Source organism: Amblyraja radiata, chromosome 20, assembly GCF_010909765.2.
Source record: "Amblyraja radiata isolate CabotCenter1 chromosome 20, sAmbRad1.1.pri, whole genome shotgun sequence".
Classification (NCBI taxonomy): Eukaryota; Metazoa; Chordata; class Chondrichthyes; order Rajiformes; family Rajidae; genus Amblyraja; species Amblyraja radiata.
The window spans coordinates 6,558,881-6,630,969 of NC_045975.1; the positions used below are offsets into that span (position 1 = coordinate 6,558,881).

Genomic DNA, 72,089 nt, shown 5'->3' on the forward strand with positions numbered 1-72,089 from the left:
GGATTGAGTCACTATAAAAGGAGAGAGGAGGCAGCGGCAATTTTGATTGGAGAAACATGCCCGACTTTGAGAGTGATGATAGAAGAATCATCAAATAAGACCATGGCAATTGAAGTCGTGAAATGGGACTTCACTTGGATTGTAGTCAAGAGTTCCAAAAAAAGACACCGAGTGCTGGAGTAACTCAACGGGTCAAGCAGCATCACTGGATATCATGGATCAATGGCATTTCTGGCCAGGACCCTTCTTTATCCATGTTCTCACAAGATTCTGCCTGACCCGTTGAGCTACTCAAGCACTTTGTGTCTTTTTTTGTAAACCAGCATCTCCAGTTCCTTGTGTCTACTCAAGAACTTCAACCTGTCTGCGGAGAACAGCGGAACAAACTTGTGAGCAAATTGCGGAGAAATGCAAAATTCTAGGGCAGCCTAATTTGGGGGGTTCAATATCCTTCTTAACTGAGATACAATTATTTCCATGGTTCTTGATCAATTATCCTCTGTTGTCATGACTGTAACTCGTACATCTTAATTTCAATCCTCAATAAATAAAACTGTACTATAATTTTGATATTTGACAGACTCTCAATTTTGTTGTATTATTGAGGCAATTGATTAAATGTGTTTCACAATAAGTGAAATGCCTTGTAAAGAGCCTTCACAAGAGGGGCCATCACAAAAGATACTTCACAAGGGCGGCACAGAGGAGTAGCGGTAGAGTACGGCCGTACAGCGTCAGAGACCTGGGTTCGATCCGCTTGGTGAAATACATATAAAGAAGAAAATGGAATAGCAAAGAAAGGATGTGTGCTGTCTGTAAGGAGTTTGTACGTTTTCCCAGTGACCGTGTGGGTTTTCTCCGGGTGCTCAGGTTTCCTCCCACACTACAAAGACATACAGGTTTGTAGGTTAATTGGCTTCTATCAATTGTAAATTGTCCCCAGTGTGTAGGATAGTGCTGGTGTACAGGGACCGCTGGTCGGCACGGACTTGGTGGGCCGAAGGGCCTGTTTCCGCACTGTATCTCTAAACTAAAGTTAAACTCCACTAAATCTCTGAAGTTTAAAGTAAGAGGTCTCAGGATTTGGCCTATTCCCTGCTGATGGAAGGAGGGAGCTTGCTAATGGCACTAATGGGGGTGTCGGCACTAAGAGGGAATGGGCTCTAAAAGTGTGTGACTCATGCATTGGTGAGTAACAATTTGTAAAGGGCAAAATGATCATTCTAAACCATTTTCACCTTCACAGTTCTATCTTCCTCAGGGTTTTCATCTGTCCCTCAGGACATGAAGCTGGATAAGGTAATGTCTCCTGTTCTGTGAAGGTCAATGCTGTAGGATTCATGTTGATCATGGTGCCAGCTCAGATATTCTCATTTCATTGATGTAGGAAGGAAGTGCAGATGCTTCTAGGTGATGTTTCATGTCAAAAACTGCTCTTCAGAAGAAGGGTCTCAACCCAAAACGTCACCCGTTCCTTTTCTCCAGAGATGCTGCCTGTTGTTCCAGTATTTTGCGACCATCTTCTCCTTTCATTGGGTCGATTGTAAGAGATAATTGGCCTCCCACTTGGTGAAATACATATAAAGAAAGAAAATGGTGGCAACAGGAATAGCAAAGAAAGGTCCACGTAGATGCCCATACAACTGGACATATCTGGTGCACTTTGTGCAGGGATAATGGGTCAAGGCCAACCATGGGTTGAAGTGGACAGGTGGACAAAGGCAGATAAACTCAAGATGTGAGATGATCCTCAAGGAGCCTCATGGAAACATGGCTGGAACTGCATTATACAACTCAGAGATCTGGGATATTGATAAGGGGAGTATGAAAAACAAAGGATGCAGAGATGGTTCACTGAAATGATGCCTGGAGTAGAGGGTGCTACGGATTCCTCACACACTCCATAGACCTGCAGGTTTGCAGGTTAATTGGCTTCAGTAAAATTGTAAATTGGCCCTAGTGTGTGTGTAGGATTGTGTTAGATCGCTGGTCGGCGTGGACTCAGTGGGGTGAAGGGCCTGTTTATGTGCTGTATCCCTAAACTAAAGTAAACAAGCATGTTCTGTTCCTACATTTTCCAATTTCCATTTTGTGTTTTAACAAATTACATTTTTACCCAATCTCCATAAATAATTAGTAAACATTGTGAACGGAATCAGGACCGGTTGGAGCCGAAGATAGGCACAAAATGCCGGAGTAACTCAGCGGGACATGCAGCATCTCCGGAGAGAAGGAATGGGTGATGTTTCGGGTCGAGACCCTTCTCCATTCCTTCTCTCCAGAGATGCTGCCTGAGTTACTCCAGCATTTTTTGTCTATTTTCGGTTTAAACCAGCATTATAAAAGTGGATAAGTCTCCAGGTCCTGACAGGATATTCCCTAGGACATTGAGGGAAGTTAGTGTAGAAATAGCCGGGGCTATGACAGAAATATTTCAAATGTCATTAGAAACGGGAATAGTCCCCGAGGATTGGCGTACTGCGCATGTTGTTCCATTGTTTAAAAAGGGTTCTAAGAGTAAACCTAGCAATTATAGGCCTGTTAGTTTGACTTCAGTGGTGGGCAAATTAATGGAAAAGATACTTAGAGATAATATATATAAGCATCTGGATAAACAGGGTCTGATTAGGAACAGTCAGCATGGATTTGTGCCTGGAAGGTCATGTTTGACTAATCTTCTTGAATTTTTTGAAGAGGTTACTAGGGAAATTGACGAGGGTAAAGCAGTGGATGTTGTTTATATGGACTTTAGTAAGGCCTTTGACAAGGTTCCTCATGGAAGGTTGGTTAAGAAGGTTCAACTGTTGGGTATAAATGCAGGAGTAGCAAGATGGATTCAACAGTGGCTGAATGGGAGAAGCCAGAGGGTAATGGTGGATGGTTGTTTGTCGGGTTGGAGGCAGGTGACTAGTGGGGTGCCTCAGGGATCGGTGTTGGGCCCTTTGTTGTTTGTCATGTACATCAATGATCTGGATGAAGGTGTGGTAAATTGGATTAGTAAGTATGCAGATGATACCAAGATAGGGGTTGTTGTGGATAATGAAGAGGATTTCCAAAGTCTACAGAGTGATTTAGGCCATTTGGAAGAATGGGCTGAAAGATGGCAGATGGAGTTTAATGCTGATAAATGTGAGGTGCTACACCTTGGCAGGACAAATCAAAATAGGACGTACATGGTAAATGGTAGGGAATTGAAGAATACAGTTGAACAGAGGGATCTGGGAATAACCGTGCATAGTTCCTTGAAGGTGGAATCTCATATAGATAGGGTGGTAAAGAAAGCTTTTGGTATGCTAGCCTTTATAAATCAGAGCATTGAGTATAGAAGCTGGGATGTAATGTTAAAATTGTATAAGGCATTGGTGAGACCAAATCTGGAGTATGGTGTACAATTTTGGTCGCCCAATTATAGGAAGGATGTCAACAAAATAGAGAGAGTACAGAGGAGATTTACTAGAATGTTGCCTGGGTTTCAACAACTAAGTTACAGAGAAAGGTTGAATAAGTTAGGTCTTTATTCTCTGGAGCGCAGAAGGTTAAGGGGGGACTTGATAGAGGTCTTTAAAATGATGAGAGGGATAGACAGAGTTGATGTGGATCAGCTTTTCCCTTTGAGAATAGGGAAGATTCAAACAAGAGGACATTACTTCAGAATTAAGGGACAGAAGTTTAGGGGTAACATGAGGGGGAACTTCTTTACTCAGAGAGTGGTAGCGGTGTGGAATGAGCTTACAGTGGAAGTGGTGGAGGCAGGTTCGTTGGTATCATTTAAAAATAAATTGGATAGGCATATGGATGAGAAGGGAATGGGGGGTTATGGTATGAGTGCAGGCAGGTGGGACTAAGGGAAAAAGTTGTTCGGCACGGACTTGTAGGGCCGAGATGGCCTGTTTCCGTGCTGTAATTGTTATATGGTTTGTTATATGGTTATATCTGCTGTTCCTTCCTAGACCATTGGAGCCCTTGGGTTTGGTCTACTGCCCAATGAGATCAACGCTCTTAAGGTAGGCTTACCGCCCTTATAAGATTGTGCCCCTTATGCCATCTTGTCCACCACCACTTAAACATAGAACACAGAAGGGTCGAATGGCCTACTCCTGCACCTATTGTCTAGTACAGCATGGGAACAGGCCCTTCAGCCCACAATATATGTGTCGGCCATCATGCCAAGATAACCTAATATAATCTGCATATGATCCATATATCTCCATTCCCTATATATCCATGTGCCTATATACTCATTCGTCACATTTTTTTAAATATTCTATATCACTGTCTTTACTGCCCCACATGCTTTATCTTAGATAATTATTTCTATCTTATTAAGTTTAGTTTAGATATAGTGCGGAAACAAGCTCTTCAACTCACCGAGTCCATGCTGACCAACGATCACCCATATACAGGTTCTATCTTGCACACTAGGGGCAATTTACAGAGGCAGCCAATTAACCTGCAAATCTGTGGAATGTGGGAGGGAAGCGCAACACCCGGAGAAAATCCACGTGGCCACAGAGATAACGTGACAGCACTCGTGGTCAGGATTGAACCCGGGTCTCTGGCGATTCTATCGCTGTGCCACCGTGCCACTCTAACTTAACCCTTATAAATCTTACAAGAATAAGGATTAAGCCATTTAGAACGGAGACGAGGAAACTTTTCTCACAGAGAGTGGTGAGTCTGTGGAATTCTCTGCTTCAGAGGGCGGTGGAGGCAGGTTCTCTGGATGCTTTCAAGAGAGAGATAGATAGGGCTCTTAAAAATAGCGGAGTCAGGGGATAAGGGGCGAAGGCAGGAACGGGGTACTGATTGGGGATGATAAGACATGATCACATTAAATGGCGGTGCTGGCTCGAAGGGCCAAATGGCCTACTCCTGCATCTATTGTCTATTGTCTATTGTCTGTAACCAAGGTGAGTTCAGTCCCTCAAAAGACCTCGAAAAGCACCATAAACAGTGTTCTCATACAAAGGATAAACTCATTCATATCATATTCCAGCCTCCACTATTTTGACAGAGACAACTGCTAACCATTTAACATAAACTAGATGAAACGCTCATCAAAGTAGGCGAGAACGACTTGATAAAGGCAAGTCAGGTATCTGCAAGCCAGCAGATCGTTGCCAATCATTTCACTTTGATAAGATCTGAATCGATTCTCAATTTACTTGGTGCAGTAAAGTCTATCATTTAGCGTGACTTCAGCAAGCTAAAGATATTTTCAAGATGACACAAAGTCCTGGAGTAACTCAGCGGGTCAAGCAGCATCTCTGGAGAACACGGATAGGTGACGTTTTACATCGGGACTCTTCTTCAGATGCAGATCTGTAGGACCTTGGATAGGCTGCATTTGGGGTATTGAGTGCAGTTCTGGTTGCCCTATTACAGGAAAGATTCGGAGGCTTTGGAGAGGGTGCAGTTTACCGGGATATTGCCTGGATTAGAGGGAATCAGCTGCAGGGAGGGGTTGGATAGACATGGATTGGTTTCTCTGGAACGTCAGAGGTTGCGGGGTGACTTGATAGAAGAATATATCTTTCAGCGTGACTTCAGCAAGCTAAAGACATTTTCAAGATGACACAATGTCCTGGAGTAACTCAGCGGATCAAGCAGCATCTCTGGAGAAGACGAAATGTATAGGAAGTAACTGCAGATGCTGGTTTATACAGAAGATAGACACACCATGCTGGTGTAACTCAGCGGGTCTGGCAGCATCTCTGGCAAAAAGGAATAGCTGACGTTGTGGGATGGAATGAAACCCTTCTTCAACCTGAGTGAAGCCAGAGCTTTATGTGTTTTTTTTGGTGTCAAATCAGCATCTGCGGTTCCTTGTTTCTATAGTTGTCCCATAGTATGTATGGTGGTGGGCATGTTTCATTACACGGAGAGTGGTGGGTGCCTTGAACCAGAGGTGGTGACAGATTTGGTGTTGGAGGCAGATACGATAATGACGTTTAAGAGGCTTTTAGACAGGCACATGGAAGTGCAGGGAATAGAGGGATATGGATCATGCACAAGCAGGTGAGATCAGTTTGACTTGGCATCATGTTCGGCACAAGCATAGTGGGCCAAAAACACGGTGCGAACTTACCACACAGATATATTAGCTGCTGAAAGTATGCATGCCACAGCTCAGTGTGATCTCAGCAAAGATTCTAAAATTAGATGCCAAAAATAAGAAAGGTTTTTTTTGGGGGGGTGAAAAAATGTGGCTCATCCTGATGTGATGTTTCGCGGCTTGTGTGTGCATTTTCTTTTCGCAGTACAGCCTTGTGGTTGCATTGCCCCTAGCGCGGAAAAGTAGTACAGGAATTCCTGCGTGTGCAGGAAGCCGCTGCTGAACCTTTGTTTAGTGCTGGGACGAGGATTATTGCTCCAGGCCACGCTTTCATCTGCAGCTGTGAGCAAAACCATGCTCCTTCCTTCCCTCCAACCGGTGGAGTGACTATCTTGTCCTGACAGCACTCACTTCAATACAAGTCGTACATCAAGCATGGAGCGAGAGTGGAGAGGAGTATTTTTCTGCGTCTTTTTTTCCCTAAAGTGTAGGAAGGAACTGCAGATCGACACAAAATGTATTTATTCATTCATTCATTCATTCATTCATTCATTCATTCATTCATTCATTCATTCATTCATTCACTCATTCAGTCAGTCATTCATTCGTTCATTCAAATGCTGGAGTCACTCAGCGGGACGGGCAGCATCTCTGGAGAGAAGGAATGGGTGGCGTTTCTTCAGGCTGGTCCTTCAGACGGGGCTGGCTCTACTCTCCCGCTGAGTTACTCCAGCATTTTGTGCCCATCTTCGGTTTGAACCAGCATCTGCAGTTCCTTCCTACACCAGGAACTGCAGATGTTGGTTTAAACCGAAGATAGGCACCAGAAGCTGGAGTAACTCAGCGGGCCAGACTGCATCTCTGGAGAACATGGATAGGCGACGTTTCGGGTAGAGATTGCTTATCCTCCCCTACTATAATCAGTCTGAAAAAGTTCCCGATCCGAAACGTCGCCTATCCGTGTTCTCGGAGAATGCTGCCTGACCTGCCGAGTTACTCCAGCACTTTGTGTCCCTTTTCTCGACCCGGAACGTCACCTACTCCTTGTCTCCAGAGATGCTGCCTGACCCGCCGAGTCACTCCAGCTTTCCGTGTCGTTTATCTTTTTTTTTTTCCTGAAGGTATTGTGTTTAATTTCTTTTTAAAACATTTTTTCCCGCACAGGGAACATGTTCAAAGTTAACAGAAAGAGAGCACAAGAATGTTTGCAAGGCAGATGAAGAAATAAGCCAATTGCCTTCTCGTGGTGGGAAGGAAGGAAGGAAGGAAGGAAGGAAGGAAGGAAGGAAGGAAGGAAGGAAGGAAGGAAGGAAGGAAGGAAGGAAGGAAGGAAGGAAGGGAGGGAGGGAGGGAGGGAGGGAGGGAGGGAGGGAGGGAGGGAGGGAGGGAGCAGGTCATTAGGAAGAAAATGTCAAAGGGATTAGAAGAATGGGTGGGCGGGGAGGCACATGTGGAGCCCAAACGCTGGCAGAGACTACTTGGGCTGAATGGCTTTATCCCTGCTGTAAAATGCCATGTAATTTCATATAATTCCATGTCTACACTTTGGCGACAATTCCATGCAGTAATATCCCGTTACCCCTGCCTCGAAACAGCAACTTCAGACTGGGAATTGGCAATTAGAAGCCAAAAGGTGGAGGATTGCATTGACAAAGTTTATATATTGAAAAGATAAGTCGTGAATCTCACGGAAAAAAATCAGACACTTGTCCTCACAAGCCTTTTTTTTTATAGTTGCAGGATAGTGCAGCGCTCTTAAAAGGTCAATAGTACCTATTGTACCGGTGTTGGCTTATTATTGTTAGGTGGGCTGAGATGCTGTATCGAGATACAGTGAGGACGTCCCACATAAGGAACTGCAGATGATGGTTTACCGAAAAAAAGACCCAAAAGTGCTGGAGTAACTCAAAGTTTTTAAGAAAGAACTGAAGATGCTGTAAAAATCGAAGGTAGACAAAAATGCTGGAGGAACTCAGCGGGTGAGGCAGCATTTATGGAGAGAATGAATAGACGACGTTTTAGGTCGAGACCCTTCTTCAGACTGAAGGAGTTGTCTTGACCCAAAACGTCGTCTATTTCTTCTCTCCACAGATGCTGCCTCACCGAGTAACTCAGCGGGTCAGGCAGCATCTCTGGAGGACATCTTTAGGCGACGCATCAGGTTGGCACCCTTCTTCGGACTTTTTCAGTAGTGTAGACACGAAAAACTGCAGATGCTGGTTTATAACAAAGATAACAGCAGAGTGCCGAGTAAAGCCCCTGTCCCACTTAGGAGACCTGAACAGCAACCTCTGGTGACCTTGCCCGCCACCCAAGGTTTCCATGAGGTCACCGGAAGTTTTGGTCACTCTCCCTAATGGTTTCCGCGTGGTCGAGGCTTCATCTGGGTTGCTGCTATTTTTTCATGTTTAAAACCGGCCTCGACTAAAAATAGGTTGCCGTTTTAAAAAATCTATATTTTTTTAGTCGCAGGTCTAGTCGAAGCCGGTTTTCTTCATAGTCGAGGAAGGTTTTCAACATATGCGTGAGAGGTGGTGGGAGGTTGCAGGTCACCTCGACCTTGGTTTTTTTTTTGGGTGGCGGGCAAGGTCACCAGAGGTTGCTGTTTAGGTCTCCTAAGTGGGACAGGGGCTTAATAACTCAGCGGGTCAGGCAGCACCGTACCTGGTGTACTGCTGCCATACAAGAGTACAACAGGCAGAGCAAAGAGAAAGTAGAGTTCAGAGTTTAGCTACACAGAAAGTGCAGGTACAAATAAGTGACATAGTTGCATTGAGGTAGATTGTGAGGTGAAAATCCCATTTGCAGTTCCTAAGAGTTTATGAATAGCAAAATGATATGAATGAGGTAGAAATTAATCTTTATCTTCATGTCATTTTGAGGAGCAGTTTGTTCAAGCATTACTCAACTAGCTTTTACTTCAATGTCAGCTGAGTGATACACACCATGTTGGATAAAAATGCTGGAGAAACTCAGCGGGTGAGGCAGAATCTATGGAGAGAAGGAATAACCAAGGAATATTCTTGGTGTTTCTCCACCATTTTTGTCTACCTCCGATTTTTCCAGCATCTACAGTTCTTTCTTAAACACGCCATGTTGGAGATGGTTTAGTTTAGTGTGGGAGGAAACCCGGAGAAAACCCACGCAGGTCACGGGGAGAACGTACAAACTCCGCACAGACAGCACCCGTAGTCAGGATTGAACCCGGGCCTCTAGCGCTGTGAGGCAGCAACTCTACCGCTGCGCCACCGTGCCGCACTAATTGTGAAGATTTATTTGCCAGGCTTGCTGATGTTGAACATGTCATTTGCATTCTCCACATGTTTAAAAAGCACAGCTTTTCCGGTTGGATTCAAAGCTTTCGTTTTCAACTAACCACAAAATCACTTTGCATCATGAAAGACATTTGCAAACTGTCCACCAGACCTTCACAACTGGTAACTGTATTGTTCCAATCCGACAATCTCTGCTTGGCCTGTCAGCTTTTTATTTAATGAATGAGAGCATCGCTGAACTTATTCTGCCATCTGATTGTCATTAGTCGCCTTGTGCAGTTCAGGTGAACGCAAATGTGCCGTACACGTGTCCTGGGATGTCAGGACTTTCATATGAAGAAAGACTGGATAGACTCGGCTTGTACTTGCTAGAATTTAGAAGATTGAGGGGGGATCTTATAGAGACTTACAAAGTTCTTAAGGGGTTGGACAGGCTAGATGCAGGAAGATTGTTCCCGATGTTGGGGAAGTCCAGAACAAGGGGTCACAGTTTAAGGATAAGGGGGAAATCTTTTAGGACCGAGATGAGAAAAACATTTTTTTTCACACACAGAGAGTGGTGAATCTCTGGAATTCTCTGCCACAGAAGGTAGTTGAGGCCAGTTCATTGGCTATATTTAAGAGGGAGTTAGATGTGGCCCTTGTGGCTAAAGGGATCAGGGGGTATGGAGAGAAGGCAGGTACAGGATACTGAGTTCGATGATCAGCCATGATCATATTGAATGGTGGTGCAGGCTCGAAGGGCCGAATGGCCTACTCCAGCACCTATTTTCTATGTGTCTATGTTTCTATGTTTCTCCAGGCTCCACAGGAATAAAGCAGGGTCGTCGAAATGACAGCCAGCCAGACGTTTAATCTAGTCTGCAAGCAGGTACCCGATTGTCTCTGAGATGTTCATGGAGTTTAGCAAACGCAAAATTGACCTGAGCAACAGTCTGCTGTGAATTTTAGAGCATTTCGACAGATACAGCACATGAACGGGCAGGGATTGCGAAGATGTAGACCTTGTGTGGATCAAATTAGCATCATTGTCAAGATTCAAGATTCAAGAGAGTTTATTGTTATGTCTCCCTGATAGGACAATGAAATTCTTGCTTTGCTTCAGCACAACAGAACATAGTAGGCATTGACTACAGAACAGATCAGTGTGTCCATATACCATTATATAAATATATACACACATGAATAAATAAGTGCAAATAAACAGATAATGGGCTATTAATGTTCAGAGTTTTGTCCGAGCCAGGTTTAATAGCCTGATGACTGTGGGGAAGTAGCTATTCCTGAACCTGGTCGTTGCAATCTTCAGGTCCGGTCCTGTACTCTTCTTTGTAGGAAGTAACTGCAGATGCTGGTTTGAACCAAAGGTAGACACAATTGCTCGAGTCACATAGCGGGGCAGGCAGCATCTCTGGAGATGAAGAAGTCTGAAGAAGGGTCTCGACCAGAAACATCACCCATTCTTTCTCTCCAGAGATGCTGCCTGTCCTGCTGAGTTACTCCAGCATTTTGTGTCGTACCGTTCCTTGATTGATTGAAAGCCACAGTGTGGAAACAGGCCCACAGAAACCATGCTGACCGGCGGTGCTGGCTCGAAGGGCCAAATGGCCTACTCCTGCACCTATTGTCTATTGTGTATTGTCATTGATCACCACACGTTCACACTAGTTCTCTGGAGAAAAGGGATAGGTGATGTATCCTGTCGGGACCCTTCTTACAATAGACAATAGGTGCAGGAGTAGTCCATTCACCCCTTCCAGCCAGCACCGCCATTCACTGTGATCATGGCTGATCATCAACAATCAGTACCCCATTCCTGCCTTCTCCCCATATCCCCTGACTACGCTATCTTTAAGAGCTCTATCTAACTCTCTATTGAAAGTATCCAGAGAACCGGCAGGTTTGTGTCTATCTTCAGTATATACCAGCATCTGCAGTTCCTTTCTACAAATTTGGTTGATAACTTTCGGGCATAAGTAAATATATAGGAAACAGAGTTTTAGAGTAAGAGCAGGCCCTTTGAAGCACTGCCCCACTATGCAACAGGATTGTGGACTGAGGTTGGTGTCCTGTTCCTGCCTTCTCACCTCATCTTTTGATCCCTTCTTTGAATCACTTCCCAAAAACAGTAATTAACTCAACTGCAGACAATAGACAATAGACAATAGGTGCAATAGTAGGCCATTCTGCCCCTCGAGCCAGCACCGCCATTCACTATGATCATGGCTGATCATCCACAATCAGTAACCCGTTCCTGCCTTCTCCCCATATCCCTTGACCACTGTCTTTAAGAGGTCTATCTAACTCTCTCTTGAGAGTTATGCCTTTCTGACTAGGTTATATCTTTCTTGATTTGTTTATGTTAGATAACGACTCATCTTTTTCCTTTTGCCCAAATTCCCCCATTGGCCCAGTTGGTGGAGCTGCTGCCTTACGGCATCAGAGATCCAGGTTCGATCCTGACCTCGGCTGCTGTCCGTGTGAAGTTTGCACAATCTCTCTGCGACCGCATGGGTTTCCTCCGGGTCCTCCAGTTATCTCCCACATCCCAAAGACGTGCGGGTTTGTGGCTGAAATGGTGAGACCACACCTGGAGTATTGCGTACAGTTTTGGTCTCCTAATCTGAGGAAGGACATTCTTGCCATAGAGGGAGTACAGAGAAGGTTCACCAGACTGATCCCTGGGATGTGAGGACTTTCATATGAAGAAAGACTGGATAGACTCGGCTTGTACTCACTAGAATTTAAAAGATTGAGAGGGGGATCTTATAGAAACTTACAAAATTCTTAAGGGGTTGGACAGGCTAGATGCAGGAAGATTGTTCCCGATGTTGGGGAAGTCCAGAACAAGGGGTCACAGTTTAAGGATAAAAGGGAAATCTTTTAGGACTGATATGAGAAAACCATTTTTCACACAGAGAGTGGTAAATCTCTGGAATTCTCTGCCACAGAATGTAGTTGAGGCCAGTTCATTGGCTATATTTAAGAGGGAGTTAGATGTGGCCCTTGTGGCTAAAGGGATCAGGGGGTATGGAGAGAAGGCAGGTACAGGATACTGTTGGATGATCAGACATGATCATATTGAATGGCGGTGCAGGCTCGAAGGGCAGAATGGCCTACTCCTGCACCCATTTTCTATGTTTCTATGTTTCTATGTCTCCGCATATCGCCCCTAGTGTGTGAGACGTGGGATAACAGAACTACTGTGAACGGATGAAAAATGGTTGCCGTGGACTCGATGGGCTGAAAGGCCTGTTTCCAAGTGCATCTGTCACAACTAAAAATACTAAAACTTTTAGTCCTCCAGCCTTTTTCATCAGCCTCATGTCTCATGGTTTTCTGTTTTCTTTACTACGAATGCAGCATCACTTTGAATAAATGATACTTTATTGTCACGTGACATGTCACAGTGAGATTATTTTGAACTGCAGCGGCACGGTGGCGCAGTGGTAGAGTTGCTGCCTCACAGCGCCAGAGCTCCGGGTCCCAGTTTCTGCCCGTGGCCCGCGTGGGTTTTCTCCAAGATCTTCGGTTTCCTCCCACACTCCAAAGACGTACAGGTTTGTAGGTCAATTGGCTTGGTATAAATGTAAATTGTCCCTAGTGTGTGTAGGATAGTGTTAGGGTGCGGGGATCGCTGGTCGGTACAGACTCGGTGGATCCCTAAACTAAACATTGTGAAGTAATAATGCCTCTGTCCCACTTAGGAAACCTGAACGGAAACCTCTGGAGACTTTGCGCCCCACCCAAGGTTTCCGTACGGTTCCCGGAGGTTACAGGTGGTTGCTGGAGGTTGCAGGTAGTGGAAGCAGGTAGGGAGACTGACAAAAACCTCCGGGAACCTCCAGGAACTGCACGGAAACCTTGGGTGGGGCGCAAAGTCTCCAGAGGTTTCCGTTCAGGTTTCCTAAGTGGGACAGGGGCATAAGCAAATTGAACAATTCGGGATATATTTAACTGCTCAGTTCCCTTGTTTAAATTAATTTAAGCTGCTTCCAGAGATCAATTATAATTAAGGCTCTATCAATATGTCCTGACTTCCCTTGAAATCTGTTTTGTCTTTAACCATCCAGTCATGAAGTAAATATCAAACTGATCTAAATCTTCAGCGCGATATATCAAAACCACTAACTCTACCTTGTAACAGTTAAACAGGAAAGAATCAAGAATTGTTCTACACCACACATCCTTCCTGTTGTTTTGTGTTTGGGTAAAAGTAGGGAGGGGAAGGGGATGGGTTGCAGGGAATAGCGTCTTCGGAAACTAAGCCAGATGGAATCCAGTGAATTATATATTTTATTAATCCCTCTGGAATGAATTTGTGCTTCCCATTACCTAATTTTGTACGCCTTCCGTAAGACTGCCTAATGACACCTCCCGACAGATAAGTGTTTATATAACTTAAAGGGACAATGTCAAGATATATATCTGCACACAATCCTGAACTTAATTCATTGTAGCACAGACAACAAAAGAAATGTGGTGTTTAGAATTTACAGGGACAATGTTATGGAGAAGATATATCTGCACACAATCCAGAAGTCAGCAGACAACAGAGGAAATGCAGTGTTTATGCAGTGTTTAAAGGGACGATGTTACATACAAGCTATTTCCACGCACAGCCCAGCAGTCAATTGAGAGTAGCATGGACAACAGAAGAAATGTGAGTCTTTCACAACTTTTACAATCAAATTGTTGTTGGGCAGTTTGAAAGATGTGCTCTTCATAATGAAGCTTTCATGTGAACCTCCTATCTTTTGAAACCATCCAAAAATCCTCTTTATTGTTAAAACTGGATTCACATTTCCACCACATCCACGATACTCTAAATGGGCTCTTTTCTAGTATACAATGGCCGAGGTATGTGAGGCTTTCAGATTTATGAGGGCAAGCAGCAAAGTAATAGTCCCGTATGAATATGATACCGTAATGCCGTATTAAATTGTGTTTAGTGTCATTGATGTTAAAAATGTGTTGATGGATTCAATGCACACCAATGTGCCAATAGTGATGGTCTGAGCACATCAAAAAGTTAAAACGCTGACAGGGATACTCAATTTTTTCCAGCTTTTTGTTCTTTGTAACTGCAAAGCTACAATGAAGAAGAAGATATGGGCTCTGGATCGATTGTGGTGAAATGGCCGTAGCTAAGACCACCGTTTGAAGTCACATTGTTCTTATTGAGTTTAATGATATTCCCCCCCCCCCCCCCCCCCCCCCCCCCTCGCATTATTCTAAGTCTAACAAGGGCGGTGAATGGCAGGGCTCTGGGGAGTGTTGTAGAGCTGAGGGATGGAGGAGTACATGTACATATCTCCTTGAGCGTGGCATCACAGGTAGATAGGGTGGTCAAAAAGGCTCTCGGCACAATGGCCTTCATCAGTCAGAGTAACTTCATGTAAAATCCACAAACCCGGCTCTCCCGGCAGACCCATTGTCTCTGCGTGTTCGTGCCCCACCGAACTCATCTCCACATACCTTGACTCCATCCTATCCCCCTTGGTCAAATCCCTCCCCACCTATGTTCTAGACACCTCAGACACTCTCCGCCGCCTCCACGCATTCCACTCTCTGGGCCCTCACCCCCTCATCTTCACCATGGATGTCCGGTCACTCTACACCTCCATCCCCCACCAGGATGGCCTCAGAGCCCTCCGGTTCTTCCTCGACCAGAGGAGCAACCTATACCCAGCCACTGACACTCTCCTCCGCTTAGCGGAGTTGGTCCTCACCCTCAATAACTTTACATTTGACTCCTCCCATTTCCTCCAAACACAAGGCGTAGCTATGGGCACACGCATGGGCCCCAGCTACGCCTGCCTCTTTGTCGGGTACGTTGAACAATCCTTGTTCGATGCGTACCAGGGCCCCATCCCCGACCTCTACCTCAGCTACATTGACGACTGCTTTGGTGCCACCTCCTGCACCCACACACAACTGACTGACTTCATCCACTTCACCACCAACTTCCATCCGGCACTCCAATACACCTGGACGATTTCCGACACTTCCCTGCCATTCCTTGACCTCACCATCTCCATCGCAGGGGCCAGACTCCTGACCGACATACATTACAAACCCACTGACTCACATGGCTATCTGGACTACACGTCTTCCCACCCTGCGCCCTGTAAAGACTCCATCCCCTACTCCCAATTCCTCCGCATACGCCGCATCTGTTCCCAGGATGAAACATTTCATACCAGGGCATCGGAAATGTCCTCGTTCTTCAGGGAACGGGGATTCCCCTCCGCCACCATAGATGAGGCTCACACCAGGGTCTCATCCATACCCCGTAACACTGCTCTCTCTCCCCATCCCCGCACACGCAACAAGGGCAGAGTCCCTCTGGTCCTCACCTTTCACCCCACCAGCCGGCAAATACAACACATAATCCTCCGCCATTTCCGCCACCTCCAACGTGACCCCACCACTCGCCACATCTTCCCATCTCCCCCCATGTCTGCCTTCCGCAAAGACCGCTCCCTCCGCAACTCCCTCGTCAATTCTTCCCTTCCCTCCCGCACCACCCCCTCCCCGGGCACTTTCCGTTGCAACCGCAAGAAATGCAACACCTGTCCCTTCACCTCCCCCCTCGACTTCCATTCAAGGTCCCAAGCAATCGTTCCAGGTGCGACAAAGGTTCACCTGTATCTCCTCCAACCTCATCTACTGCATCCGCTGCTACTAGATGTCAGCTGATTTACATCGGTGAGACCAAGCGTAGGTTGGGCGACCGTTTCGCCGAACACCTCCGCTCAGTCCGCAATAACCTACCTGACCTCCCGGTGGCTCAGCACTTCAACTCCCCCTCCCATTCCCAATCCGACCTCTCTGTCCTGGGTCCCCTCCATTGCCAGAGTGAGCAACAGCGGAAATTGGAGGAACAGCACCTCATATTCCGTCTGGGGTCCTTGCGTCCTTATGGCATCAACATTGAATTCTCCCAATTTGGCTAGCCCGTGCTGTCTCCTCCCCTTCCTTCACCCTCTAGCTGTCTCCTCCCACCCTCCCATCCGCCCGCCCTCGGGCTCCTCCTCCTCCTCCCTTTTTCCTTCTTTCTTTCCCCACCCCCCATCAGTCTGAAGAAGGGTTTCGGCCCGAAACGTCGCCTATTTCCTTCGCTCCATAGATGCTGCTGCACCCGCTGAGTTTCCCCAGCAATTTTGTGTAACTTCATGTAACCCTTGCTTTCCCTCTCTCTCTGTCCCTCCCCCATCCTAGTTCTTCTACTAGTTTTTATGGTCCTCTTGATTAATTTTACTGATTGTATGCCTCATTGTCACCTTCCCCTCAACCAACAATGAACCATCGTACATGTCCTTGATCATCGTCTGCTTTGATCTGTCCTTTTCACACCTGACGTGCTCTTTGTACCCTTCCATATCTCTGTATCTCCCTCTCCCCTACCTCTCAGTCTGAAGAAGGGCATCGACCCGAAAAGTCACCCGTTCCTTCTCTCCAGAGATGCTGCCTGTCCCGCTGAGTTGCTCCAGCATTTTTTGTCTGTTGAGTATACAAGTTGGGAGGTCATGTTACAGTTGTGTAAAACATTGGTGAGTCCACATTGAGAGTATAGTGTTCGGCTTTGGTGACCATATTCTAGGAAAGATGTTGTCATCGTAAAAGAGAGAAAGGTAGTTGCGCATATTGATGTTCTAAACAATAAAGCAATATAATTTTTTAATAAATCTTTAGATGCTAGAAACTTGAAATAAACCCAGGAAATGCTGGAAATCGAAAGCAGTCCAGGCAGTATCTGTGATCAGAGTAAAATGGTTAATCCTCTCTGGTTGAAACCACTTCATCAGTCTATAGCGATAGTCTTGAGAGGCACAAAATGCTGGAGTAACTCAGTGGGACACACTGCATCTCTGGAGAGAAGGGATGGGTGACATTTCGGGGCGAGACCCATCTTCAGACCTCATCGGAGAGAGAAGAAGAACATCTTCAAAGTAGGCATACCTTGAGGAGATTTTGCAGTGAAGCAGACAAAATGTGTAGGTAGGAACTGCAGATGCTGGTTTACACCGAAGATAAACACAAAATGCTGGAGTAACTCAGCGGGACAGTTTTGAAAGGCATCGGCTTTAGCAAAGACAGTGGGTTAGTGTAGTCCATGCATAACGTCTCCTGTGCAGGAAGGGAACTGCAGATGCTGGTTTATACCAAAGGTAGAAGTAACAAAATGCTGGAGTAATTCAACATTTCAGGCAGCATCTCTGGAGGAAAAGAATAGGTGACGTTTAGGGTCAGAAACCTTCTTCAGACTGAAATTAGAGGTAGGAAGGGTGAGGGGGAGAGAGATAGGGGAGTAGGGTAATAAAGTTCCAGCGGCGACCAGAAAGACGCTACGACTCTTTAGGCGGCTGAGGGGACGACTCACGACCATACGGGCGACAGCCTAATCGTTGGCAGTTGCCTAAAAAAAATCGCCTGAGTGGAACAGGCCCTTAAGATAGCAAACCAGATAAGCAACATGTGCATTTACTGATCATAAATAATTTAAAAACAGTCTAATTATTAATTTAATTGTCCATCAGTTGAAATAATGGAATAAGCGATGTACTAACCTCCATACTCAAACCTCACGTCAAATACCTTGGCGTGATATTTGACTCTGCATTGAAGTTTGACAAGCAAATCAATGCTGTGGTAAAAGCTGGTTTCTTCCAGCTTTGCACGATGGCTAAAATCAAACCATTCCTCCAATTCGACGACCTTGAAAAGATCATCCACGCATTCATCTCCTCCCGCCTAGATAACTGCAACTCCCTTTACACTGGCATCAGCCAATCACCCCTGTCCCGCCTGCAACTGGTCCAAAACGCCGCAGCGAGACTCCTGACGGGCACCCGAAAAAGGGACCACATCACCCCGATCCTGGCCTCTCTCCACTGGCTCCCAGTGCAGTTCAGAATCAATTTCAAGCTCCTCCTATATGTATACAAAGCCCTTAACGGGCTTGCCCCCACCTACATCCAAAATCTGCTAACGCACACCATTTTACCTCCAGGTGCCTCAGGTCGGCCGACTAGGGGCTACTGACTATCCCGCGGTCCAGGTTTAAGCTCAGGATCGACCGCGCTTTTGCGGTTGCAGCTCCTAGACTATGGAACAGAATCCCTCTTCCCATCAGAACTGCCCCCTCCATCGACTCCTATGTTTTGGTCTCCTAATCTGAGGAAGGACAATCTTGCCATGGAGGGAGTACAGAGAAGATTCACCAGACTGATTCCTGGGATGGCAGGACTTTCATATGAAGAAAGACTGGATAGACTCGGCTTGTACACGCTAGAATTTAGAAGATTGAGGGGGGGATCTTATAGAAACTTACAAAATTCTTAAGGGGTTGGACAGGCTAGATGCAGGAAGATTATTCCCGATGTTGGGGAAGTCCAGAACTAGGGGTCACAGTTTAAGGATAAGAGGGAAGTCTTTTAGGACCGGGATGAGAAAATCATTTTTTACACAGAGAGTGGTGAATCTGTGGAATTCTCTGCCACAGAAGGTAGTTGAGGCCAGTTCATTGGCTATATTTAAGAGGTAGTTAGATGTGGCTAAAGGGATCGGGGGTATGGAGAGAAGGCAGGTACAGGATACTGAGTTGGATGATCAGCCATGATCATATTGAATGGCGGTGCAGGCTCGAAGGGCCGAATGGCCTACTCCTGCACCTATTTTCTATGTTTCTATGTTTCTATGACTCCTTTAAGTCGAGACTTAAAACTTATTTCTACTCACAAGCGTTTCTTGAGGTCCTCTGAGGGAGCGCTGTACGTATGTATTTATGTATGTACGTTAGATCTATGTACCACTGTATGTAGCATGTTAGTACCTGCACTGATGTAAAGCACTTTGGTCAACGGGAATTGTTTTTAAATGTGCTATCGAAATAAAATTGACTTGACTTGACTTGACTACTTGTTTGGGCAGTGTGAGTGTATTTGTGTTCTCTCTACAACCTTCTCCAGTAAAGAAGACAACACTACGTCCAAGATGAGTGTCCATGTGGAGAGAATAACGTGGTACAGATGGTGGAAACATTTTTGTGATTACCCATCCCTCCTGATCTCTCTTTATGTGGATCGTGAATTATTTTTTATTGGTATTTGGAGGTTGGCCAACATTGGAAGGACAAATAAATCTCTGCTGAGTTTTCATAATTCAACATTGTGGTTGTTTGGCATCTGCCAGTTTTATCACCAATGGTACTAGTCTGAAGAGATAACGCATTAAGTAAATTTTACCCTGCTGGACTTGCTGAGGTTGTCATTGGACTTGAAGGGAATAACGAGAGTGTTTCTCGTCCCTCCCCCCACCCTAGTCCTCTTGCTAATTTCACCGTTTGTGTTCCTTCCTTATCACCTCGTCCCCAGCCAACAATGGACCATTGTGGGCTCCACCGTTCCTGAGTTATCGCAGCAGGCTCTGCTTTGTTCTGTGCCTTCGGATACCTCTAGTTTTCCCCCTCCCTGGCTCTCAGCCTAATCAAGGGTCTTGAGCAAAACGTCACCTATTCCTTTTTCTCCAGAGATGCTGCTTGACCTGCTGAGTTACGCCAGAGTTTTGCGTCTACCAGCATCTGCTGATCCTTCTTGCACATTTGTGGGATGGTTTACTTTGATGCCATATGGATGAGGGCAGGTAGATTGTCACTGGCTTCATGTCTTAATGTATGCCAGAGGGATGTGGCATAGAAGGTTAGGAAGTCAGCAGATGGCAACATGGGTTTTATGACACCATTGCCTTATAGGACCTTAACTTTCCAGCTAAGGTTTATCTGAACATCTTGCGTACTGATGACATGATCTGTCTGCACTGCACACATTTGGCAGATATGTACTGTGCTACCCACTCTCATTGCAGCTAACAACCCAGCAGTATTTAGAATTTAGAATTTAGAAGATTGAGGGGGGATCTTGTAGAAACTTACAAAATTCTTAAGGGGTTGGACAGGCTAGATGCAGGAAGATTATTCCCGATGTTGGGGAAGTCCAGAACTAGGGGTTACAGTTTAAGGATAAGTGGGAAGTCTTTTAGGACCGAGATGAGAAAATCATTTTTATGATTTAAATCTTTTTATTTGAATTTCACAGCAATTTGCATACATACAATGATAACAGACAGTGACAGTCAAGGCATAATTGTGCAACAGTATGTAGGCGACCCTCAAAGCCCTTACCCTTACCCACCTTCAACCCACCAGAATCAGGTCGGAACCAAACGGGGACAAACAACACTCACATACATACACATCCACACAAATATGGTAAGATAAACGAAACAAAAAGTACTTTAAAAAAAAGAAGAAAAAAAAAAAGGGGGTCACTAATAACAGTAAATAAGTAAGTAATTAAATAAATAAGTGTGGGGAGGGGGGGGGGTTAAGGGGAGAGCAGCTGCAGTAGAGCAGAACAATGGTGGAGAGCACTCAGTCCTCTTCCGAGTCCGGGGACAAGTTGAGAGAGTTAACAAGTTCCAAGAAAGGGTTCCATGCATCTAGGAATGTCTTGGTAGAGCCTTTGAGAGAGAACCTAAGTTTTTCAAGCTTTAAATTGTAAAGCACCTCCTTAATCCAGCGGGCGTGTGTCGGGGGACAGGTGAGCCTCCAGTTAAGCAAGATCAGTCTCCGGGCTAACAAGGTTGTAATAGCTAGAACCCGTTTCACCGCAACAGAGAGGTTGGTGTTGGGAGGGGTACCGAAAATGGCTGACAGTGGGTTTGGAGGAATAGTCTGGCCATAGGCTTCTGCTTATCAAGTCGAAAGCACTCCTCCAAAAGGTTGCTAGCTTAGGGCAAGACCAAAACATATGGCTATGGTTGGCAGGAGATTGATTACATCTGTTGCAGGTGTCCCTAACAGCGGGGTAAATTCTAGATAATCTTGCATTTGTGTAGTGGACTTTGTGAAGGACTTTGCATTGGATTAGGCCATGACGGGCACATATGGAGGAATAATGGATCAAATCCAAGGCAGAGTCCCATTGCTGGTCTGTTAGTTTCGTATTCAGCTCACCCTCCCATGCAGCTTTTAATGAGGTATGAGGTTTCAATATAACTGACCCTAACAAGTTATACAAAACAGAGATGCATTTCTTCCGGTTGGGATCTAGAGCTAGGATGGTATCGGTCAGGGTTTCAGGGGGGCGATTTGGGAAATGGGGGAATGTCTTCTTCACAGAATCCCTAATCTGGAAAAAACGAAAAAGGTGGGAATTTGGGAGGCTATAGTTGGACGAGAGCTCTGCAAAAGACGAAAAGATGCCATCCTTGTATAGGTTTTTGATACTACTGATACCGTTGCTGGGCCAGGTTTTGAATGCGTGGTCTGTACTTGAAGGTTTAAAGATGTGATTTTTAAGCAGTGGGGTCAAGATGGGAGGGCCTTGTAAACCGAAGTTTTTCCTGAGTTGACTCCATATCTTGAGCGAGAGGGACGCAATTGGGCCTGCACCCACAGATGTTATAGGAAGGGGGAGTTGGGAGCATAGGACAGACCGCAACAGGAGATGTGAACTCGCCTTTTCCATGTGTACCCAGGTCGGTAGGTGGTCGCAATCATCATTCATCCAATACAGGAGTTTTTGCAAGTTAGCTGCCCAATAGTATCGCCTAAAGTCAGGAAGTGCCAAACCGCCATCACTCTTAGGAGACTGCAGTATCGCCTTTCGGATTCTAACCGGTTTGCTACCCCATAAAAAATTTAGATATTGTCCTTTCTAATTTATCAAAAAAAGATTTAGTGATAAGTATAGGGACGTGCTGGAAAAGATACAGGAATTTGGGTAGGACGACCATCTTGACCAGATTTATCCGGCCCACGAGGGATAGCGGTAAAACTGACCAGCGGTCAAAATCTCTTTCAGCTTTCAGAGAAAATCATTTTTTACACAGAGAGTGGTGAATCTGTGGAATTCTCTGCCACAGAAGCTAGTTGAGGCCACACAGTTCATTGGCTATATTTAAGAGGGTTAGATGTGGCCCTTGTGGCTAAAGGAATCAGGGGGTATGGAGAGAATGCAGGGATGGGATACTGAGTTGGATGATCAGCCATGATCATATTGAATGGCGGTGCAGGCTCGAATGGCCGAATGGCCTACTCCTGCACCTATTGTCTATGTTTCTATGTTTCTATGTAAGAATATTGACTTCTCTAACTTCAGCAAACCCTCACTTTCCCTCCCCCTGTCCTTCCTCATCCTAGTTCTACGACCAGTCTGATTGTCCACCTCCAGATTAAAATTTACATTGTCTGCCTCGTTGTCACCTTACCCCAGCTAACAATGATCGATTCTACACTTTCCTTCATCTTTGTCCCACTTGATCTCTCGTCTTCACACCTTGTCCTTCCACATCTCTTGTTCCCCTCTCCCCTGACTCTCAGTCTGAAGAAGGGTCTCGACCCTGAGACGTCACCCATTCCTTCTCTCCAGAGATGCTGCCAGTGCCGCTGAGCTGCTCCAGCTTTGTGTGTGTGTGTGTGTGTGTGTCTCATTGAAAAGGCATCCTGTGCAATCCGTCCACCGAGATGCACGTCTTTGGGAGAATTGGGAGATGGGACAAGAATAATGGTAACTGGAATTCCTTCAAAACGCAGAGATTAAGGGTATCAGGAAAGATTTAAACTGGCTGCAGCTCCTTTCTCGGTAAAATGGACACCAAAAGGTGCCCTGGCAGAGGTCATGACTCAGAGATTGTGAAAGAGTTTGACAAGCCAGATGTGGAGATGGTGCTTCCATGAAGACTCCCGGGATGTGACTTGTGGCGGCAGAAGATTTCCGGGATGCACAGTGTGCAGCCGAGTGGTCAATGTGCCAAGAAAAACCTGGCAGAGGGGAGGTCGAGAATGAAGAGGAGCCCGAGAACAAATAGGGGCCGGTAGGAGGCTGGCGAGAGCAATCCAGCAAGTCGAATTGGTGGTAAATGAAGCCAACTCATTGCTAGCATTTATTTCAAGAGGGCTTGTATACAAAACAGGGATGTAATGCTGGGGCTGATTAGACCGCATTTGGAATATTGTGAGCAATTTTGGGCACCCTATCTAAGGAAGGATGTGCTGGCTCTGGAGAGGGTCCAGAGGAGGTTTACAAGAATGGTCCCAGTTATGAGTAGGTTAACCTATGATGAGCGTTTGTTGGCACTGGGCCTCTACTCGCTGGAGTTTATAGGAATGAGGGGGGACCTCATTGAAACGTACAGAATAGTGAAAGGCTTGGATAGAGTAGATGTGGAGAGGAGTTTCCACTAGTGGGAGAGTCTAGTACATAAGGCCGTAGCCTCAGAATTAATGGACGTTCTTTTAGGATGGAGATGATGAGAAATTTCTTTAGTCAGAGGGTGGCGAATCTGAAGAATTCTTTGCCACAGAAGCCTGAGGCCAAGTCAGTGGATATTTTTAAGGCAGAGATGGACACATTTTGGTGTCAGGTGTTATGGGGCAAAGGCAGGAGAATGGGGATAGGAGGGAGAGATAGATCAGCCATGATTGAATGGCGGAGTAGACTTGATAAGCAGAATGGCATAATTCTACTCTCAAACCATTTATGACCTTATGATGTTCCGCTGAGATTTACTTGTGCAGTTTGTTGCACGATGTTCTGTCCCGCGGACTGCAATGGACAACAGGGTGGCCTCATTAACCTCTTTTCAACAAGCACTACCTTGGAATGTTTGGGGGGGGGGGGTAGTTCAGCTAGCTGTGTTTCTTTTTCTGTGTTTCCCCAACTCTTGCCCCTCGCCCCATACCTACCCAATTCATTTGAAAGTAACATGCTTTCGTCCGGACTTGAAAACTCCCAATACATTCACACTGAGTGCTCACACTGCTTAATCCCACATCTTTCATGTTGCCCTAGCGATTACTGGAGAGCAATTGGCACAGATAGGCGAACCATCTTTGTCTTTTTGATGTAGCAAGTTTGAAATGGCACAGTAATTCTATCGCTAAGTATTTCTAAGCAGCAGTAGAGATGCTGCCTCACAGCGCCACTGGCACTTGTTCATACGGAGTTTGTACATTTTCCCCGTGATCTGCATCAGTTTTCTCCGGGAGCTCCGGTTTTCTCCCACACTCCAAAGATAGAAGCTAGAAACATAACCAATAGGTGCAGGAGTAGGCTATTTGGCCCTTCGAGCCTGCACTACCATTCAATATGATCAAGCTGAGTACCACGTTCCACGTTTCTCCCCATATCCCTTGATTCCGTTAGCCCTAAGAGCTACTTTATATCTTGAATTCATCTTGAATACAAGATGTATCGGTTTGTAGGTTAATTGGCTTGGTATAATTGTAAATTGTCCCTAGTGTGTAGGATAGTGTTATTGTGTGTAGATTGCTGGTCGGCACGGACTCAGTGGGCCGAAGGGCCTGTTTCCGCGCTGTATCTCTAAAACCATCTCTAAAGCTGAAAACTGAATACATTCGAATTTGATCATTGCCCGCGTTCCTGTGAAATGTTGATCAGATTCAAGTGTCAGTTACACCATTATATTGGGGCTCAGGTTTCCTTGAACCCTTAAACCTCTTAGAAAATAGCCCAGGAACAGGCCTTTCGGCCCACAATGTCTGTGCTGAACATTAACCCAAGACCAACTCTTGCCTGCACATAATCCACACGCTGCCTCGGCAAGGCCAGCAGCATAATCAAGGACCAGTCGCACCCTGGTCACTCCCACTCCTCCAGATTCAGGGACAGTTTCTTCCCAACTGTTATCAGGCAACTGAACCATCCTATCACAACTGGAGAGCAGTGCAGAACTACTCCTTGTGGCTAAGGGGATCAGGGGGTATGGAGAGAAGGCAGGTACAGGATACTGAGTTGGATGGTCAGCCATGATCATATTGAATGGTGGTGCAGGCTCGATGGGCCGAATGGCCTACTCCTGCACCTATTGCCTATGTTTCTATGTTTACCGTCTACCTCATTCGTGACCCTCAGACTATCTTTGATCGGACTTTGTTGGCTTTACCTTGCACTAAACGTTATTCCCTTTTCATGTATCTGTACACCGTAAATGGCTCGATTGTAATCATGTATAGTCCTTCCGCTGACTGGTTAGCACGCAGCAAAAGCTTTTCACTGTACCTCGGCACACGTGACAATAAACTAAACTAAACTAAACATTCCCCCATTCCCCACATGTCTGTGTGTCTATCCGAAAGTCTCTTAAAAGCCTCTATCGTATCTGCCTCCACCACCACATCCAGCTGCGCTTTCTAAGCACTCGCCACCCTCTGTGAGAATAAAAACCTGCCCCGCAAATCTTCTTTTAAAGTAAACATCCTTTTACTCGGCTTCACTGTATTGAAGCTAAAATATTGTCCTGCCTGGTCGATTTGTGTGAATATTGCACCGGCCAACGGCCACCCAGGCTATTTCTCCAGTTGACAGGATTACACCAAGGCATATTCCTTGTATGTATACATACTTGGCTAATAAAATGTATTCAATTCAATTATTCAATTCAATTAACTTTATCGATTATATTTATTTAGAGCGGCACAGTGGCGCAGCGGTAGAGTTGCTGCCTCTCAGCGCCAGAGACCCGGGTCCGATCCTGACCACGGGTGCTACCTGTTTGTTCGTTCTCCCTGTGTATAGATTTCCTTCGGGTGCTCGAGTTTCCTCCCACACCACAAAGACAAAGGGTTTGTAATAATAATAATGATGGATGGGATTTATATAGCGCCTTTCTAATACTCAAGGCGCTTTACATCGCATTATTCATTCACTCCTCAGTCACACTCGGTGGTGGTAAGCTACTTCTGTAGCCACAGCTGCCCTGGGGCAGACTGATGGAAGCGTGGCTGCCAATCTGCGCCTATGGCCCCTCCGACCACCACCAATCACTCACACACATTCACACACAGGCAAAGGTGGGTGAAGTGTCTTGCCCAAGGACACAACGACAGTATGCACTCCAAGCGGGATTCGAACCGGCTACCTTCCGGTTGCCGGCCGAACACTTAGCCCATTGTGCCATCTGTCGTTGTAGGTTAATTGGCCTCTGTAAATTGTCCCTTGTGTGCAGGCTGTGGATGCGAAATTGGGATAACGTAGAACTAATGTGAACGGGTGGTGGATGGACGGTATGGATTTGATGGGCCAAAGGGCCTATTTCCATGTTGTATCGTTCACTCACTCACCCACTCACTCACTCACTCCGGTGTGAAGTGGTGATAAATGGTCAGCGTGGACTGTCCACCAAAGACCCTGTTTCCATGCCGTATCTTTTATCATGTTGAATTTAAAAAAAATTAGCCTGTTATATTTTAATTCACGTAAAACTCCAGCAATCGGGTGTGCAGCGCCGATTTGTCATTTCTACACAAATTATATATATATAAAGATTATTTGCTGAAGAACTTTCAAGATACAGTGTCGAAAGAAGCCGTTCGGCCCAACTTGCCCACACCGGCCAACATGTCCCAGCTAAACTAGTTACACCTGCCTGTGTTTGTTCCATATCCCTCCAAACCTGTCCTATCCATGTGCCCGTCTGACCGGTTCTTAAATGTTGAGATAGTCCCAGCCTCAACAACCTCCTCTGGCAGCTTGTTCCATACACCCACCACCCTTTGTGTGAAAAATCTCCCTTTCAATTTGATACTCAATTAGCTGCAATAACCCGATTAGAATCGCGGTATCGGTTGATTATGAGGCCATATTACCGATACTATATAATATTGGCGTCAGCTGTAAAACGAAATTGTCATTCGACCGGTGATCTTTGTTGTCACCATTTCCCATTTGATGTCTCGTTGTCACACCTGACACTTGCTTATCTCTGCTTCCCTCTCCCCTGACTCTCGGTCTGAAGAAGGGCCTCGACCCGAATCGTCACCCATCCCTTCTCTCCACAGATGCTGCCTGTCCCGCTGAGTTTTACTCCAGCATTTTGTGTCTATCTTCGATCTAAGGTATCCCATTTTCTGCATTTCAATTAGCTGGCGGGTTCCTGGGTCAGACAATCGCTTGAGTTTATCCAAGGGACTTTGTTGGAACTGACAAAACGCAAGAACAAATAATGGCAACTTTTTCACACCGAGAGTGGTGGAAATATACTTCAACTTCAAAGAGTGTGTTTCTGCTTGTCAGAATTACACATTAAGTATGTGTAGGGCGGAACTGCAGATGCTGGTTTAAACCGAAGATAAACACAATATGCTGGAGTAACTCAGCGGGTCAGGCAGCATCTCTGGAGAGAACGAATAGACGATGTTTCGGGTCGAGATAGAAGAAGGGTCACGACCCGAAACATCACCTATTATTTTTCTCCAGAGATGCTGCCTGACCCGTGGTGTTACTTCAGCTTTTTGTGCCTGTCAACAAATTAAGAATAACCGCGGTAACCAGGTAAAAACTTACCAGGTATCTGACATCGGACATGGTTGGTTTCTGCAACCGTTTGGGTGTAACGTGGATAATAACTGTTTCATGCCGGTTTCTGAATGAACGGCAAGTGGGTCACTTTGCGACTATTTTTGCAATAATCGTGAAGTATTGCATTTTTGTGGAATTGCAATATTGTGGAATCGCGTTTCTTCTTTATGGGGCTGTCCCACTTAGGAGACTGGAACGGAAACCTCTGGAGACTTCGGGCCCAAGCCAAGGTTTCCGTGCGGTTCCCGGAGGTTCCCGGAGGTTTTTGTCAGTCTCCCTAATAGTCGAAAGTGGTTTCCGCTTCTTCTATGTTCCGGCGATTATTTCAAAAACTGCAAAACCGGCCGCGACCAAAAATAGGTTGCCGTTTTAAAAATCGGTAATTTTTTAGTCGAAGCCGGTTGCCATGCTAGTTGCCGGAGGTTACCAGAGGTTGCCGGAGGTTACCGGAGGTTGCCGGAGGTTACTGGAGGTTGCCGGAGGTTGCTGGAGGTACAACCGGGAACCACCGGGAACCTCCGGGAACCGCACGGAAACCTTGGGTGGGGCCCAAAGTCTCCAGAGGATTCCGTTCCAGTCTCCTAAGTGGGACAGCCCCATTAAGAGCTTCAAGCAGGAATCTCCCTGTGGTCGGGGAACGTTTCGAGAGCTCAGTCAATGTGGTTCAGCGACTAGATGTTTGGCGGCTGGAGAAGTGGTTTGCTTCTGTTGATCGGCCTGGATACGTGATTTTGCCAAAAAAAAAAACAGTACAAGGACCTAATTCGAAGGGAAATAATCCGCCAAGACAAGACAGGACGAAATAGATTGTCAGCTGGATAACTCTGATCTGCCGGAGTAACTCAGCGGGACAGGCAGCATCTCTGGATTGACGGAATGGGTGACGTTTCGGGTCGAGACCTTTCTTCAGACTGAAGAAACGTCTCCCATTCCTTTTCTCCAGAGATGCCGCCTATCCCGCTGAGTTACTCCGGCACTTTGCGTCTATCTTTGGTGTAAACCAGTATCTGCAGTTCCTTCCTACACATAACTCGGATCTGCTACAGTCTGAGAAAGTGCAATTATTTTCAGAGGCAGTACATGTCACGTGAAACCGGTACATCCTCTAGAAGACCATTTCCCTGGGGGGGGGAGGAAGGGGGGGGGTGGTTATTGTCTCGGTTGGTGCTGATGGTAGAGGTATCAAGTGGAATGGACATTATGTGAAGCCTCCTGTTAAATTCATCTGTACCTGAGAAACAGTGCGCGACTCTGTAGAGAGGCCCACCGAGTATTGTGTTATCTATCTATCTATCCATCCATCCATCCATCCATCCATCCATCCATCCATCCATCCATCCATCCATCCATCCATCCATCCATCCATCCATCCATCCATCCATCCATCCATCCATCCATCCATCCATCCATCCATCCATCTATCTATCTATCTATCTATCTATCTATCTATCTATCTATCTATCTATCTATCTATCTATCTATCTATCTATCTATCTATCTATCTATCTATCTATCTATCTATCTATCTATCTATCTATCTACCTATCTATCTATCTATCTATCTAATTGTCTGTCTGTCTGTCTGTCTGTCTGTCTGTCTGTCTGTCTGTCTGTCTGTCTGTCCTCTCTCTCTCTCTCTCTCTCTCTCCCTCTCTCCCTCTCTCCATCTCTCCCTCTCCCTTTCTCCCCCTCTCCCCCTCTCCCTCCATCCCTCCCTCTCTCCCTCTCTACCTCTCTCCCTCCCTCTCTCCCTCTCTCCCTCCCTCTCTCCCTCTCTTCTCCCTCTCCCTCTCTCTCTCTCCCTCCCTCTCTCTCTCCCTCTCCCTCTCTCTCTCCTTCCATCTCTCTCTCCCTCCCTCTCCCCCTCTCTCCCTCTCTCCCTCTCTCCCTCTCTCCCTCCATCTATCTACCTAGTTATCTTCCATTATCAATCAGTGAAATAAAGAAATATTCCAAAGAGGGCGGTTGGTTACATGAAGAAACATCGACTACTCCATTGGCCACTTTCTCTGGCAGAATCAGAACTTTGTTAAATGTAAAGGTGGAAATGTATGTATAATTCAGATCTGCTCAGAGAAAAAAGATGATCGAGAGGACAGTTTAGCCAATAATGACCATCTGTAAATGACCCCTATTGACGGCTATTGCTTTGAATCGTGTACAAAATCCTAGAGTACTTCGCTGAAAGAATTGCTTGTGGATGTCTGGCACCCTTGCACCACTATCCATATGTAAGACAAAGGACATGTATTCCAGTTGTATTCAGAGTCCCTGGCATATCTTTGGTCCCTAGGTTCACAAGGATTTCTATCAATGGAATAAAAACAAAAGTGTGGATGGCTTTATCCTTATACCCCTGTGTTTCCATAACGCACCACTCACCACTCGTTACACCAAAGTACTCCATTTGTAGATATTTATTTAAAATAAATATGTGGGCAGATAAAGGTCAGTTCTCGAGTACATTATTCAGTGCGCTTTCTGACTTCCTTCGCTCGGCTGAGTTTAATAGTACAGTATCATAGAATGGCACAGCCCAGAAGGTGGCCCTTCGGCCCAACGTGCCCGTGCTGGCTCATTTGAAAGGGCTATAAGCAGTCCCACTCCCACGCTCTCTCCCCATAACTCCACAATCACCCCCCAAATTCAAGTATTTATCCAATTCTCTTTTGAAAATTGATACCACTTCGGCATTCAACCATGAACTGATTTTCCAGATAACACCGCCACTCTGCTGGTAGTTCCTCCCCGTTCAGTCGTAAGCCATTAATCAATACCGCATAAGTGTAATGAAGTGTTCATTGGGAAACGTGGGAAGAAAATGGGCCGTCGGTAGATGTTATACTAATTCATTGTATTTTCTTGAGATACAAAAATAGATGTTTCAAAGCATAAACCACTGACTATAAGTCCCTACTGAGTTCGAACAAGACACCGAGGATGATATACATTAATTGTCCCTTTTGGAAGTAGCAGGAAATTTGAAAATAGAAACCAGATTTACATATTTACATTAATTATTATATCATAGATGATTTCGCAGTCCTAGGCACATCGTTCTAGACATTAAAAAAAAAAGCCCTATCTCCATTCCAATAGAGTCCAAGCTTTGGGCTCCAAGGGCCTGTTATTGCAGCGATGTTGACCCGGCTATTGGGAAGCTCTCGTTTTCTCGGCCTTGCTCGGAGATTTCACCAAGTCCTCTCGATATTTGGAGCTGGTGCGGAATAACCGGACCATTTCGTGATCTTTGCTGTCCAGCAGCCTCGGCAGGAACAGCGAGGATTTCTGGGTCTTGCGGGTTTTGAATCCTCTCCTCGGCCGGCCCTTGCCGTTGATGGACACGTACCAGAGTCTCTCGGCGCTGTTCCGCCGCCTTGATCCCGCTGAGCTCGGGACGGTCTTGTAGGATTTCGAGGCGTAGGTGTTGTATCCCAGCTCGTGGATCCGCTCGACAAACTCACACTCTGGGGTGTAGACTTCCTGCAAACACACAGAGACATAGGAGAGCCAGTTATAGAACGTACATTTTCGATACAAATACATTTCTCTATAAGGGCCTGTCCCACTTTCACGACCTAATTCACAACCTCTGCCGAGTGTGACCTTGACTCAAACTCGCAGCATGGTCGTCACGAGGTCGTAGGTAGGTCGTAGGTAGGTCATAGGTAGGTCATGATGCTAGTCGTAGGTACTCGTGGCATCAAGTAGGTCGGGGCATTTAAGAAGGAACTGCAGATGCTGGAAAATCGAAGGTAGACAAAAGTGCTGGAGAAACTCAGTGGGTGCAGCAGCATCTAAGGAGTGGAAGAAATAGGCAATGTTTCGGGTCGAAACCCTGCTTCAGAAGTAGGTTGGGGCGTTTTTTCAACATGATGAAAAATGTCCACAAGTAAAAAAAGGTCATGAATTAGTCATGAAAGTTGGACAGGCCCTTAAGGTATATAGACCTAACCACTTATCTAAGATAGAAACAAAAAGCTGGAGTAACTCAGCGGGACAGGCAGCATCTCTGGAGAGAAGGAATGGGTGACGGTTCAATTTATGGCCATTAATTAACCGAAACATCAGCCATTCCTTCTCCAGAGATGCTGCTTGTCCCGCTGAGTTACTCCAGCTTTTTTGTATCTATCTTCGGTTTAAACCAACATCTGCAGTTCCTTCCTAACCACATAACTAGTCTAACCTCTTCCCATCATTAGGGAGGTTGTCAGGGGTGTTTAATTATTTGGGAAGTAACTGCAGATGCTGGCTTATGCCGCAGACTGACACAAAATGCTGCAGGACTCAGCGGGTCAGACAGTATCTCTGGAGAAAAAGGAAAAGGTGACGTTTCAGGTCGCAACCTTTCTTCAGGCTGATAGATAGAGGTGGGGAGGGAGGGGGCTGGGAGGTGAGGAGAGTGGGAAAATGGAGGCGAGAGAAGGCCAGAACTATTCAGAGCCGGCTACAGATGACCTCAGGAAGGGTGAAGCCCATAATGGCCCATTGTTTGCTGGGCAAGTGATACAATGATGCGGACAGTGGAACGAGTAGGACCTATTACTTTTCTCCAGAGATGTTGCCTGACCCGCTGAGTTACTCCAGCATTTAATGTTCAATTCTCATATGTACTGACAACTAAACAATTCTTACTTGTGGCAACATAACATGCCTATTTCTGCGGAATTCTCTGCCTCAGAGGGCGGTTCTCTGGATACTTTCAAGAGAGAGCCGTATAAGGCTCTTAAAGATAGCGGAGTCAGGGATATGGGGAGAAGGCAGGAACGGGGTACTGATTGGGGATGATCACATTGAATGGCGGTGCTGGCTCGAAGGGCCGAACGGCCAACTCCTGCACCTATTGTCTATTGTCTATGAACACAATACACAGAGATAAAATATAATAAACAATAAAATCAACAAATTGTTAAGAACAGTTCCAGTACAAGAAAAGCCATTGATCATAGGTCAATCAAAGTCAGTGTCCATGAAGGTTTATAGCTGAGATAGTGTGTTGTGTTCACTAGTCTGGTGGTCCATATAGCCCTGTTGTCATACAGCAAGGAAACAGGCCCTTCGGCCCAACCTGCCCATGCCAACCAAGATTCTCCCTCTACGCTAGTCCAACCAGCCCTCATTTGGCCCTATATCTCACGAAGCCAAGGGTTCCCAACCTGGGGTAAATTTACCCCCAGGGGGTGAAATATTGCCTACCCAGGGGTAAATTTGTTGATTCTGGATTTGTACACATTTTTCTCATTGACTGACTGTGTTTGGTTCTGGTTTACCGGTATCTGTTCATCATTAGTTGTTCATAAATAAGTGAAATAACGTTGTCATGTGCTATTCAAGTTGCCAGGGTGTAAACGGGATGAACAAGGTTGGGAACCCCTGTACTAAGCCTTGATAGACACTAAATGCTGGAGTAACTCGGCAGAACAGACAGCATCTCCGGTGAGAAAGAATGGGTGATGATGGTTCGGCTCGAGACCCTCTTAACCTTTCCTGGCCATGCACCTGTCCAACTGTATTGTTGTCGTACCTGCCTCAAGCACCTTCTCTTGCATACACCCACCACCCTTTGTGTGGAAAAAGCGGCCATTGGGTTCCTATTAAATCTCCCCCCCCCCCTCCCATCTCACCTTAAACCTACAGTGTGTCCTCCAGTTCTCGATTCCCATACTCTGGGCAAAATACTGTGCATTCACCCAATACTGTACATTGATGGTAGATATAAAATGCTGGAGTAACTCAACGGGACAGGCTGCATCACGGGAGAGAAGGAATGAGTGATGCTTCAGGACGAGACCACACTTGTTGAGCACATGATCCATCAATAATAGACACAAGCCAATACTGGTGACAACTGTGTGAGTTTCAATTTGACCATTCATCCCAAACAGCTCCGGGAAGAGGACTCTCTGATTTACGGGCTGTTCCCAGGAGCACGTTCGGAGAGCTGCTGGAAGGTCACCAACTCTCTCTGCTCTGTCCGAAACTCGCTGACCTCCCAGCAGAGTGAGATGACCGTCGGGGAATGTGGCCGACCGGCCAGCTCCAGACTACGAAGTACGTGCTGAGGGACGCACTGAAGCTCAGTGCAGCCAACGCCTGGTTCAGGTTCTGGTTGATTACTGCGCAAACTCCTCATCAGTGGTTATCTCGCGCAGGTCGGAGTGAGTGGAGTAGCGATTACATTTTGACGTGGGCCTTTTTGACCAAGTTGAGGAGATCTAGCTGATCAATCCCCTTTTTAAATGGCTTAGCATCGGGAGCAGCGCGTGTGTTGGGTGGTCACATATTCCATTCCCTTATCCTCCTTGGCTAAAGGGAATATTGGTCGCAAGATTTAGTGAAATTTAGCCAGTTGATGATGTGGGGACTGTTATTTTGTCTTGTTTCTGGCACTTGGTGCTCTGGGATGACAGGAGATTTGATGGCATGATTTTGTGAATCTCCTTGTAAATTGCAATAGGTCTTGGCCTGATTCTGCGCAGCTCTAGGGTATCCCACCCGAGCGAAGTCAGCATATTATTCACGCTCGATTTGAGTCATTACACACAAAGCGGGATGCTCGGCGTTGTACTTTCTCCAGGGTGATCTTGTTGCTGTTGAAAGGATCCCATACGTCTGACTCCACAATACTCCAATTTGGGCCTGACCAAGGACTTGTTGGCATTCTCTTTGACGGACGTACTACATGCGTGAAAATTTATTTTGAGTAGGCCGAGAGTTCTATTTGCTTTGTTGGACACTTGACTAATATGCGTCGCCCAACTTAAATCGTTGCTTAATTTGACTCCGAGATATGAGTGATGGTCGACAGCAAGCAATGTGTGGCTACCCATGTTGTTTTCTGATAAAAAGTGGTTTAATCTTGTGTGAGACAAGCATGGTATGACATTTGGTTGTATTGAATGACATCTGCCAGGTTTTTCCCCACTGTATCACAGAGAGTTTCCATATCCTTCAGTAAGGACAAGCTGTCTTCTGGTGTGTTAATCTCTTCATGGCTCTGTGGGGGAGGACCACCGTCTAGGGTCCTTCAGCTGCTTAACATTGAGGGGAGGGGGGGGGGGGGGTGGGCAGGGTGTGGGGAGACACCCCTCAAAGAAGGAAAGACATATCACCCCAGGGGCCATATGGGCGGCAAAGATATTTTGTGTAAAGATAGATGCGAACTGAGCATGACACTATTGAATGTATGGACATTGAGAATGAATTTTAGAACAGTTTTTGATTTGGTCTGCATTTTTTAATTCCAAATTAAGTTAATTTTTGAATAAAAAACATTTCAATTTGAGGTATTTGGAAATCACATATCTAAATAGCAGGGATGTCTACACCTCATAGTTACCCATTGGAAGGAGTTAAAACAACTTCGTACCTGAATGGAACAAAGCGAATCAGAGTGAGGCCCGATGCAAATTGGAGGAACAGCACCTTAGATTTCGCTTGGGCGGCTTACAACCCAGCGGTATGACACAGAATGCTGGAGTTACTCAGCGGGACAGGCAGCATCTCCGGAGAGAAGGAATGGGTGATGTTTCGGGTCGAGACCCTTCTTCAGACCCTTCTTCGACTATTGATTTCTCTAACTACAAGTAACCCTTGCTTCCCATCTCTCTCCGAACCTCCCCCACACTAGTTTGCCGACTAGTATCACTGTCCACCTGATGAATGTTATTGATATTTTACCGATTGTATGCCTCATTGTCATCTTCTCCTCAGCTAACAATGAACCATTCTACATTTGTGTGGGAAGGAACTGCAGATGTTAGTTTAACTTAAGATAGACACAAAATGCTGGAGTAACTCGGCGGGACCCGCTGAATAACCCGCTGGGTAACTCCAGCGTTTTGTGACCAAACCACATTTCCTTAATCCTCGTCTGCTTTGATCTGTCGTTTTCACATCTTACCCCAGCATATCTCAAGTTTCCCCATCCTCTGACTCCCAGTCTGAAGAAGAGCCTCGACCCGAAACACCACCCATTTCTTCTCTCCAGGGATGCTGCCTGTCCCGTTGAGTTACTCCAGAATGTTGTGTCTATCTTCGGTGTAAACCAGCATCTGCAGGTCACTTCTTACACAAAGCGAACAACATGGTCCGCACTTGGTCACCTACTGCACTCCGGCCGTTCGGGTGATTAAAATATATGCAGCCATACGGCACCATATCAAGCCGATTTAGCCAACTTCAACGAAGGCTAACGAGATAACATATTGAAATTATAATGACTCCTAACATAGAAACATAGAAAATAGGTGCAGGAGGAGGCCATTCGGCCCTTCGAGCCAGCCACTGTGATCATGGCTGATCGTCCCCTATCAATAACCTGTGCCTGCCCCATATCCTTTGACTCCACTAGCCCCTAGAACTCTATCTAACTCTCTCTTAAATCCATCCAGTGACTTGACCTCCTCTGTGGCAGGGAATTCCATAAATTCACAACTCTCTGGGTGAAAACGTTTTTTCTCACCTCAGTCTTAAATGACCTCCCCTTTATTCTAAGACTGTAGCCCCTGGTTCTGGACTCACCCAACATTGGGAACATTTTTCCTGTATCTAGCTTGTCCAGTCCTTTTATAATTTTATATGTTTCTATAAGATACCCCCTCATCCTTCTAAACTCTTTTAGGTTATTTTTCTCTCAAATTCAACTCAAGCCTAGTTAGGAAAGTTACAATAATTACTTTGCAATGAAAATCGATACCAGCATTGCCACGGTGGTGGTGGAGGTAGATAGGACTGTGGCATTTAAGAGGTTTTGAGATAGGCACATGGAAGTAAGTGCAAGGGATTGAGGGAGATGGGTCAGTACAAGCAGACGTGATCAGTTTAACTCGGCATCTTGTTCGGCACGGACATTGTGGGCCGAAGGGCCTGTTCCTGTGCTGAATTGTTCTTCGTTCTATGTTCAATATTCTATGTTCGGTGCCTCTAATGCACTGTGTAGTCAGGAACTGCAGATAGATACAACATGCTGGACTAAACTCAGCGATACAGGCAGCATCTCTGGATAGAAGGAATGGGTGACGTTTTGGATCAAGACCCTTCTTCAGACTGGTTTAAACAGAAGATAGACACAGAAAGCTGGAGTAACTCAGCGGATCGGGCAGCATCTCTGTAGAAACGTCACCTACTCTTTTTTTCTCCAGAGACGCTGCCTGGCCAGTTGAGTTATTCCAGCATTCAATGTCTATCTTCAGTGAAATACACTGACAGTCAGAGTCCTGTGATTGTTATTGGTTTATTTACTCTGCAAAAAGTAACACGGTAATTAGCTTTTGTTTGCCCTTGTTGTCCAATTAAATCAAGATAATATTGTACACGAATATCTCCCTGTAATTAATGACAATCAGGGCTAGCAACGATTTTGTAGCTGGTGTACTGATTATGTAGGTGTAAAGGACATTGCTTCTCTCTCACACCCCCTCCCCACTCCCCCGCCCTCAAACCTCGACCTTATAAAACAGACCTTTTTTTTGTTATAGTAATTGCACATTGAATTTCAAAAGCACTTATCAAATAAAAAAAATAGTCGGAAGTGGTGATTGCTAAATGCTTTCTTACCCCCCAAAAAAGAGTACATGGTACACATCAGATTATCAAACTCTGATGGGAACCACCACTTTTGCTCATTGATGTGTCTGCAAGGATATCAGCCGATCAAGGATAGAACTGCATTGATGGGAACAGTGGGGCACATTGAACACGCGGCCATTAGGACGGCAGCAACCTGATCACAGATAAGAGGGTTGCAGCGTGTGAACCGTTTCTGTGTGCAGTCCTACTTTGAACAGATAAAGAGATTGGAAGCCCCTGATATCAGAGAAAAGACCGTACGGGGGAGTGGAAGGAGGGGGGGGGGGAGGGGAGAGGGGGGGGGGAGGGGAGAGGGGGGGGGAGGGGAGGGGGAGGGGAGAGGGGGGGGTGGTGAAGGGGGAGGAGCGGGAGGAGATGAAACGGAAATTGAGTGTCTGCCCACACTCTTTAGATCAAATCTTGGCGCGCACATCTCAGAATGTCATGAGAAAAGGGTGCAAACTTACAACCGGGAATGAACAGTTCGGATACGATAGGAAGGAATGCTGGAGTAACTCAGCGGGGCAGGTTTGAAAGTCTGAAGAAGGGTTTCGGCCCGAAACCTTGCCTATTTCCTTCGATCCATAGATGCTGCTGCACCCGCTGAGTTTCTCCAGCATTTTTGTGTACCTTCGATTTTCCAGCATCTGCAGTTCCTTCTTAAACAGGTTTGAAAGGCATTGGCTTTAGCAAAGACCTCTTGGTCAGTGGGTTAGTGTTGTCCATGCATAACCGCTGCTTGTGTAGGAAGGGAACTGCAGATGCTGGTTTATACCAAAAGTAGACACAGAGTGCTGGAGTAACTCAGCGGGCCAGGCAGCATCTCTGAAGAAAAGAGGGTGGATAGGTGACGTTTCGGATCGGGTATTCAGAACCAAAGTGGGGGAGGAGAATTCGAGGCGAGAAAAGACCAGGAACCAACTTCAAGTGTCATGTTGAATGTAAACGCACATAGTTAACTTTTCCATACTTATGCAGGTACTGTGCATAGCCTGAAACCAGCTAACTATTTGCCTTGAAGATACAGACAAGCCGGGCTTGAGTTTGACTCCAGTGCGGTTAGCCCAGTCGTGAATTGGAAATCGCGTATCAACATTTGTCCGTGAAACATAGAAACATAGAAACATAGAAATTAGGTGCAGGAGTAGGCCATTCGGCCCTTCGAGCCTGCACCGCCATCATCCAACTCAGTATCCCGTACCTGCCTTCTCTCCATACCCTCTGATCCCCTTAGCCACAAGGGCCACATCTAACTCCCTCTTAAATATAGCCAATGAACTGGCCTCGACTACCCTCTGTGGCAGAGAGTTCCAGAGATTCACAACTCTCTGTGTGAAAAAGGTTCTTCTCATCTCGGTTTTAAAGGATTTCCCCCTTATCCTTAAGCTGTGACCCCTTGTCCTGGACTTCCCCAACATCGGGAGCAATCTTCCTGCATCTAGCCTGTCCAACCCCTTAAGAATTTTATAAGTTTCTATAAGATCCCCTCTCAATCTCCTAAATTCTAGAGAGTATAAACCAAGTCTATCCAGTCTTTCTTCATAAGACAGTCCTGACATCCCAGGAATCAGTCTGGTGAACCTTCTTTGTACTCCCTCTATGGCAATAATGTCCTTCCTCAGATTTGGAGACCAAAACTGTACGCAATACTCCAGGTGGTCTCACCAAGACCCTGTACAACTGCAGTAGAACCTCCCTGCTCCTATACTCAAATCCTTTTGCTATGAAAGCTAACATACCATTCGCTTTCTTCACTGCCTGCTGCACCTGCATGCCTACTATCAATGACTGGTGTACCATGACACCCAGGTCTCGCTGCATCTCCCCTTTTCCTAGTCGGCCACCATTTAGATAATAGTCTGCTTTCCTGTTTTTGCCACCAAAATGGATAACCTCACATTTATCCACATTATACTGCATCTGCCAAACATTTGCCCACTCACCCAGCCTATCCAAGTCACCTTGCAGTCTCCTAGCATCCTCCTCTCAGCTAACACTGCCCCCCAGCTTAGTGTCATCCGCAAACTTGGAGATATTGCCTTCAATTCCCTCATCCAGATCATTAATATATATTGTAAATAGCTGGGGTCCCAGCACTGAGCCTTACGGTACCCCACTAGTCACTGCCTGCCATTGTGAAAAGGACCCGTTTACTCCTACTCTTTGCTTCCTGTTTGCCAGCCAGTTCTCTATCCACATCAATATTGAACCCCCAATGCCGTGTGCTTTAAGTTTGTATACTAATCTCTTATGTGGGACCTTGTCGAAAGCCTTCTGGAAGTCCAGATACACCACATCCACTGGTTCTCCCCTATCCACGCTACTAGTTACATCCTCGAAAAATTCTATAAGATTCGTCAGACATGATTTACCTTTTGTAAATCCATGCTGACTTTGTCCAATGATTTCACCACTTTCCAAATGTGCTGCTATCCCATCTTTAATAACTGACTCTAGCAGTTTCCCCACTACCGATGTTAGACTAACTGGTCTGTTATTCCCCGTTTTCTCTCTCCCTCCCTTCTTAAAAAGTGGGGTTACGTTTGCTACCCGCCAATCCTCAGGAACTACTCCAGAATCTAAAGAGTTTTGAAAGATTATTACTAATGCATCCACTATTTCTGGAGCTACTTCCTTAAGTACTCTGGGATGCAGCCTATCTGGCCCTGGGGATTTATCGGCCTTTAATCCATTCAATTTACCCAACACCACTTCCCGGCTAACCTGGATTTCACTCAATTCCTCCAACTCCTTTGACCCGCGGTCCCCTGCTATTTCCGGCAGATTATTTATGTCTTCCTTAGTGAAGACGGAACCAAAGTAGTTATTCAATTGGTCCGCCATATCCTTGTTCCCCATGATCAACTCACCTGTTTCTGACTGCAAGGGACCTACATTTGTTTTAACTAATCTCTTTCTTTTCACATATCTATAAAAACTTTTGCAGTCAGTTTTTATGTTCCCTGCCAGTTTTCTTTCATAATCTATTTTTCTTTTCCTAATTAAGCCCTTTGTCCTCCTCTGCTGGTCTCTGAATTTCTCCCAGTCCTCCGGTATGCTGCTTTTTCTGGCTAATTTGTACGCATCATCCTTCGCTTTGATTCTATTCCTGATTTCCCTTGTTATCCACGGATGTACTACCTTCCCTGATTTATTCTTTTGCCAAACTGGGATGAACAATTTTTGTAGTTCATCCATGCAGTCTTTAAATGTCTTCCATTGCATATCCACCGTCAACCCATTAAGAATCAATCGCCAGTCTATCTTGGCCAATTCACGTCTCATACCCTCAAAGTTACCTTTCTTTAAGTTCAGGACCCTTGTTTCTGAATTAACAATGTCACTCTCCATCCTAATGAAGAACTCAACCATATTATGGTCACTCTTGCCCAAGGGGCCACGCACAACAAGACTGCTAACTAACCCTTCCTCATTACTCAATACCCAGTCTAGAATAGCCTGCTCTCTCGTTGGTTCCTCTACATGTTGGTTTAGAAAACTATCCCGCATACATTCCAAGAAATCCTCTTCCTCAGCACCCTTGCCAATTTGATTCACCCAATCTATATGTAGATTGAAGTCACCCATTATAACTGTTTTACCTTTGTTGCATGCATTTCTAATTTCCTGTTTGATGCCATCCCCAACTCCACTACTACTGTTAGGTGGCCTGTACACAACTCCCACTAGCGTTTTCTGCCCCTTAGTGTTTCGCAGCTCTACCCATATTGATTCCACATCCTCAAAACAACTTCTCAAAACACCGCGCACCTTGTTCTTGCAGAGGTGGGAGTGGCGTAGGAAGGGGTTTAACGAGACGCTGACTCGTCAGAAAATGGCTGCAAGCGTGTTGGGGACTTCAGAAGCAAAAGGGGAACGGTCTATTCCATTCGCGACATCCATGCCAAACCTTTACCGCCGGTCACAAACGACCTTTCTAGGAGATATCAAGAACTGCAGTAGCTGGAAACGTGACCCAAACACAAAGAGCTAGAACGACATAGCGGGCCAGGCAGCATCAGCTCAGAGACTGGACAGGCAGCGTTAAGGGTGTGAAGAAGGGGTCCGAACCAGAAACGTTGCCTGTCCATTCCCTCCACAGATACTGCCTGACCCGCTGAGTCACTCCGCCACTTTTGTTTTGCTCATGAAAAGGCGTTCTAGTTACACGTGGCTCACTGCTTCGTCTTGAATCTTATGTGCTTCCAAGTGAGAGCGAGAGAGTGTACAGAAGATGTAGGAAACGTTTGAAGAAGTCTCCCGACCCGAAATGTCACCAGTCCGTTTCCCGGCTGAGATGCTGCCTCGCTCGATGAGTTCCACCGGCGCTTTTTGTGTTTTACTCAAGATTCCAGCATTTACAGTTTGTTGGGAACTTTGAGAACCAGAATCTCCATTCTCGCTCCCGCTTGTAGCTTTCTCCCGGCGAATCCCTTTACTGATCTGTGCATCTCCTTTAGTAATCAGCGAACCACTTCAAATGCTTCTCCCCTCTGAAATCAACTTTAAACTCGCGGCTTGCCACCCGCTGGGATGTTCTTCGTCAGATTATTTTAAAGCACTCTCGGGATCTCATGAATCATCAAATAAACTAAACAGCACGAATATTTGTACAAACCCGTTGATTTTTATTCCCATTATAGTGGAAGTGAGAAGGGGTGAGTTGACAGAACATGTTGATAGACATGGGGGGTGTGGAGGAAGGAACTGCAGATGCTGGTTTACATCGAAGATAGACGCAACATGCAGGAGTAACTCATCAAGCATCTCTGGATAGAAGGAATGGGTGACGTTTCGGGTCGAGACCCTTCTTCAGACTTGGTATACCCACACTTTCCCTCATCAATCGTTTTTTTGGCTGTGTGTGTGTGTGTGTGTGTTTTTTTTTAAAGTGTTATTATTAATAGCAGACATCAGTTCCTTATATAAATAAACTTTAACAGGTGCATTGTCCATATGCCATGAGGTAGCCGTGTTAAATATTGAGTTTGTTTTCTTTTAGGATATTTCACTAAATACCATTTAATGAATGAATGGATGAAGGAATTCACAAGTGAAGGGATTTCTAATTGATACAGACGATGGGGAAGAAAGGTTCTTCAAGCACTCTGCATATATATAGCAACCTAGCGAGGCATGACCTCCCCATAGCAATATGAACACATATTTAATATGAAATATACAACTTACCGACGCGAACACGCGGCCTCTTCTGTTCATGGCCAAATATCTACCCGAAAACAACCCCTTGATCGCCACCACTCCTACATCGACAGCAGTTATTTCCAATATGCCTGAAAGAAGAAACAGGGGGTGAAGATAGGCGCTTTGAATAATGCCCCGATATTACAGCAGAGGAAGAAGACGTGAGTAGTGACAAAACGCCAGGACAAGATTTTAACAGCCACAATATTCCAATTATATAACCCTGATGAACTGAATAGGAGTGGGAATAGGAATAGGAATAGGAATACTTTTATTGTCACATGGGACTATGCACAGTGAGATTCTTTGCTGGCAAACACAATGTATACACATGATTACGAAAGTTAGGAAACTTTAAAAAAAGTTATGGCTAAACGTCGAAGCCACCCAGAGAACGTTCCCCTGACTCTCAGCCTGAAGAAGGGTCTCGACCCGAAACGTCAGCTATACATTTACTCCGGGGATGCTGCCTGACCCGCTGCGTTACTCCAGCTTTTTTGTGTGTCAGTCTCCAGAGAACGTTATTGACTTTGAACTGCATAGTCCCCTTAATTTTGCAAGAGTCCGCATCCCACTGCATTTCACATCAAACAACTTCCAAAACGTTTGTTCCAAACGGGAGCATCTTCTTTGTTTTTGCGTAGGAAGGAACCGCAGATGCTGGTTTAAACCGAAGATAGACAAAAAATAAAATAAAAAGCTGGTCAGATAGCATCTCTGGAGAGAAGGAATGTGTGACTTTTCGGGTCGAGACCCTTTTTTCAGACTGAGAGTCGGGGGAATGTTCTCTGCGGGTTCTTTTTGACTTTTTGTTTCGCTTCAGTCATAACTTTCCTAACGTTTCCAAAAGTTTCCTAACTCGACCCGAGTCATCCATTCCTTCTCTCCAGAGATGCTGCCTGGTCCGCTGAGTCACTCCAGCATTTTTGTGTCTAACTTTTCCCCCCGCTATTTATTTTGCTCTTGAATAAGAATTATAATTTCAGATAGATGGTAAAGCAGTCGCTCTGTTTAACATTTTTATTGTCGGTCTCCACATCCATAAATCTTCTTAACCCTTTAAGATCTTTGCTTTCATCTGAGATAGTTAAAGCTCAGATGACACAGGTGATTGCAAGATGGTCTTAGTACACGAGTTGATTTCTGCGGATTCTAAACGATGATAATCACCATGTTATTAAATAAACCCCAAGATTTATGTGATGTTAGTATTAAGTGTAACATTCTGGTGCTGCCTATTCAACTACTAATTCCTATTAATCCCAGTTGAGGCCATGCGGCAGTTCATTACTCTTAATGGGATATCGGGGGATACACAAGGTACAAAAGGTTGAGGGAAGGGTAACAATTTAAACCGCTTTGTGGTCTTAAGAAAACAAATTTGAGTCTAGTTTCTCGCTGGCGCAACGAATTAGGATTGCATTTTGTCAGCGGGCTTTCATGGGAAGTGACGCGTGCGAGGATAAACCCTTGCAAATGTGGCTAAAGGGTTGGCTTCTCCAGAGACGGTTAAACAAGATGACAGCTTTACTGGAGATAAACTACTTATGCCTCCGGATTGATTTCCTAACACAAGTTCAGCGACTCCGGACATGGAACCGGCTAGAGTTGCTGTTCAAGCTATTATTTTTGCTGATAACTTTGTCCTTTTGGCATCTGGGCCCGATGTGTCACAACCTGGAACAGTTCCACTCTGGGAGATCAAGGGGAACTCACGAAACATAGAAAATAGGTGCAGGAGTAGGCCATTCGGCACTTCGAGACAGCACCGCCATTCAATATGATCATGGCTGATCATCCAAAATCAGAACCCTGTTCCTGCTTTCCCCCCGTAATCCCTTGATTCAGTTTAGCCCTAAGAGCTAAATCTAACTCTCTCTTGAAAACTAGACTCTCAGTCAACTAAATTACATTAAAAGCCAAAATAACGTATTTTACGTTAATGAAACGCGGTAGACTTAGAATACCCCCGAATGCTTGCAGGGCAACGTGCTTTAGAACCGAATGTAGACACAAAAAGCTGGAGTAACTCAGCGGGACAGGCAGCATCTGTGGAGAGAAGGAATGGGTGACGTTTCGGGTTGAGACTCTTCTTTAGAACCCGCAATAAACCAGCATTGGGACCGATGTTCGCGTTGGGACAGTTCCGGTGAGTCAGGTACTCCCAGCTGCAAGATCCAATGATAAACCAACCGCCGACTGATCATCTTGTTTTCACAGAGGAATAACAATGTCCATTATAAACCCCGCGAGACCGCATTGTTGCAGCGAGAATACCCGTAAAATATACCGACATCTCAAAAGCATGCGGTGCGCTATACGGATAGTAGATGCGCAGAAATGCCAGCAAGAAAAACAAATCACAAACATACCACCATGAAGGGTCTCAACCCGAAACATCGCCTATACCTTCTCTCATGAGATGCTGCCTGTCCCTCTGAGTTACTCCAGCTATTTGTGTCTATCTTCGGTTGAAACCAGCTTCTGCAGTTCCTTCCGACACATACTACATACTAAATGTAGGTTTGCAGTTACATTTCTGCTCAGTGTGAGTATGGCCACATCCTTGCAGCGTCTCATTGGAGTAACACTTATTCTGAAGTTGCAACTCCGTGTCAGAAAGCAGAGTCTCGCATTGAAATGACATATAAGGTTACTTGCATCTTACATATATAATCCTTGAGTCTCAAAACATATTCAATGCCTTGAATGCATTGCACGCGAATTCAATTGCAATGAAGACAATTCAGTAGCATTGGAGTGCAGCGCTCCCACGGTGTGTGTAACTCTGTTAACTCGCGTCGTGTGTGGAGCAAGCGACTGCAGATGCTGGTTTGTACCGAAAGATCGAATCAAAAAGCTGGAGTAACTCAGCGGGACAGGCAGCATCTCTGGAGAGAAGGAATGGGCGACGTTTCGGGTCGAGACCCTGCTGAGTCTCAGTCTGACCCGAAACGTCACCCGTCCCTTCTCTCCAGAGATGCTGCTTTTGTCCCGCTGAGTTACTCCAGCGTTTTGTGTCCAACCGTTAGACGAATCGGGAACTGAACAGGGCGCTCCGCTACTCACTGAAAATGCTGTTTTTCTCCAGCGTCCCGTCGATCCTGCCGTTGAGATGGATCTGGAGATGGTACTTGGTGGCACAGTAGAGTCTCCTCCGTCTCGGTGCTCCGCCGAGATGTTCATACACCCCTCCGCGCCCTCCCGCGTCCCTCCGCAGCCTGGACTCGCAGTCTGGAGACGGCGCGCACCGCAACTTCGGCGCCACACTCGGCGCCCGGGGCAAGGGCGACTGTTGTCTCGTGAAATCCAGGAAAGTCAGCAACAAGCAGACAGTTATAAACATTGTGGCATGGTCAAATCACTCCCCCTGCGGATCAAGGTCTGGATTAAACTGGGTCAAAGGGGCCCATTAAAAAATGTTCCAAACGGGCCAACAGGTCGCGGGGCGCGTCGTTCTACTCGGTGGAACATGGTCACACATCAACCTTGATCTGTTGAATCATTAGCTAGTGGTCGGAGCCATCCTAATCCCCCAAAAACATCCAGGGTTTCCGTAGTGAGGTGGCGCTGCCTGCTTCCCCCAGTCTCCTTCTTCACTCCAAAATAGCGCGTTGCACACTGGCACAAAAGGGCCACTGGTTTTCACTTAAGACAGACACTATCGTGAGATTTCGTAGCAGCCCCGGTGATCGACGGCGCACAGAAATAAAAGGAACTTTCCCCCCCCAGAACAATAGCTGAACTCCGACCAATTGATACAAAGAGGGGGGGGGGGGGGAGAGAGACGAGGTATCAGTCGTGTGTGAACTGACGGAGTGCGGCGTGGGTTAGATTACACCATTACACGCAGTGGCTTATTGCGGAAAACCGCATGACAAAGGAAATAGCAACGCGTCTGAAGGGAGAATTTCCTCATATCCCTTCTTAAAAGTCCAAATGACCAATTATACATAAGGAAAAAAAACTATATATATATATACACACACACACACACACTGCGGGCTGGAGTGAATATTCCCCAGGGCACGCTAGAATTCAACACTACTGTCAACACAATTAACAATACGTGACATCTTGGATGACTGATGCTAAAATGAAGCAACTCTGAAAAAAAGTCTCTTTAAAAAGATGTCCACAAAAAAACACTGCATACGAATGGAATCCCCTACGTTGCAGTCTGCGCGCAGGGGCGCTCTCACTGGGATCCTGCTCATTCATTCACACCTTGGGAAGTCGAACGCGAGATTTTGTACAAACAAAAATATTTTTTTAAGGCTTTTCTCAAAAGGTTCGGCGTGTGTGTGAGTGTGAGTTTATGTGCGTGTGAGTTTGTGTGTGTGTGTTTGTGTGAGTGAGTGAGTTTGTTGTGTGTGAGTGTGTGCGTGAGTTTGTGTGTGTGTGTGTGAGTTTGTGTGTATATGTGCGTGTGAGTTTGTGTGTGAAAGTGTGAGTTTGTGTGTGAAAGTGTGAGTTTGTGTGTGCAAGTGTGAGTTTGTGTGTGTGAGTGTGAGTTTGTGTGTGAAAGTGTGAGTTTGTGTGTGTGTGTGTGAGTGAGAGTTTGTGTGTGTATGTGCGTGTGAGTTTGTGTGTGAAGGTGTGAGTTTGTGTGTGTGTGTGAGTGTGTGTGTATGTGCGTGTGAGTTTGTGTGTGTGAGTGTGAGTTTGTGCATGTGTGTGCGTGTGATTTTGTGTGTGTAAGTTTGTGTATCTGTGAGTGTGTGTGTGAGTGTGTGCGTGAGTTTGCGTGTGTGTGTTTGTATGTGTATGTGCGTGTGAGTTTGTGTGTGTGTGTTTGTGTGAGTGAGTGAGTTTGTTGTGTGTGAGTGTGTGCGTGAGTTTGTGTGTGTGTGTGTGAGTTTGTGTGTGTATGTGCGTGTGAGTTTGTGTGTGAAAGTGTGAGTTTGTGTGTGAAAGTGTGAGTTTGTGTGTGCAAGTGTGAGTTTGTGTGTGTGAGTGTGAGTTTGTGTGTGAAAGTGTGAGTTTGTGTGTGTGTGAGAGAGTTTGTGTGTGTATGTGCGTGTGAGTTTGTGTGTGAAGGTGTGAGTTTGTGTGTGTGTGTGTGAGTGTGTGTGTATGTGCGTGTGAGTTTGTGTGTGTGAGTGTGTGAGTGTGAGTTTGTGCATGTGTGTGCGTGTGATTTTGTGTGTGTAAGTTTGTGTATCTGTGAGTGTGTGTGTGAGTGTGTGCGTGAGTTTGCGTGTGTGTGTTTGTATGTGTATGTGCGTGTGAGTTTGTGTGTGTGTGTGGGTGAGTTTGTTCGTGTTTGTTCGTGTGTGTGAGTGTGTGTGTCGGTGGTTGTGTGTGCTAGTGTGGGTTTGTGAGTGTTTGGCTCAGTGTGTGTGTCATAGTGTTTGTTTCAGTATGTGCGTGTGAGAGTTTGAGCGAATGTGTTTGTGACTATGTGTGACTGTGTGCGTGTGCGTACGTGCGTGCGCGCGCGTGTGTGTGTGTGTGTGTGTGTGTGTGTGTGTGTGTGTGTGTGCGCGCGCGCGCGTGTGTGTGTGGGCAGAGTATTAACTGTCGCGTTTCGCTATTAGTTTTATGCCCGGGGTAATAGTGACTTTGAGGTTTGAAGCTAATTAAAATCATCATTCTGTTCCTTTGCAGTCAGTTAGAAGCGACCCCAAATCAACAAGGTATTTTAGCCGCAGATCCACTGTAGGAACTGGCTAACTGACTAACTGTGGGTCTGCTTCGATTTCACTCACTGTTTGCCAGTGAAACTATTCCACCGCCGAGTTTCCCTATTGATCCGCGCGCCTGAGTTGGAACAGCCTGATGATTCGGAATTACCAGCGCACGGACCTAGAACCACTTCAGTGCTTTGATTTTTCTAAACGAGGTAACATTTCCGTGACCAAACCGTTGGCAATATCACTGGCTACTTGTCTCTCCCCCTGAACGATGCTCAGACGCTTATTGAAATCCTTCTCTAACGTGCTTCGATTTCAGGACAATCGATGGTTGCGGGGAGAGCTATTTTTTAAAGGCGACAGCAAATATTCTGAAGGAAACAGAATCTGGATCAATTCCGAACGGAGTGCCACCCAGATTTCACACGAGGCTGTTTAGCAAGATTTCTACCGGAGAATAGCTTGGTGAAATATATATATAATAACACACACACACACACACACACACACACACACACACACACACACACACACACACACACACACACACACACACACACACACACACACACACACACAGCATTTTAGTGGGCAGCATGTAGTCCTGGATGGGCGAAGTAGGAAGGGAGATGGGAGAAGAGGAGGGGGGATGAGGACGGAGTGAGTAGGGGGTCCCCGGCGTGCTAGCCAATTATTAACCATGGCATGTGGTTCTGGCCACGCGGGAGCCTGCTATGGTCAAATTGGCTGGTGCGTTTCAAGTACTTAAGTTCCAAACACGTCTGAAGAAGAAGGGCCACGACCGGAAACGTCGCCTGTCGTCCCCCCCCCCCCCCCCCCCCCCCCCCCCCCCACACACAGTGATACGAACTGCTGAAGTAACTCAATGGGACAGGCAGCACCCCTGGATAGAAGGAATTGGTGACATTTCGGGTCGAGACCCTTCTTCAGACGGAGAGTAGGGGGAGAGGGAAACGAGAGACATGGAAGGGTAAGGTGTGAAAACGAGAGGTCAAAGGGGGCGAGGATCAAGGACAATGTGGAATAGATCGCTGGAGAACATGGATCGGTGACGTTTCCGCTCGGGACCATTCCTCACACTACCCCAGCTCTAAACGTCACCTATCCAGGGGATGATCTCCAGGGATGCTGTGTTACTGCAGCATGTTGTGTGCCCTTCCTTGGTTAAGCAGCCTCTGCTGTTCCCTGTTTCTACCCCCCAGAGATGCTGCCCGATCCACAGAGTAACTCCAGCACTTTGTGTTTTACTCAAGATCCCAGCATCTGCAGCTCTCTGGCTTTCCAAAGCTGCTGCTGCTGCTACTGATGATGGTCATTTATGGTCACTTCTACCGAGTTAGGTGCAGTGAAAATCTTTGGGGGGTTTTTGCATGCAAAGTTTGCAAAAGAGTCGCCACAAAGGGGCCGACGAAGTTACAAGAATGAATTGTGAGAACTTGCATGGGATGTGGACGGCGCTAGAAACATACTCAATTGTCCCATTTTAATTTCCGAATGAATGGTTGTTTGGAGTCACATAACCCGTGTGAAACTGTGCCAGAATTTAACAAGTGTGCCTGCATTTCATCATTGCAATATCTACCTTGGGAATGGGCACGAAATGCTGGAGTAACTCAGCGGGTCAGGCAGCATCTCTGGAGAGAAGGAACGGGTGCGTTTCAGGTCGAGTCCCTTCTTCAGACTGAGAGGGGGGGGGGGGGGGGAGTGGGTGACACAGATATATGGGAGGGGGCGGGAGGGGGCGGGGAGGTGGGGTGGTTAAGGTGTAAACCTGTCCAGCTGAATTACTCCAGCATTTCAGCATTTTGTGTCTATCTTCGCTGGGGAAAAAAAGCATCTGCAGTTCCTTCCTGCACTGTGTCGGAATGTGTCCGTTCACCCGGGTTCAGGACCCTGTTACTAACTCTGTCACCACCTGAGCTACCATATAACTACTGTACTTAACAATAACACTTGTTTCCAATTACGCCATATACGTCTCCAATCAGACCACATAGCAACAACATGCATTGCTTGATGAATATTGAAAGACGCAGTTGTCCATCCAAACGAATTCCATTTCAATCTCAAAGGTCAATTAATGGTCGTCTAATGGAAAACCAACACGCAAATGACGTTGTGCAAAATTGCTTTCATCTCTGCTACGTTATGGATTCCATTTTGATACACACACACACACACACACACACACACACACACACACACACGCAAACAAACACACACACAAGCACACGCACGCAAACACACACACACACACAAACACACACACACACAAACACACACACACACACACACACACACACAAACACGCACGCACAAACACATCCAACACATCGCCTTTCCCTCGCCCTACAGCAGATACACGGACACACGCACACACACACATAGACACACACGTTCACACCCACACGCACATATATTCATACACACACATACACACACATACACATGAACACACACACACAATATATTTCAAAATCTGCCTTCGGACATTTACAAGATGAACTGGTCCATCAGTCAGACATCCATCCACACACACAAATGGCAGCTCGCTGACGTATATTATAAGTTGTCTGGTGACCATTTAAAGAAAAGTTTGGCTTTTGATGTGGTCTCGTTGTGACTGAGGGTGGTACTTTAGATGTGGTCTGCTGTCTGTTTTCTGGAAGCATTTTTAATTGGCCCTTAACCTCCCAGAAAGTACTTTGTGGCCTTTGAGTAACAATATCAGAGCAGTTTTTTTAATGTCTTTCTCTCTACCCCCCCCCCCCCCCTCCCCCTCTCTCTCTCTCTCTCTCTCGCTCTCTCTCTCTCTCTACCCCCCCCCCTCTCTCTCTCTCTCTCTCTCTCTCTCTCTCTCTACCTCCCTCTTTCTCTCTCTCTTTCTCTCTCTCTCTCTCTCCCACGCCCCTCTCTATCTCTTTCTCTCTCTCCCTCCCCCACTCTCTGTTTCTCCCCCACTCTCGCATTCTCTCTCTCTCCCACACACACTCTCTCTTTCTCCCTCCCCCCCCTCTCTCTCTCTCTCCCTTTTCTTTTTCTCCCTTTCTCTCCCCCCCCCCCCCCCTCTCACCCTCCACCCCCCCCCCTCTCTCTTTCTCTCTCCCTCTCTCTCCTTCTTTTTCTCCCTCTCTCTTTCTCTCCCCCCCCCCCCCCCCCCCCCCCACCCCCCCCCCCCCTCTCTCTCTCTCCCTCCCTCCCTCTCTGTACACGGGACATCAGTCCAAAACAACGTTACTTTCATTTCCGGATTGGACAAAGTATGTTCCGTTATCCACGGTCCGTGCATACAGTAACGCGACTGTCAATTGAATCTCTGCAGACGCGGGGCTCCAGTTACAAGTGTATGCACCAGGCGGGCTGGGGAGGGGAAGGCTAAATGCTTTATCTAACTACTGTCACAGCGGTGGTCCCGTCTGTACCAATTAAATCACCAGCAACTCGGGCTTTCTCCACACTTGCCCTTCCAACCCATCTGGTGTGGAAATGCTTCATCGTCTCCAGCGCTCGTTTAACCCCAAACCAGACTTTTCCCTTTGTATCACACGTCACATTCCACCACTTAGCACTAAGCACTAAGCAAGCATCTCCACATCAACATAAGATAGACACAAACATCCGGAGTAACTCAGCGGGACGGGCAGCATCTCAGCATAGAAACATAGAAAATAGGTGCAGGAGTAGGCCATTCGGCCCTTCGAGCCTGCACCGCCATTCAATATGATCATGGCTGATCATCCAACTCAGTATCCTGTACCTGCCTTCTCTCCATACTCCCAGATCCCTTTAGCCTCAAGGGCCACATCTAACTCCCTCTTAAATATAGCCAATGAACTGGCCTCAACTACCTTCTGTGGCAGAGAGTTCCAGAGATTCATCACTCTCAGGAATCTCTGGAGAGAAGGAATGGGTGGCGTTTCGGGGTCGAGAGATCGCCTATCCTCTCGTGTTTAAGAAAGATGGAAAATCGAAGGTAGACAAAAGTGCTGGAGAAACTCAGCGGGTGCAGCAGCATCTATGGAGCGAAGGAAATATGGCCTATTTCCTTCGCTCCATAGATACTGCTGCACCCCGCTGAGTTTCTCCAGCACTTTTGTCTCCATCCGTAGATCTCGGTTCCCTTTCCTCCTGACTCTCGGTCTGAAGAAGGGTCTCGACCCGAAACGTCACCCATTCCTTCTCTCCAGAGAGATGCTGCCCGTCCCGCTGAGTTACTCCGGCATTTTGTGTGTATCCATCTATTTACAGTTTTTAACCTCCACGTGAGCATAGCTGCCAGCATTCCCAAATCATATTTCAGAGCGGTTTTTTTGGGGTTTTTTTTTTTTTTTTGTGAATGAATGAAACAAAGATCGCTTCATTTAAAAACTTCCGAGCAGGAAGCGCGGACGCTGACAAACGCCCCCGTGAAACAGTGGCCACACACGCTCCACCGCAATTAACAGCCCGCTTACACGCACCGAGCGCCCGCAAACAGGGCGAACGACAGTAGCTGGATTGTCATAATTAGGAGGTTCGGACTTTTATTTTTAAAAGGCGGAAGCGAAGGAGGGAAAGAAAGATTAAGCAGGAACCCGGCATTTTTTTTTTTAAACCATGGACACACACACAAAAAATAAAACCGAGGGTGTAAAATATAGTGGAGACGATTTTTCTTCCTCAATCTCCCCGAGGTTACACATCCTGTTGCTAAATCTCAGCCAGAGAGTGATTAACTGTTGGAAAGGGATGTCTGATGTTTAAAAAAAAAAGGGGGGGAAGTTTCAATTTGTAGCCGCAGTAACTGGAAGGGTGGGAGTGATGTAAGTGGAGGCAACCTCTTCCTAACCAATTAAAAAGTAATTACTGCTTCAAACTCAGCGTTTCACGGTTGCCCCGAAGAATATTCACAGACAGCCATTAAAGTGTTGCTTTCAGCTGCGCTGGTAGTTTTGTGAAAACACAGCTAGCGGTATCGGCACTCCCGAGAAGGCAGGTTTACCCCGGAGTGCTAAAGACATCTTATCTTTGATGGGGACCACTAACTTCGCTTGCTCCCGCTTCCACCCGCATCCCCACCCCCACATACACCCCCATCCCTACCTCCATATACACTCCCACCCCCACATACACCCCCCAACTCTACACACCCCCCCATCCCCACCCCTACATACACCTCCACCTCCACCCCCACATCCACCCCGTCCCCACATACACCCCCCACGCCCACCCCCTCCCCCACCCCTACTCCTACTCCCACCCCCACGCCCACCCCCATCCCCACCCCCACATCCACCCCATCCCCACATACCCCCCCCCCCCACGCCCACCCCCCACCCCTACACCTACTCCACCCCCACGCCCACCCCCATCCCCACATACACCCCCACGCCTACCCCTACTCCCACCCCCACCCCACCCCCACCCACCCCCACCCCCACCTACACCCCCATTCCCCGCCTCCAAACCCCATCCCCACGCCCCACCCCAACCTCACATACAACCCACCCCATCCCCACCCCCACATACACCCCCCACACCTACCCCTACTCCCACCCCCACCCCACCCCACCCACCCCCAACATACACCCCCCCCCCCCCCCACCCCCACCCCCATCCCCGCCTCCAAACCCCCACCCCCACCCCCACCCCCATCCCCACCCCCACATACACCCCCACCCCCACCTCATGAGTCACTTTACCACCGAGAGGTATAAGAAAGTTTTGATGGGCCCCTTTCGCTTTTTTTGGGAGTGCAATTATTTTGATGACATTAAATGATTTACGAGTCCGCGGACAGATTAATACCAATTTGCCAATTTATTTTTTTGCGCTTCGAAAGGGGCAATCGCGTCTAGTTAAAGTGAATAACACGTGTTGGCGTTAGGATGAGTTTATATGTACGATTGTCCTCTGATCGTAGCCTTACACTGACTGGAAAACAGTGAAATTCTCACGCTGTCACCGTTTTCCATGTTCCACTCCTCACCGTTTCCTCAGCTGGAATAATCTTATGGATGACATTAAGAATGTTGAAAGACTCGTTGTCGGAACATTTTCTCTGTGTGCATCTATTATTCAATTTGGATATATTGTTCCAGTAACTGAGCACTCGGGCTTAATGTTCATTGACACAGCTTAAAGATGGTGTGGGTGTGGGTGGGGTGGTGGGGGGGGGGGGGGGGGGGGGGGGGGGTGTAGGGGGGGCGAGGACTTTTAACTGAGGCAGTGAAGGAATATCGAGTCTGAACAAGGGTCTCGACCAGAAACGTCAGGGTCGGGCAGCATCTCAGGAGAACACGGGTCGGCGGTGTTTTGGGTCAGGCCCCTTTTCATCTGCTTTGATCTATCCCTTTCACACCTTACATGCTCTTTATACCCACCCATATCCCCAGTCTCCCTTTCCCCTGACTCTGAAGAAGGGTCTCGACCCGAAACGTCACCCATTCCTTCTCTCCAGAGATGCTGCCTGTCCCGCTGAGTTACTCCAACATTTTTGTGTCTGTCTTCACCCCAGTTCTATGTTACCCCACTCCCTCACACCCTAGGGACATTTTAAAGAGGGCCTACAAACCCGCACGTCCTTGGGATGTGAGAGGAGACCAGAGGGCCGGGAGGAAACCCACGCGGTCACGGGGAAACATAGAAACATAGAAAATAGGTGCAGGAGTAGGCCATTCGGCCCTTCGAGTCAGCACCGCCATTCAATATGATCATGGCTGATCATCCAACTCAGTATCCTGTACCTGCCTTCTCTCCATACCCCCTGATCCCAAGGGCCACATCTAACTCCCTCTTAAATATAGCCAATGAACTGGCCTCAACTACCTTCTGTGGCAGGGAGTTCCACAGGGAGAACGTGCAAACTCCACACAGACAGCACCCGAGGTTAAAATGGAAGCCGGGTCTGTGCAGCCGTGAGGCAGGAACTCTACCATTCCAATCAATGTTGCTTGCTATATGAATTAAATTCGACCGTACAATTAAAAAAAATATATGATTTACATCCCTAAAGAAAATCGATGAATGATTGAGACAGATCCAAATAATCCGCGAATGGAGATGACTTTTCCAATATCGCAGGTATGTTTCCAATAAGGGGAAGGAGATGGAAGGGAACGGGACAGGTACAAGCAAGGACCATTTTATCCCACGCTGAAAATGCGTACATTTATTGGTCCAATATTCGTGTTTAAGAAGGAACTGCAGATGCTGGAAAATCGAAGGTAGACAAAAATGCTGGAGAAACTCAGCGGGTGCAGCAGCATCTATGGAGCGAAGGAAATAGGCAACGTTGCCTATTTCCTTCGCTCCATAGATGCTGCTGCACCCGCTGAGTTTCTCCAGCACTTTTGTCTACCTTCGTAGGTCTCGGTTCCCTTTCCCCGCTAACTCTCGGTCTGAAGAAGGGTCTCGACCCGAAACGTCACCCATTCCTTCTCTCCCGAGATGCTGCCTGACCCGCTGAGTTACTCGGGCATTTTTGTGCGTCTATCTCTGATCACTAGGGAGGACCTGTTATCGCGGAGTTTCCCTCATGAATCACACGCACTATCTATCACTGAATCAGACTAGCGAATATTTTTTTTACAGCATATCACTGATACGGGCAGTTCGACGCATACATCACGAAGCACTGGTGCTGGCCAAAGATCTTATAGCAGATCTTTGGTGTGACGATCTCATTTCCACGATATACTAAATCATTGGTGTAGGCTAGCAAATGCTTCTGCACACAAAACTATCGCAGGCTTTGAGATATGGACATTGATCTTATGGAGGTGTATAAATTCACGAGAGGAATAGATCGGGTAGACGCACAGAGTCTCTTCCCCCAGAGTAGGCGAATCGAGGACAAGAGGGCATAAGTTTAAGATGAAGGGGAAAAGATTTAATAGGAATCCGAGGGGTAACCTTTTCACACAAAGGGAGGTGGGTGTATGGAACAATGAGGTAGTTGAGGCTGGGACTATCCCAACGGATATATGGATATGGACCAAATGCAGGCAGGTGGGATTAGTGTAGCTGGGACATGTTGGGCCAGCGTGGGCAAATTGGGCCGAGGCGGCTGTTTCCACGCTGTATCACTCTATGACTCGCCAACACAAATCTCTTGGTCACAGCGATGACTGACACGAGGATTGAAAGAAATCTGGATTTAAGGCAGCGGTAGAGTTGCTGCCTTAAACCCGGGTTCGATCCTGAACACAGGTGCTGTCTCTACGGAGTTTGTACGTTCTCCCCGTGACCTACGTGGGTTTTTCTCCGATATCATCGGTTTCTTCCCACACTCTAAAGGACGTACATATTTGGAGGTTAATTGGCTTGGTATAAAATGTAACTTGTCCCTATTGTGTGTAGGGATCGCCCCGATTAATGTGCGGGGATCGCTGTCGGTGTGGACTCGGTGGGCCGAAGGGCCTGTTTCCGTGCTGTACCTCTAAACTAAACAAGACCAAGTTTAATCAGCCATGCTGAAGTGTTCCAGTTGAACGTATTTCGCTTGCTATTCTGAGAGGCATTTGGCAATGATGCTAAGTGAGTTCTGGTTCTGGTTGAGACTTCTGAGCGTTTACTGTTGTATATTTTTCTCATGTCACCGGTTCTTTAGTCTGTTACTGATCTGAAGGCCCGGTCTGAGCTAGAGTCACTTTCTCAGACATCAGCGCCTTTCTGGTCCCTTGACAAATCACCGCTGAGCCTCCTTTGTCCTCTCCCTCTTTGATCTCACCTGCTGCCTGTCTGAGTGAAGCAATGGGCACAGTCAAAACGCGCAGATTCATTCCCATGTTACAGCTAAACTCAGGTGAAAGTAGGTAGTGCACGGTGTGTAATAGTGCCTCCTGGAATGAAACCAAATGCTGCTAATACCTGGTGTAAAATTAATAACTGGTTTAAGTAGAGACTCCGTCAGTCTGAAGAAAGGTCCCGAGCGAAAATCACCTCTCCATGTTCTCCAGAGAGGCTGCCTGACCCGCTGAGTTACTCCAGCAATTTGTGTCCTTTTGGGTATAATATGTTAACATTGCAGAAAAATAGATCAAATCAAAGAGCGAATGGAAGTTCGTCAAAGTATGATCTCATGTCCAGCTGTACCTTTGGGATCCAAGTCGTGTATCAATATGATGCCTGGGACTAGAGAGCGGTATGAATGGAAAGGTTCTCTCCACTGAAATTGGATAGGGCTTCTTAAACGTCCAGCTTTCTATCACTTCTGACTTCAGGTTTCATCCCCTTGCACTACCTTTTCAGAAGGCATTAGAATACTCTGCCCTTTCCAACAGTATTATCTTTGTGATGTGTTGTAATATTATCATCTAGCGAGGGAGGGGAGGGGAGGGGAGGGGAGGGGGAGGGGGGAGGGGGGGGGGAGGGGGGCTATTCAGAGACTAGCGTAAGGCAGGTCCAATTGGATGAAGTGTGAGACTGCAAAATATTTATCTCAATAATCTAAAATTAAATTGCCGATGTTCTATTTTCCATATTGGACAAGGGGTCACAGTTTAAGGATAAGGGGGAAATCCTTTAGGACAGAGATGAGAAAAACGTTTTTCACACAGAGAGTGGTGAATCTCTGGAACTCTCTGCCGCAGAAGGTAGTTGAAGCCAGTTCATTGGCTATATTTAAGAGGGAGTTAGATGTGGCCCTTGTGGCTAAAGGGATCAGGGGGCATGGAGAGAAGGCAGGTACAGGATACTGAGTTGGATGATCAGCCATGATCATATTGAATGGCGGTGCAGGCTCGAAGGACCGAATGGCCTACTCCTGCACCTATTTTCTATGTTTCTATGTTTCTATGGAATGATCTAAAGAGTCAACTTGCTTAGAAAACAGTCTACTCAAAGAAGAGGTAGCAGAACATTAAACTGTTTCCCCCCAGTAAAACAGAGCAATTGGTCCACAATGGATGAAGAAAAGTAATGTATAAAGTGTGTTCATCAAAGCAAGTTAAATCACTTAATGGGCTTTCTTGTCGTTTATCAAAAGTTTCAGCACGATCTGGAGGTTAAAAATTGCGACATGATCTTGATCAGTTGGGCAAGTGGACTGACTGATCATAGGTTCACAGGTTCATACGTGATAGAAGCAGAATTAGGCCATTCGGCCCATCAAGTCTTCTCCACCATTCAATCATTCCAGATCTATCTTCCCTTCTTAACCCATTCTCCTGTATTCTCCCCATAACCCCTGACACCTGTACTAATCACAAATCTATCTATCTCTGCCTTAAAAAGTATCCATTGACTTGGCCTCCACAGCCTTCTGTGGCAAATGGGTAATGGAGTTTAATGAAAATAAGTGCAAGGTGTTGCATGTAGCAAAATCTAATCAGGACAGGCCCTTCCCAGTCAATGGCAGGGCTATGAGGAGTGTTATAGGGCAGAGGGATCTAGGAGTGAGGGTACATAGTTTCTTGAAAGTGGCCTTAGTTAATAAGGCTGTCCGCACAATGGCCTCTATCAGTCAAGGTACTGAGTGTAGAAGGGACATTATGTTACAGTTGTACAAGACACTGGCCAAGCCACATTTGAAGTACTGCGTTCAGTTGTGGTCACCCTGCTATAGGTTGCTTAAGATGCTTTTAAGCTGGAAAGAATGCAGAGAAGATTTACGAGGATATTGCCAGGACTGGAGGGCCTGATCCCTAGGGAGAGGTTGAACAGGCTAAGACATGGAGCTCTTATCACTTGGAGCACAGGAGGATGAGGGTGATCTTTGAGAGATGTCTAAGATAATGAGGGGAATAGATAGGGAGGATGCACAGGGTCTTTTAGGGTAGTGGAATGAAGAACTTGAGGACATGGAGCCAGATGCCAGAGGAGGTAGCTGAGGCAGGTACTAGAACATTTTAAAGGCATTTGAACAGGCACATGGATAGGAACTGTTTAGAGGAATATGGGCCAAATGCAGGCAGGTGGGACTCGTATACATGAGGTATCTTAGACAGCATGGGTAAGTTGAACCAAAGGTACTTTTATTCCAGCTGTTATCAGGCAATTAAATCATCCCAACAACAACTAGAGATCAGTCCTGAGCTACTAACTACCTCATTGGAGACGCTCGGACCATCTTTAACTGGACATTACTAGAAGACTTTATGTTGCACTAAATATTATTCCCTTTACCCTGTACCAGTATACCGTCGATGGCTCAATTGTAATCATGTATATCTTGATATTGGGGGAGTCCAGAACCAGGGGCCACAGTTTAAGAATAAGGGTAAGCCATTTAGAACGGACATGAGGAAACACTTTTTCTCACAGAGAGTGGTGAGTGTGGAATTCTCTGCCTCAGAGGGCGGTGGAGGCCGGTTCTCTGGATACTTTCAAGAGGGAGCTAGATAGGGCTCTTAAAGATAGCGGAGTCAGGGGATATGGGGAGAAGGCAGGAACGGGGTACTGATTGGGGATCACCATCCATGATCACATTGAATGGGAGTGCTGGCTCTGAATGGCATACTCCTGCACCTATTGTCTATTGTCTATTGTCTATTGTATAGTCTTATCTGCTGACTGGATAGCATGCAACAAAAGCTTTTCACTGTACCTCAGTACATGTGACAATATACAAAACTAAGACTAGGCCTCCACAGTCGTCTGTGACAATGAATTCCACTGATTTACCACCTTCTGGCTAAAGACCACAGATTCACCGCGGGGGTCCTGGTTAAAGACCATGCCTACAGTCAGAAGGAAGGTATCAATTTACAAATGACCAACACACCTGGGGCATCAGCTTTGGTAGAGTCTGCAGTTCCCACATTTGCCTGACCAGTCACCTCAAACGCACAAAACCAAAGTGGAAGCAAGAAACAAGGGCTTGCCTAAGCAAATGAAGTTGACTTTGTCAGCAGTACTAAGCACCAAGGTGCCTGTTATCGCAGGGTACATGGATAGAACAGGTTTAGAGGGAGAAGGTTCGAAACACGGGCAAGTTGGATTAGTGTTGATGGGGCATGTTGGTCGTTGTGGGCAAGTGGGGCCGAAGGGCCTGTTCCCATGCTGTATGACTCCATAACAAACACTATGGATATTTATGACTATGACTCTATGACCCTAGTAGTGATGTTATGCTTGTACAGATTCCTTTTAGAATTGACACTTCTCAATTTGGTTACAGGCCAAGACCCGGAAGAATTTTAACTCATCAAATGAAATTATCTTCTTTTGGCAAAATCACACAGAACAATCTGGAAACATTTGGGCGCAGTTTTCAAAGGTCTATTAATTAACTGCAAATAATTATTGACAAACAAATGTGTTTATTTCATAACTAGAATTAAGAGAACAATGAGAAGATTCTGACATCAATGACTGTTTTGTTTAAACTGTGATATTAGGACAAGCAAATATTGGCAAGCAAATAATTTATGGTAGACAACAATCATGTTCGGGGATTTCTCACCAGTTTCTCACAGAATGGATGAGGAAAAGTTATTATTAATGGCATTTTTGCAATAAATTGTAGGTCTTCATAGAAACATAGACAATAGGTGCAGGAGTAGGCCGTTCGGCCCATCGAGCCAGCGCCACCATTCAATATGAACATGGCTGATCATCCAAAATCAGTACCCCGTTCCTGCTTTCTCCCCATGTCCCTTGATCCCGTTAGCCCTGAGAGCTATAATCCAACTCTCTCTTGAAAACATCCAGTGAATTGGCCTCCATTGCCCTCTGTGGCAGAGAATTCCACAGATTCATAACTCTCTGGGTGAAAAACGGATTAACATGGATCCAAAGTTTATTCCCCTCCCCTTGGATGAATACTGATGAAACTCTCCAGATCACCATTAGTCAGCAGATATGCCTTGTTCCACCTGAGTTGTTTGATACTAATGTCTGACCTTGTATCATTGTGATTTTTTGTGCAGTCAAGTGTTGAGCCAATCTCAAAATCGCAAAGGATTTATCTACAATAGTTACTCCGGCATTTTGTGTCTTCCTTCGATCTAAACCAGCATCTTGCAAGTTCGTTCATACCCATAATAAATTATAATCTATTATAATAATAATCCATTATTTTGGGAGCAACTAATGAACGTGTCAACACAGATAGGAAACTAGAAACATCAATTGATACCGAACAGCAAAAAAATATCCATAGTGTTTGTTATAAGTTCATAAGTTACAATATATGAGCAGAATCAGTCCATTCACCACATCAAGTCTTCTCCGCCATTCAATCATGCCTGATCTATTTTTCCATCTCATCCCCATTCTCCTGCCTTCCCCCATAACCCCTGACACCCATACTAATCAAGAATCTGTCAATCTCCACCTTAAAAATATCAGCATCCACAAAGACTCCTCACACCCTTGTAATAGTCTGTTCGAACTCCTACCTTCCGGCAGACGTTACAAGGCCTTCTACGCCCGCACCTCCAGACACAGGAGCAGCTTCATCCCCAGAGCTATAGCTGCTCTGAACCGGCCCTGCTGAGTGCCCCCCACCCCCATGAACTGTCTCCCTCGGATGGTCACGTCGCACATTGACCCGGCACAGACCTATTTGCACTTTAGATTCTTTTACTGTTTTACTGTTCTTTTTTATAAATCATGTTTCTCAGGGTATCTAAACCTAAATTTTATTAGATGTTTAAGCTATGACATCGGATGGAAGCTGCATACCAAATCTCGTTCCACATATGTGCAATGACTATAAAATATGTTATTATTATTATTATTATTATTATTATTGGCTTTGCCTCCACAGCCGTCTGTGGCAATTAATTCATCATCCAGCATGCATCTAGATAATTACTTTAATGAAACTAGAAGAAATCTCCAAAAGAAAATGATGGAAAGTATTAAAGAAAAATATCAGTGTACATTATGCTCAAAATGTCATTGCTCAATTGTATTGAGCATGGAGTGTTCCATATCTTCCAAAGTCTACTCAATATATTCCACACTTAGCTTAAAAGCAAGGAACACCCCCCCCCCCCCCCCCCCTCTCCCTTAGTTCCCCCTCCCAGCGAGAGCAGATTTTGTTTCCTCAGCTTCTGTAGTTAACTCATTTACAATTAAAACCATTCATGCTGCTATTACTGAATCCTTTCACTGTGTGTAATTTTCATAAGTGCGTACAGCGACCACAACTGGGCTTTGCACTGTCTTGCAATATTAGACAACATGCATTGAAAGATTTAATTCATCTAAGTGAACATGCCGAGGATCAGGTAACCGCTACCATATGTGATGGCATTTACATTAGTTGGTCAACTATCATATCTAGTAGCACTGCACACTAACTTATATTTATTTGCCAACATTAAACATTGCCATTTATTGCACCATATTTTAAGCCTCTGTAAATGTCTGCACTATATTAATCGCCTGCTCACCATTCCTATATATGACCTGCTATAATTTAGACATTCCAATTTCAACACTCCCAGCAGGATTAATTATACATGTAAAATATACAGGCTCTCAGACTGATGCATTGATATTCCCACAGTAATCTCATTAACGTTGTTCAATTTTCATTCTTCTAAACTTGAGGAAGTACTGAATCCCCTGTTCCATCATTCCCCTAACTCATCAACCCTCTTATTCCAGAAAAGCATGACTGGGTGCAGCGGCAGGCAGTAGATAGGACCGCTCGGTACTTTTGTAACTTTGTTAGCACCAGACACTTGGCGACACTTGCCTACTGCCCAGGTCGTGTGCAAAGCAAAGCATTTCACTGTATCTAGATACCCTAGGCATTTAAAGTATCAATCATTCAGATAGAAATGAGGACTTAGTTGGGAAGGACTACAGTTGGGTCACATTTCAACGCAGACAAATTATTTTCTACGCTCCCGCAATGGCTCAGTGCTACATTTATGGATCGTTTTCTGCAGTCCTCGTTGTTTACCAGATGCTTTCACACACGTTAGTTTAGTTGGAGGTTTCCAACTGACCACAGAGTGCTACCATTGACCACTTTCATTTTCACATTCCATGCCAATCCTCCCCAACTCTCTCAACTGTGGTACGTGTGCAGATAGATGGATGATGATGTGTGTTTGTGGTTGACTTCCAGCCATGAAGAAGCAATTGTCTAATGTTGGCTATCCTGTCTTATTCTGGCTCAATTCAGTTTAGTTTAGTTTAGTTTAGTAGGAAGAAGGGTCTAAAGAAGGGTCTCGACGAGTAAAAAGTAACAATTTCTTTCATCACGAGTATTTTTTTACTCGTGGACATTTTTTTCACAGTGTTGAGAAAACGTCACGAGTTTGCTGGATTTCCCGAGTACCTACCGGTCCTCGTAAGAGCCGCTACGAGACATCCACGAACTCCTACGGACCCGCTACGGACATTCTCCGAGTTCGAATCAGGGGAAAACTCGGGAGAACTCTTGAATTACCTCGTACAGTGGGACAGGCCCTTAAGGGAATGACGTTTAGTGCAAGGTAAAGAACAGCAAAGTCCGAAATATTGTAGTAGGAACAGGGATTTAAGAGTGTGGAGCAATTGTAATGTGAGTTTGCAGATCTGTTTCTGTGGCTAGTGTGCAAACAGTCGCCTGGGTTGGGCGGCATTTTGGAAGTCACAATCCCGTCACTGGTGGGGAGGTTAGTTTCAATGACGGACCGGGCAGTGTCCACTATTTTCTGTCATTTCCTCCGTTCCTGGGTGTTCAAGTAGTCAAACCAAGCTATGAAACAATCAGTCAATGTGTTCTGTACTGTACAGCTTAGACGTTCAAGAGACTAATCATTAGGTAGAAAAATGAATCAGCCACGAATGAATGGTGGAGTAGACTTGATGGGCTGAATGACATAATTCTGCTCCTATTACTTTATGAACTTATTAATGTTAAAACCACCAGGTGTTATTGCTGATGGCTTTATTCTGGTCTTGTACTGTGTAGCAACAACTTTAAGAGGAGAAAGAATGGAAGATGTAACTCCAGCCTATGTTGAAAATATCTGTATTAAAAAAATGGAAACGTCTTTGTAAAAATTTGAAATCTTGCAAAGATTGTTATACTAATTTTGATTTCTAAGAAGCCTTGTTGCACATCTGATAGAGGCATAGAGTTATACAGCATGGAAACAGGCCCTTCGGCCCAACTTGCCCATACCGACCAACATGTCCCATCTACACGAGTCCCATCTGACTGTGTTTGGCCCATATCAGCTTATCAATCCATGTACTGTACCTGTTTAAAAATTTCTTAAACATTGCCATAGTTCCTGACTTAACTACCTGGCATCTCGTTCCATACACCCACTACCCTTTATGTAAAAAAGTTGTCCCTCCATTTCCTGTTAAATCTTTCCCTCCATACTTTAAATTATATTGTTATAGAAATGTTATAATAAATAAACTAAAATACAGTGTACAATTGTGTGATTTACTTTGAACTTTCCCCTTTTCCCAGTTTCTTTGCTGTATTTTATTACAGTTGAGTTTAGTTTAGAGCTATAGCGCGGAAACAGGTCCTTCGGCCCACCGAGTCTGCACTGACCAGCGATCCCCCCTATTAACACTATCCTACACACACAAGGGACAATTTACACATACACCAAGCCAATTGACCTACAAACCTGTATGGCTTTGGAATGTTGGAGGAAACCGAAGATCTCGGAGAAAACCCACGCAGGGAGAAACCCCCCGTGGGAATGTACAAACTCCGTACGGACAGCTCCCGTAGCCGGGATCGAACCCTGGTCTCTGGAGCTGCAAGCGCTGTAAGGCAGCGACTCTACCGCTGCACCACCGTGGCCGTCCTACAGAGCACGGTATTTCTTCTGAAACCTTTTAAGTGACCAGTCTCCATGTACATAGCTTCAAGGTAAATGAGGAGGTGGGGGGGGGGGGGGGGGGGGGGGGGGGGGGGGTTATTTGATCATGGGATTCAAATCCATTGAGATTTGTGCTCAGCGTCCATTCAGGTCTTTTTAAGAAGGGGTCACTGAGAAAAGGTGAGTCGCAGGCTCCATCTCCCGTTCCCACACCTCTCTCACCTGTCATTCAATAATGGTGATGGGGAGAAGGGCCCTGGCAGGAATTTGTAAGTGGTTTGCTGCCAAGTACCTGATGGAATGTGGGGAGCTCTGATTCCGAGCTCCATCTAAGGGAATAGGTTGCAGAGAGCTGTGAATGTAGCCCAGTCCGTCATATAGACCGGACTCCCCACCACTGACTCCATCTGCACGTCACACTGCCTTGTGAAAGCAACTGATGTTTCCACCACCGGTGGGTGAGTCTAGGACCAGAGGCCGTAGCATCAGAACAAAGGGCGTGCCTTTAGAAAGATGAGCAGGAATTTCTTGTCAGAAGGTGTTGAATCTGTGGAAATCATTTCCACAGAAGGCCGTGGAGGCCAAGTCAATGGATATTTTTAAGGCGGAGATTGGCAAATTTTGTTTAGTAATGGTGCTAGGAGTTGTGGGGAGAAGTCAGGAGAATGGGATTGAGGGGGAAAGAGATCGGCCATGATTGAATGGCGGGTAGACTCGATGGGCCAAATGGCCTAATTCTGCGCCTAGGATTTATGAAAGACCTTTCCGTCCCTGGTCATTCCACCATCTCCATGCTCCAGTCAGGTAGAAGTTGCAGAAGATTGAAAGCCCGCACCACCAGATTCAGGAACAGCTTCCTCCCCTCTGTTATCAGTCTTCTGAATGGTCCTTCCATAAGCTAGGGTACTGCCCGTTTCACCTCAACCCCATTGCAGAGATTGGACTTTGTCTGATCAACTATTGCTCTATAATGCTGAGAACTATATTCTGAACACTGCATCTTTCCCTTCTCTCTACTCGAGTTGGGCCTGACTGCATTCATGCGTGTTCTTATCCGATCTGATTGAGTTGTATGCAAAAAAGAACTTCCCAGTGTAACTTAGTGCACGTGACCAGCAACGGAACTCACTATCAAAATATGGAGGGGACGGGGGACACAATTTCTTGGTGGCCACATGCGCGCGAGGCTTTGGAGGCTCAATCCAGCGCAAAAGGCAGCTCAACTGCTATTCTCACCGGGTTAACTACAGCCCTGCCTGGACTGACGGGATACCAGCGCTGCTTCTCCGCGCTGGCCATATTTCCCGCAAGTCCAGGCAGGTTAACCTGGCGGAGATGTCGCCCACCTCTCAAAACATGGGGGGGACGTGTCCCCTCCCCCCCCCCCTCCCCGGGTTTTCCGCCCCTGCACGTGACAATTATAAATCTAAACTTAGATCAGGAGAAACCTCTTCCCTCACAGGGCGATGAAGATTTGGAGTTCTCTACACTTGGTGGCGATGGGTTTCCAGTCCTTGTTTACAGTCAAAGGGGAGATTGAATTGAAATTGAATTTCTGATTTGCTCTTGATTGAATGTTGCTTCTTAAGCAACGTTGCTCAGCCGTGTGGAGTCCCCTTTCATTACTTACATAGCCTTATATCCTTAACGATTACTCTGTGGTCTGAAGAAGTGTCCCGACCTGAAACGTCACCCATCTTTTTTCTCCAGATATGCTAAAGAAGGGTTTCGGCCCGAAACGTTGCCTATTTCCTTCGCGCCATAGATGCCGCCTCACCCGCTGAGTTTCTCCAGCATTTTTGTCTACCTTCGATTTTCCAGCATCTGCAGTTCCTTCTTAAACATGCTAAATGATGCGTTGAGTTACTCCATAACTCTGTCTTTTTTGTTTGTAAACTAGTATCTGCAGTCCCTTATGTCTATGTAATTCTGATTATTAATGGATTGTTCTTTTTTTGAGCTTTTCTTTTTACTGCTGTGATCTGTACTCACACTTTGTTCTGTGTGAAGATGTCAATATGTTGAGTGCTTCTTGGCCATTTGTTTTGCTGGCATGAGTTCACCTGCCAAATTCCAGCGGTCGGAAATCTGTGCAAAGCGCTTCTGTTGAATCCCAAAGTGACCTGGTCTACAATGATGAGCCTTGAACTGTGGCAAGAACTCACACAACACAATGAAGAGGCTCTTACCCTGAATCTCTGCTGACAACATTGATGGCTTGTAACATTCTGCTTCCTATTCTGTGCAAAGTAATTCTGATTATTCAGTCTGAACAAGGGTCCTGACCCGAAAGGTCACCTATCCATGTCCTCCAGAGATGCTGCCTGGCCCGCTGAGTTACTCCAGCACTAAGTGTCTTTTTTTTGGAAACCAATATCTTCAGTCCTTTGTGTCTATGTAATTATGATTTTTAATGATTAGTTCTTTTTGATAAAACTGAAATGTTTTGCTATCGAAATCAATTTCATCACAGTGTTAAACTATTAGAAGTGCCCTGTATTTATTTCAGAGCACTATTCTGTTCCATATACATTTTCACAATTATGTTTTTTTAAATCTTGACTTAACGTGAGGGATATTACTTATTCCCAAACTTAATAAAATCTGTTTTAGTCTCAAAGCAAATAGTTATAAACTTACACTGATTTTCAACATTGATATGTTTCAGTTTGAAAAGCTCAAGGGGAAGAAATCAGATTACAATCTTTGAATCATATGGTGTCCTTTCGGCCCACCTTGTCCATGCTAGCCACGATGCCTGAAGGGCCTGTCCCACTTACGTGACTTTTTCGGCGACTGCCGGCACCCGTCATAGGTCGCCGAAAATATTCAACATGTTGAAAATTTAGCGGTGACCAGAAAGACGCTATGACTCTTTGGGTGACTAGGAGACAACTCACGACCTTACAGGCGACCCCCTGGCGACATGTCGCCGGGTGTCACTGGCAACATGTCCAAGTGCATGTCCAAATGATTTGAAATGTTCTAATTGTATCTGCTCCTTCGTTGACTGATTATTCTAGATCACCACCTGAGTGACAAACCTATCTCTTTCGTCTCCTCCAAAATGTCTTCCCTCACCTTAAACCTGTTCAATGAGGAAAACATCAAAATTCCAAAGACGCGCAGGTTTGTAGGTCAATTGGCATCTGTAAATTCTCCCTAGTGTGTAGGATGTGAAACTGAGATAACTTGGAACTAGTGTTCGGGTGACTGATGGGTTTAAGAAGGAACTGCAGATGCTGGAAGATCGAAGGTACACAAAAATGCTGGAGAAACTCAGCGGGTGCAGCAGCATCTATGGAGCGAAGGAAATAGGCACCGTTTCCTTCCTCCATAGATGCTGCTGCACCCGCTGAGTTTCTCCAGCATTTTTGTGTACCTCCAGGTGACTGATGGTGACATTGACTAGGTAGGCTGAAGGGCCTGTCTCTAAACTAAACCCTGACTAACTATTCAATGTATGCCTCCTCATATTTTTATACATTTCTGCACAGGCTTTAGTCAGAGGGTGGTGAATCTGCGGAAATCACAGAAGGCTGCAAAAGTCAAGTCAGTGGGTATTTTTAAGGCAGAGATAGATTTTTCATTAGTGCAGGTGTCAGAGGTTATGGGGAGAAGGCAGGAGAATGGGGTTAGGAGGGAGAGATAGATCAGCCATGATTGAATGGCGTGGACTTGATGGGCCGAATGGCTTAATTCTACTCATATCACTTATGATCTCCAAAATTTAGCCCGTTCATTGGCTATATTTAAGAGGGAGTTAGATGTGGCCCTTGTGGATAAAGGGATCAGGGGGTATGGAGAGAAGGCAGGTACAGGATTCTGAGTTGGATGATCAGCCATGATCATATTGAATGGCGGTGCAGGCACGAAGGGCCGAATGGCCTCCTCCTGCACCTATTTTCTATGTTTCTATGTTTATGACCACAGTCGTTCCCTCAGTTCCTATATTCTCGTGGGAATAAACCCAGCGTGTCCAACCTCTCATCATAACTGCAGCCCCCCCCATTCCAGGCAATATTGCTTCTGCTGTTGTTACCTCATCCTTACAGTCATATCGGCACTGTCCACACTCCCCCTAGTGGAGTCTATCCAATGTTTTGTATAGGACATCCTAACTCTTCTACTCAATGCCTTGACCTATGAAGGTTAGAGTCCCAAATGTCTTCTTTACTGCTCCACTAATGTTATCTGTGTAGTTTCACATCCTACACACGAGGAGTAATTCAGCTGTGTTGCCATGTCCAATGAACGGTGGAATTGCTCCTTAATCTCCCTCTGTGTATTAAGTTCCCAAGGTCTCCCACACGCCTGATCTTTGGGCACCCGGTACAGAGGGGGGAAGGTCGGGAGGGATGGGGGGGGGGGGGGATCTCCCTGTCGGTCTGCTCCTGGGCCTGGCCAAGATGGCCGTTCGCGGGACCAGGCAGCGGGTAGTTGATGGCCGCACTGGGGTTGACTTCCTGCCCCTTTTTCAGGCCTACGTCCGTGCCCGTGTGTCCCTGGAGATGGAACACAAGCGGTGTCCACGGGGACTTTGGAGGCCTTCCAAGAACGCTGGTCGCCGCGATAGGTCGAGTGTTTCGTTGATAAAGTTGACGATATATTAATTTGATGATTGTTTGTAAAACTGTCAACATTTGATCGTGTTAATGATCGTGTTAATACTCTGTACGTTTATTTTTTATTTTGTGAATAAAAGTATTTGTATAATAAAAAATCCCTGCCTTTCCCTCTAGAAGTTGTTCAAAGCTTGGTCTGTCCACAGTACATTACCCGACACTTGAATGGATTAGATTCCAAAGATAGACACAAAATGCTGGTGTAACTCGCCAAGAAATGCAGCGTCTCTGGAGGGAAGGAATGGGTGACGTTTCGGGTCAAGACCCTTCTTTAGACTTGATCAGATTAAATGGGTCAGGTTCTATCTTCATCTGCTCCTGCCAACTTTCCGGCTGACTTATTTTATCCTTACCGCCGACAACATTCTACGATGTCACCTATTTTAGTGTCATCTGGAAACTTACTATTCAGACGGTCTACATTCTCACCTGAGTCATTTATGTACATTACAAATGAAGGTCCCAGGGCAGCAGTAAAGCGCCCATCCCACCACTCCCTTCTGCCCTCTATCACGATGCATCTTCCAAAGTGCATCAGTATGGACACATACAATACCAGATAAATAGTTATTCTCGATCATTATTCTAGTTATTCTAAAGGGCCTGTCCCACTTTCACGACCTAATTCACGACCTCTGCCGAGTTTGCCCTTGACTCATACTCGCAGCATGGTCGTCGCGAGGTCGTAGGAGGTCGTAGGTAGCTCGTGATGGTAGTCGTAGGTACTCGTGGCATCAAGTAGGTCGAGGCCACGAGTAAAATGGCCACGAGTAAAAAAGGTTGTGAATTAGGTTGTAAAAGTGGGACAGGCCCTTGTATATTGGGCGGCACCAATGGCGCAGCGGTAGATTTGCTGCTTTACTGCGCCAGAGACCCAGGTACGTTCCTGACTACGTGTGCAGTCTGCATGCAGTTTGTACATTCCTCCCGTCACGTGCGTGGGCTTTCTCCAGGTGCTCCGATTTCCTCCCGCACACCAAAGACGTACAAGTCTGGAGGTGAATTGGCTTCAGTAAGTTGTAGAATTGTCTCGTGTGCGTGCAGGTTAGCGTATGGGGTTGATCGCTGGTCGGCGCGGACTAGATGGGCCCACGGGACTCTTTCTGCGCTGTATCTCTAAAGTAAAAAGTAAGAGATTACTGACCTATTCCCCTCTACTATCATTAACTACTGAAGTTATTCATAGATGGGATTACATGGTGCATGTGCTGAATTTGGCTGGAAATGTATGATGGTCAAGTTTAGATACAATCTCATGCATTACAAACACTCATTAGATATGAAGAGCAATATACTTCCAAAATACTTTGCTAATGGGAGTTCCTGCGCAGAATGCATCTTTAAATGGTTTCTAACAAATTCCCTCGGGCCATCTATTGAGAGCATCTTTAATTTAACATGCTCATAATGTATGTAATTTTCTCTATCAGAGGACTTTACAAGCCATTTGGTGTCTGGAACTTAAATCCAGGAAAAAAATTACTATAATGCATTGTTGTATGTTATCCAGAATTGTCGAAAGTATAGCCACTTAATTTAAAATGTTCTATATCTGGCAGTGCTTTGGTCTTTTAGTTTCTAAGCTGCACAGACATTTACAGTTTGTATTTTAGGAGAACTCATGCAATCAATTCATCGCATCACACACTGTGTTATTTAATGGTCCATCAGCAGATGAATTTAATACCAGTTAGCTGTTCCTTGCAGGGTGCCGCAATTTCTCCCAGTCTATTTCAAAAGCAATCAATTGTAGAATATTAGACCCAAAAAGCTGGAGTATTTAAACTATACTAAACTAAACTAAACTCAGAGGGTCTGGCAGCATCTCTAGAGAAAACGAATAGGTGACATTTCGGGTCGAGACCCTTTTCAAGGGATTCAAGAGAGTTTATTGTCATTTGTCCCTGATAGGACAATGAAATTCTTGCTTTGCTTCAGCACAACAGAACATAGTAGGCATTGACTACAAAACAGAACAGAACACAAAACTAACCCTTTTTTGGATTAGTAAAATATTGATTAGATAATAGACAATAGGTGCAGGAGTGGGCCATTCGAGCCGGCATTGCCATTCAATGTGATCATAGCTGATCATCCACAATCAGTACCCCATTCCAGCGTTCTCCCCATATCCCCTGACTCCGCTATCTTTAAGAGCCCTATCTAGCTCTCTCTTGAAAGTACCCAGAGAACCGGCCTCCACCGCCCTTTGAGGCAGAGAATTCCACTGACTCACAACTCTCTGTGTGATAAAGTGTTTCCTCATCTCCATTCTAAGTGGCTTACCCCTTATTCTTAAACTGTGGCCCCTGGTTCTGGACTCCCCCAACATCGGGAACATGTTTCCTGCCTCTAGCGTGTCCAAACCCTTAATAATATGTTTCAATAAGATGCCCTCTCATCCTTCTAAATTCCAGAGTGTACAAGCCCAGCCGTTACATTCTCTCAGCATATGACAGTCCCGCCATCCTGGGAATTAACCTTGTGAACCTACCTCAATAGCAAAAATGTCCTTCCTCAAACTAGGGGACCAAAACTGCACACAATATTCCAGGTGTGGTCTCACTAGGGCTCTGTACAACTGCAGAAGGATCGATT

General features: G+C 45.9%; 1 protein-coding gene across 1 annotated transcript; it reads right to left on the reverse strand.

Moving 5' to 3' along the window:
- Window positions 1–30,118: 30,118 nt before the first annotated feature.
- Window positions 30,119–46,198, reverse strand: fgf3 (fibroblast growth factor 3). The gene is made up of 3 exons (XM_033038708.1): window positions 45,561–46,198; window positions 42,477–42,580; window positions 30,119–31,199 (listed from the first exon to the last, which is right to left on the reverse strand). The coding sequence occupies exons 1-3, from the start codon at window positions 45,835–45,837 to the stop codon at window positions 30,867–30,869; spliced, it is 714 nt and encodes a 237-aa protein (XP_032894599.1). The 5' UTR covers window positions 45,838–46,198; the 3' UTR covers window positions 30,119–30,866.
- Window positions 46,199–72,089: the final 25,891 nt, after the last annotated feature.

Excerpts from the sequence above, each read along its gene's own strand:
- fgf3 (XM_033038708.1), bottom strand. The coding sequence starts at position 45,837 with ATGTTTATAACTGTCTGCTTGTTGCTGACTTTCCTGGATTTCACGAGA. Across the intron at positions 42,581-45,560 it reads GGAGAAAAACAGCATTTTCA|GCATATTGGAAATAACTGCT; the intron begins GTGAGTAGCGGA and ends TTCTTCTTTCAG. Across the intron at positions 31,200-42,476 it reads GAGGCCGCGTGTTCGCGTCG|GAAGTCTACACCCCAGAGTG; the intron begins GTAAGTTGTATA and ends GTGTGTTTGCAG.